Raw genomic sequence first — 69,851 nt, forward strand, 5'->3', positions numbered from 1 at the left:
GAAGATACATCAAAATGAATGTTCTGGAAGGTTAAAATGAAAGGTTTTGACAATAATAAAGGTTTATAAGAGTTATGATGAACTTACAAATGGGTTTATAAGAAATGACGAAATGAGGCCAACAATGGTGAGAAGATGGTAGGAGAAGATGAAGATGTTGGATTTCAACCCTCAAGACTTGAATCTATAGTTGCCAAGCTCTTAGCTGCTATTGAAGAAATTGATTTGTGAAATAAATATGGATGGCCAAAAGTGATTTGGGATGGGACGACTTGGTGTTTCTAGAACGTAATTTTAGAGAGAGAGAGAGAGAAATGGAGTCCCTCCGTAATATAACTCTATATTAAGTAGGAACCTTTTGATTGGTTGGGAAAAATGGTCAATCACTACTCAACCCAAGGTTATAATCACATACAAAACTCGGGATTTTACATATTTTTATATTTAAAATATGCAGGTGTTACATGTTAGCTCCTGTGCTATCCATCCACTTTAGTCATCTCGTCTTTATTCGTTGGTTCATGTCATCCTCGACCTCGTTGTTGTTTAACTCATGAAACCTATATACTTGAGACTATCTTTTTAGGGCATTATTTGCCCTTCAGTGCCGACTACCACCCCTTCTTCGTTACACTCTCCACCAAATTACACCACATTCGTTCGGTCTTAGAACGACTAATGTGTAAGCCTTGTGACTCCAAAGCAAACCTGCACTGTTCCATCCTCTTAGCCACTCCACTCTGGACTCCGCTTCGAGCAAAGTGTCATTTGCACATAACATACACCATAAAACACTCCTCTATATCATACATGAAAGCTAATATAGAATCAAAGCAAATAGAAAAGGGTTTAGTATCGATATTTGGTGTACAAAAATGTTCCATCTCACTCACTGGTTAACCCCACTTTCTTTAGACACACCCAAATCACGTTCGTGGAAACATTATCATATGCTTCTCTCTAGAAAAATCAACACTGGATGAGCCACAACACCTCAAACCTTTACAAAATTGCAAAACACTCCCTCTTAATTGCAACGACAGGTTGGATAACTTCCACAAAGCTTAAAAAATTCTGTCAAACGCTCCTATTTTTGAAAAAGAACTTGACGATAAAATCCTACAATAACAATACAAAAATAAGCAAGATAATTTACATGACAACCTTGTATAAAAAATATTTTAACTTTGAGTCATCGATCAAACTCACATCTATATGATGTTTACTACGGTTCAATAAGAGTTTGGCTCATCACTTACGCCACATCAACGTATTATAACCGTGTTTCTATTCAAATCATGCAAACACAATTTTTTGATGTTGTCCTTATGAGATATTCTTTTGTGACCATTACATTCGGTGTAATGTATACAGTGGCCATCTCAATATATGTGTGGATCACGTGTCACTCATTAGAAGCATCTAAGTTATTGGAATTCTAACATGCTACGGTACACAAATATTGGCGAAATCAATTTTCTTATTGAGATTCTATATAATTCGATTAAAACATGTCATATGATATATTTGACCCATTTTTTAAGGGTTATTCACATGTAATTAAAAATCGAGCTTATTATATGATATCTTACCATCCCCTCTTCAAGGATTCATCACATGGTATTACAATCATTTTTCTCATGTATCATTTGTATCCAAACCTATGATAAATTACAAGGTAAAATATATCTAATATTTATTAAATGCTTTTTCTTGTCACTAATAAATAAAAGTCAAAAAACCCAATTAAAACCATAACAATTTAATTTAAAAAAATGAATAATAATCATCATAAAAACAAACTTAAACCCTACTTTACATAAATCGTAATATTTATATACAAAGAAATCATCGATCTTATACAATCAAGCTTAATCATTTTTTGTTTAAAAAGCTTGATTTTTTTAACAATAGTTTCGAAAAAAAGGGAATTGCCGACCATCTTTATTATCTAAACAACCTTCAAGATGGCCTCTTTAATGACCACTCAATCAAAGTCCTCCTTTAAAACAAAAAATAAATATCTCGTATCTTAAATAGCTATTTCAACATCATTCTAATTATCCCTGTGCTTTTTCTAAAAGAAACCCATTTGCACCGCTTTTAACACATAAACAATTACCAAACATACAGGTGCATATCTAAAAACATAAAAAAGAACATGGGGTATATATAATTAAGCGAGAATATAATATAATGAAATTAAACGAGTCAATATAAAACAAAACGGTGGTTTTAGTCATATATATATATATATATAGAGAGAGAGAGAGAGAATTATCTTGTACTTATTTCTTATGCTCTTAAGCACGACCATATATAATATAGAAATCACACTTGAAAAAGATGGTGTATAAAATAAGACGGTTGATTTTATCATAAAATATACGCAAACTTATCATCTAACGATTGTTTTGATAAATGAGGAAAGTTAAAAAGATTTTCTTGACTAGTGGGATGAGGATCACATCGGAGCGTTATCCAAGTTCAACTGCCGTTGTGAATGGTGATATCACTTTACACTTGGACGGTGACGAGATTGACGGTGATGGGTTTAAACCGTTATATAGTGTATCCTTTTCCGTTAATGGCGCACGTTAGACCGAAACAAAAACATATGCCCAAAACACACCTCAAACAATTTTATTTGTTTTGTAGTAATTCGAAAGCTTCTTCTCAGTATTGATGGCTGAGTGAAGCCAACGACATCTCCGTCTTATATGCCAAAAAGATTTCACAAATTCTGAATATTTTTATATATTTTTGTTAAAATTACATGTGTTTGCTTCTCTTGTCAACAATTAATTGACTTGTCGGAGCTGCAAATCTGAGAACTCCCGATTTTCAAGCTCCGATTCAGTTGCTATTTCGGCTAATTCAATGGATTATGAGCATTGTTTGTGTTCATAGCAAGTGATCTAGCTGCTCCTTTCACGGAATCTTGTAGATCTGAACCCTTCATGTCCGTCGGTGCCGCTGATGTCTCAACTCATAAAGTCGCTTGCTCTTTCTAACTACACTGGTGCGATTTTATTTCTTGAAATTCTTTTAATTTCTTGTTAATTCCTTCTGTTTTCTAATTCACTTGCGCTTTTTTAGAGATTAGGTTTTTATCTGTAATGTGCAATCCTCACTTGATGTTCTATCGGTTTAGTTGTTATTTCTTAATTTTCCAGTTGATTAAGTTAGGGTATTGGTCTCCAACTGTTCTTAGTTTCAACACTTGAACTTCGTGGTTTAAAACCCTATACCTGGTTGACTGGTTCTTGGTCTACATGGAGGTGAGATGAAATCTTATTGAATGAAATGTGACTGCCGTTTAATGGAAATCAAGTTTTCTAAGCATGTAATCTGCATCTTATGATATAAAGTGTGCTCAATCTCATTGTTATTGATCATTTCACTCATGGAGGTTTGATTCTGTTTCCTTATTCATAATTTCAGGATCAGTAAATAACATCCATTGGTCTTTGCTGAAACATTTGCTTATTCTATGCATTATCATATGCGCAACTGATGCTGATTTCACTGATAATCAAATTGAGGAACAAATTTTATCTCCACCTACTGCACCATTTGCTTCACTTGAAATTCCTGATCTACCCTTGCCAGTTCGCCTTCCATTGTTCCAGAAACAACATAGGAGACGCCTTTCACCCCTTGCTGCACCGAAACTTGTGCTAGCACCAGCTCAACCACCTGACTATGGACCATTGATAACTTCTACCCACCCTCCTTCAAGCTCACATTTGTCAAGACCTTCAATGCGGAAGAGTGAAACTGTGCCTCCTGCTACTGGGCTCACGCCTCCACGGTTAGCAGATATTGCTCCTAGTCAATCTGGTGCCGGAACATTGCCTACTGGTTTAGCCCAGCCACCGTTGTCTCCTCACGCCTCCAGTAAGGCTTTTATTTATTTGTTTATGCTTTCGAAAAGAATCAATACATATACTGTTCTTTGGCACTGCGAAAGCATAGGGGAAAATTCCATGTTTTCATTTTCTTTTAATAAGTTTCTGGTGTATATGTTTGTGTGATATGTTTCTTCTGCTAACATTTGTTTCTGCTTATCTTTGGCAGATTGTTGTGGACCTGAAACAGTTCTGAAACGAGACAGTGAGGGCTGCCACTGTGTTTACCCAATAAAGCTTGACATTCTCCTTTTGAACGTCTCCTCTAACCCAAACTGGAATCTATTCCTACAACAGTTTGCCACTCAACTTGGTCTGAGGGTTGCTCAGATTGAGCTAATCAACTTTTATTTGCTCAGTTTATCTAGGCTTAACATTTCAATGGACATAACTCCACATACAGGAGTCAGTTTTCCTTCCAGGGAAGCATCTAGAATAAACTCTTCACTTTCTACGCACAAGGTTCGTCTAGACCCCAGGCTCGTGGGTGGCTATGAGCTTCTCAACTTAACCTGGTTCAAGCCTGTTGCTCCAGCTCATGGTAATTTTTCGTTTCACTACTTTGAACATGAAGTGTTTTTTTGTACTTGTGCATGTTTAAATTGGCATGAACTTCTATTTCGTTGTGCACTTGTTTGTGTGGGTGCTTGGTTGGTTTTCCATTAATTATCCTGTAGGGATAAAGCTAGCTGTCTGGATTAATCTGTCTGTATATATTGGAAGATATTTTGTTTGGGAGGTTTTTTTTCATCGATGGAAGGAGCGTTTTTTTAATGGAGGGGAAGGTTCGGAGAAAAACTTGTCTTTCTGCATAAAGCTCCCCTAAAAGCTTATCGAATAAGCCACTTTGTATATCATTAAGCCACTACTAAACAGTCTTGTATGGCTGACCGAGTAAGCTGTGAGTCCCATTAAGCTAATTAAGTTGCTAACAAACAACCCTTGGTCTAGTTTCAAAATAATCTGCATGCTTGGCACAATGATATCTTGTTAGGAAATCATAAAGAATCAATGAGAGGTGGAGGTGTAACTTGTAAGTAACAAACTAGATCTTGTGGGATCATATTGAATATTTGACTTCTCTTATTAAGTTTTGATTTTTGGAATAAATCTTTGTGGGAGGTTTACATCTGATGTAGAAATAAGGTCTAAAGGTCTTGATACCTTCCTTTTTCCTCTACAATGCTACTATAAAGCTATTGGCATGTTTTTTTCTTCTGTTTTTCCCTCATAATTTTGCATTTTAAAACTCTCATGGTTACAATATATGTGCAGCACCTCGAATTGCTACATCACCCACCAAAGCACCTCCTTCCACGTCTTCATCTCCAACATCAGTGAATACATCTGGTCGTGGAAAACACCTCAGCTTGATTCTTGTTGTCGGCATTGGTGTTGGTATCCTTTCTGTCGCTGTAATTTGCGTGCTTATAATTTGTTCATGTGCTTCTCGCCGCCATAAGCCAGAAGCATCACCAAAAGAAACTGGTATGAGTTTATGCTAATTACGTATCTCATCTTCATTGTACTAATCTCTCATCTCTACTTGTATTTTCTTTTGAAACGGAAAACCAACTGACACACCCATGAGCTGAATGGGTTATATATTTGGCTTCTTTAAAGCCGTCCATGTTTTTGTTTTTTCAGTTTCTTACCCACTTTACCTTCTCATCTTCTTGCAAACAGCTAAGCCAAGGACTGTGGAAGCTCTTCCATCTGGAGGATCATTTCCGCATCCTACTAGTACGCGATTTCTTGCATATGAAGAACTAAAAGAAGCAACAAATAACTTTCAACATTCTAGTATACTTGGTGAGGGTGGGTTTGGAAGAGTTTTCAAAGGTGTCTTACACGATGGTACAGAAGTGGCAATAAAGAGGCTTTCTAGTGGAGGCCAACAAGGTGATAAGGAATTTTTGGTAGAAGTTGAGATGCTTAGTAGGTTGCATCATCGTAACCTTGTGAAACTTGTTGGTTACTATAGCAACCGTGACAATTCAGAAAACCTCCTTTGTTACGAACTTGTTCCAAATGGAAGTTTAGAGGCTTGGCTCCATGGTAAGTCATTCTTATTTCTTAACTACACACATCATTTTATAATAAAATCTTGAACCGCAGCTGGGATCCGGGCATCATTCAAAAACTTGACAGTAAAATTTCTCCCCCATAATACTTTGTGTTAATGGGTAGTCTTGTCTTTTTACAGGCCCACTAGGGGTTAACTGTCCTTTGGATTGGGATACCAGAATGAAGATAGCCCTTGATGCTGCAAGAGGACTGGCATATCTTCATGAGGATTCACAGCCTTGCGTGATTCACAGAGATTTTAAGGCCTCTAATATCTTACTCGAGAACAACTTCAATGCTAAAGTTGCAGACTTTGGTCTAGCTAAACAGGCCCCAGAAGGCAGAGCAACTTATTTGTCGACTCGTGTTATGGGTACATTTGGGTTAGTACCTTCATTTACTTCTTTTCAGAACTAAACCAATTACGTAGCACTAAGATGATATGACACTTTTTGGTTATATAATAAAGTAATAACCTTTTAACATGTAATTTGTTCACAAACTCGTCTACAGATATGTGGCTCCTGAATATGCCATGACTGGGCATCTGTTGGTGAAGAGTGATGTCTACAGCTATGGGGTGGTCCTGCTTGAATTATTGACTGGAAGGAAGCCTGTCGATATGAGCCAACCATCAGGACAGGAGAACCTTGTGTCTTGGGTGAGTCATATATCATCTTACGGGTTGTTTGGTTGGTTTCTATTAGGTCCTATATGGATAAAGCTGTGTGTGTGGATTAATTTGTTTTATAGATTAGAAAGGTTTTTGTTTTGGAGGGTTTTTTCATAGATAAAATAAGCGTGTTTTCTTTAATTGCGAGGGACAAGATTGAAAAAAACTTGCTTTATGTATAAAGCCCTCCCTAGAAGCTTACTGGATAAGCCACTTTCTATATCATGAATAAACTGTGAGTCCCCTTAAGCTCATTAAGCTGCTAACTGAAATACAAATGTTGGTTAAACAGGCAAGGCCAATCCTAAGAGATAAGGACCGTTTGGAAGAACTTGCGGATCCAAAGCTTGGGGGGAAATACCCGATTGAAGATTTGGCACGAGTTTGTACAATTGCAGCAGCTTGTGTATCACCTGAAGCAAGTCAACGGCCAACGATGGGGGAAGTTGTACAGTCGTTGAAAATGGTGCAGCGTGTAACAGAGTATCAAGACTCGACAGCAACAGCAGCAGCAGCTACAAATGCCCGACCCAGCCAGAAGCAATCATCGACCACTTTTGAATCAGATGGGACATCTTCTATTTTCTCATCGGGTCCTTATTCTGGTCTAAGTGCCTTTGATCATGATAATATATCGCGTACAGCTCTGTTTTCAGAAGATCTTCATGAAGGAAGATGATTGCTTGCCTACTTTCTTCTTCATCTTTTCCTGAAAAGATTTTTGCAACTGGAAATTGGTCAATTTGCAGCCAGCTTGAGGCAGTGGCAAATGGTGAAGCTTTTACGGGCTTCCTGGCGAAAGATGAAGCCTCCAGATCTGTTACAGAAAAACAGAAAAGAAGAAAGCGTCCGCGAGTTTTAGTATTCTCCGAAAGCATTGTACAGTAGCTACTATTGTTTAAGGCGTTTCCTCGTTCCAAGAATTATTTTTCTCCTTTCTGTATTTTTAACAATCATATCAATTGTCAATGATCATGAAAAAAAACCAAAATCTTATTTCTTTTCAGTTCTACCTGACATATATGTTATTAAGAATACAGCGTTTTAACCACAAGGGTGGTGCCTGATTGGTTTGAGCTTGGCTCCAAAGGTCAAAAATACCAGGTTCAAATCTAAGGAGAAATAAAAATACTCTTGTGGCACGGAGGTTCAAATGCGGTGACTCCGGACTATCTGCGAAGCAGGTGGTTGCCCTAGGATTAATCGACTCGCATAGCGGGTTGGATATTCAGGTTAATAAAAAAAAAATATATACAGCTGTTATTTAACTAATTGAAAACTGTAACGGGAATCGGAAGTTAGGACAGTCTGCTGACATTTTCATGGAATTCCATTTTATAATAAAAGAGAAATTACATTTAACAGGTCACCTGATGTTGCTGTGGTGTAGTGGTTATCACGTCAGTCTTACACACTGAAGGTCTCCAGTTCGATCCTGGGCAGCAACAAATTAAACCTTTTTTCATGTGCAAAGAAAATAGGAATATTTTTTATATTATTACTTAAACCAAACCATTTAAATTCGAATATATTAAAAACTAAGAAGTAAAACACTAAAATTGTAATAAAAATGATATATCATGTTACAAAAACCGAGCATTAGACGATAACATGCTATAGGCCTAACAATGATATGACATTTATGAACCACGACCATCGTTGCCCGATGAGCCTTTTAGAACACGGAATCCATGGCTTGCATGAACGATGAATCCATTCCCCTCCTTTCTATAGGTTTTCCATGGCAAATTGAGGCCAAGGGAATCAAGAATCGTAGCCTCTATTTTACTTTCTGTCATCGTCCCTTTGGATCAACAATCTGCGAGAAGATGCCATTAGCATCGTCCTCATCCTCGACGTCGAGATTTAGAGTGTTGAGATGCATCGCGATCATATCATTCCGATCAATCGGCACTTCCCCCATCCCACCTCCCAATGACTCCAATTTCGTATGATTTCTGGTTCCCTCTTCCCCATTCGCTCCCATCCGAAGCACATATTCCAAAGTCCACAATATATCCCCCATTGATGGTCGGTCCAACCCGTGGTCCGACAAACACCGTAACGCACAATCCGTAAACTTCTTCATCTCCTCGGGTGTAATCTGCCCTTTTAAATGCGGATCCACCATCTCCTCCAATGTCCCCTTCCTCCCACATTGCAATGCGTAATCCGCTAAACTCACTTGTTCCTTCGGAAGATTCGGATTCAAAGCAGGCCGAGCACACAACACCTCAAACAGTACAACCCCAAATGAATAAACATCCGACTTCTCCGTCAACTGTTGCCGCCGGAAATATTCCGGATCCAGATACCCAAAACTACCCTTCACCACGGTGCTGACATGGTTTTGGTTCATGTTTGGACCCGTTTTAGATAGCCCGAAATCAGAAACCTTAGCGACCCAATTATCGTCGCAAAGAATGTTGGTGGTCTTAACGTCTCGATGGATGATCGTGTATTTCGCTCCGGTGTGAAGGTAGTGAAGTCCTTTCGAAGCTCCGATCAAGATATCTAATCTTTGCCTCCATGAAAGTGTAATCTTGTTCCCTTTATAAAGATGTTCACGAAGTGTTCCTTTTCCCATATAATCATAAACCAACACCATTTCATTACCTTCTTCGCAGAACCCGATGAGCGATACCAAATGCCGATGTCTCAACTTCGATAACATCTCGATCTCCGTCACGAACTCGTTAACTCCTTGCTCGGAAGACGGGTTCGATCTCTTGATTGCTACCTTTGTATTACCATCGACCACGCCTTTATAGACCTTCCCAAAACCTCCAACTCCGATCACGTTAGACTCGTCGAAGCTATTCGTCGCATTTTTTATCTCCAACAACGAGAAATACCGGCAATTGCAGACGGCATCCGATGACAGATTACTACCACCATGACTCCTCCCGGATATCGTTGATTTGCTGGTGGAAGAAGCACCGTAGACCGGTAACCAACTAGTTGCACCGGAGTCGGGTCCTGGGACTCTTCTTCTTTTACGAATCATGAACAGAACCAACGCTGCAACCCCGATCGTGGCGGCTCCACCGACCGCACCACCAACGACGGCATTCGTGATCGAACTGTTATCGGGAGCCCGATTAGCAATCAACTGTTTCTGCATCAATTTCGACGGGACCGGATTCAGTCCGGCGAGGTTCGATTGCGAATCACTGAGCTTAAAAATCTCTAATCCATTAAGAAGGACATCATAGAATTCAGGCTTCAAATCAATATTGGTATGCAGAGTCACCCACAATTCTTCATCTCCAGGTTTGTCGCCTGAAAAAACCGCATAATCTTTTCTCGTCGGTATCCCTTTGCCGCCGGTCCAAGCAATCACGTCGGCGGTGGCGAATGCGGTTTGATTGTTCAACATGATCTCAAACACCCTCTGGTTAGCTTTCTCAAGTTGACATTCACAAAAATGAAACCTCACAAGATAAGTGAAATTAGCATCAACCTGAAAAACCCACGTCACGTTGCTTTGCTTATTGACATTAGGATCGGGTCCTTGAGTTCTCGCCGTCCGGTAAACGTCCGCCGGAGCTGTGGCCTCCGGCAAATCATTATACTCAATTGTAACATTTCCGATGTGGGTGATCGTACCGGCACCAAACATATAAGGTGTATCATCGTACCAACTTCTCATCAACCCACCGGAATCATTCGTCGGAGGAATAAACTGCCCACCGACATTCAGTCTGAACATATTCTGCATGTTTGATGATACCCCATCGATGGTTCCGGCGTCCTCCGCCACCCCAACCAACGCCGCTTGATCATCGAACAATTCCGGTTCCGTTATCAACTCAATTCCATTAACGAACGCAAACGATTTACCAGCCGGCTTGAAGGTAAGGGTGATGGAATCGGAATCAAAAGCCGCCAGCGAGTATTCTTTGATGAGATAGGCTTGTGAAAGAGCTTCAGCGGTTATGAAAGCACTAAAGTTGTTCAATAGCGTGATGGCACCTGTAGATACGACGGAATACGAATCCGAGACGTTGTAATCTGGGTAATTTGATGGGTAGAAATGGAGTCGAATGATATAGCGGCTGGTGGAGTTGACGTCAAATTTATAAGAGGTTTCGCCGTTAAAGATTCTGGCGGTCATGTACGGTACATCGGAAGTTAGCGACGGTTCGTGGGTTAGGGCGGTTGAGGAAACGGATTTATGGGCGGCGACAAGGTATTTGTTATCTGATTCCCATCTTCGATCATCAGCATCGTTGGCGGCGTCTTTTGACCCGCAGTTTAAAGCTAATGGAGGTGGGACGGCGGAGGACGGCGGAAGGAAGGCGAGGAAATCGGAAAGAAGATATAGATGAATAATCCGGCAAATGAAACTAGATTTCATGATAAAGAAACCAAGAAAAGATTTTTAAATCAATGGAAGATGTTTGATTAGCAAAAAGAACCGTATCTTGTCGGCCATGGATGCCAAATCTTTGTGTTTTGGTTGTTAGGATCAGAGAATGAATTAGAGTGAAAATCGCACCCATTGCTAATCATTTATTTATTTATTAATTCTTTTATTTTATTTTATTATTGAATAAAAGTATGAATATATAAACCAAGAAAATAGATAAATTATTAAAAGTCAAACCAAAATCCAATATTGCTTTCTCCTAAATTGTAACTTAAATGTATAACCATAGTGTTAGCTACAACGGATAAAATTATGTCTTTTTTAATCCATTTAACAGATAAAATTATGTCTTTTTTATCCATTTAATTGGTGTTAACAACACCAGATAAATGGATAAAAAAATAAAATAAAAAAAGACAATAATTAAAAATGTATGATTTACATGAAAATAAGGATTTTGAGGAGTAATGGAGGGAGCTGAATAGCAGCACTTTTTGAGTCAGCTGATTGTGTGGGTGGATATTCCAATGTAAGACTATTGCAGCTCAACTCTTACTCTTTCTCTTTCTCTTTCTCTTTCTCTTTTTATCCACAATCCCTCAAACCCTACTCACCTCCTTCCTTATCTTGGTGATGGCCTCTTCCACACCACCACCAACCTTAACCACCTCCAAACCATATCAGAACCACCATATCCAAGGTATCCAGAACCACCACCGTCGAACCCACAATGGTCATAATCCCCACCACCCATCTCCCAAGGTCTCTCTTCATCCTCCCACACCAAGAAACCCCACCGCAAACAAACCCCCAGTTCCCACCACCGCCGCACCCGCTGCCTCCTCATCTCTCCACCATCGGAACCCTAATTTCGCCCCTCTTTCCGCCTCAAAGTCAGAACTTGCTGCCGATTTCTCGGGTCGGAGGTCAACCCGGTTTGTTTCCAAGATGCATTTTGGCCGTCCGAAAGCCGCTGCCTCCAGTAGGCATTCGGTTTTAGCCGAAGATGCTCTCCACCAACTTATCCGATGTAGCGGCGATGATCGATTGGTTGACAGTGTTTTACTCGGTTTTCAACCCAAGCTATGTGGGTCTGATGATTACAACTTCTTGTTCAGAGAATTGGGCAATAGAAATGAATGGTCGATGGCGATCCAATGCTTTGAATTCGCAGTTAGTCGCGAAAGAAGACGAACAGAACAAGGTAAATTAGCTAGTTCTGTGATTAGTGTTCTTGGTAGATTAGGGAAAGTCGATTTAGCCAAGAAAGTTTTCGAAACAGCTGTTACTGATGGCTATGGAAACACAGTTTATGCTTATTCTGCTTTAATTAGTGCTTATGCCAAGAGTGGATTATCTGATGATGCCTCTAGAGTCTTTGAGACCATGAAACTTTCTGGGTTGAAGCCAAATCTTGTTACTTATAATGCATTAATTGATGCTTGTGGTAAAGGGGGTGCTGATTTCAAAAGGGCTTCTGAAATTTTCGATGATATGTTGAGCAACGGCTTTCAACCCGATCGAATTACTTACAATTCGCTTCTTGCCGTTTGTAGTGGTGGGGGTTTATGGGAGACTGCGATGAATTTGTTTAATGAGATGAGTTATAGAGGGATTGATCCAGATATATATACTTATAATACGCTTTTGGATGTTGCTTCTAGTGGTGGACATATGGATTCTGCTTTTCAAATAATGGCAGAAATGCCAACGAAGAACATAATGCCTAATGAGGTGACTTATAGTACCGTGATTCGCGGGTGTGCAAGATCCGGGAGGTTGGATCAGGCGTTAAGTTTAGTCAGCGAGATGAAATATGCTGGCATTCGTCTTGATAGGGTGTCGTATAACAATCTGCTTGCTATTTATGCTAGTTTAGGTAGATTTGAGGAGGCTCTAAATGTGGTCAAGGAGATGGAAAGTACTGGCTTTAGAAAAGATGTTGTCACTTATAATGCACTTCTTGATGGGTTCGGGAAGCAAGGGAGATACGATAAGGTTAAAGAGTTGTTCAAAAGGATGAAAACGGAGAAGGTTCCCGCTAATCTATTAACTTACTCGACACTAATTAGTGTTTATCTGAAAGGTGGTTTGTATCAAGAAGCTACCGAGATGTACAAGGAATTTAAGCACGAAGGTTTGAAGGCGGACGTTGTTTTCTATAGTGAAATTATTGATTCCTTGTGTAAAAAGGGGTTTGTGGAATCTTCTGCTTTATTACTTGATGAGATGACTAAAAAAGGGATTCAACCAAATGTTGTCACCTACAATTCCATCATTAATGCTTTTGGTCAGTCGACAGATACGGGATTTTCGATTGAAAATGAACAAGAGATCAAGTGTTTACCTTCCATGATTCCCGAAGGAGATGCTGACAAGAAGCTTGATAACAGAGATGAAGATAGGATCATCAAGGTTTTCGAGCAGTTAGCTGCTGGAAAGTTGAGTGTTGTAGAAAAGGCGAGTAAGGGTAGAAAGGAGATTATCTGCGTGTTGGGAGTTTTCCGCAAGATGCATGAGCTGGAAATTAAACCAAACGTGGTGACGTTTTCGGCTATTCTGAACGCTTGCAGGTTTGCACTTACCCATGTAATTCAGTAATGCACTCACTAATAATATGCCTACAAGAAAAAGGAACATGATTTTTTTCGTTATTTCCAAAGAAAAATCATAAACTGATTACAATATGTTTCAATGGAACGTTGAGAGTCCCATGTCAAGTGCAAAAACTAACATAAAAGTTGAAGTATGTACACGTAGAGGCAGGTTCAAATAAGAACCGTAAATGTTCATGCTTTATTCATTGATAAATGTCTTAATAGATATCCATGATGAAAATTATTCTAATAAAATACATATTCATGATGAATGATATGATATTCATGATTATTTAGGGTTATTCATGATGAATAATACATGAAATAGTTGGTTCTCAAGTTCTAAAAATATTTGTGGTTCTCATTTGAACTTTCCAGGGTAGATGCATGTATGCATACATGTACACACACATGGATGTATATATATGTGTGTACATACATACAAATCCCCTTTTGGAAGCTTGGTTATTGGTTTAGACTAATTTGGGCTTAGACATCAATGAAGATGAGAAACAAAATATCAGGAACTAGTTATGATTATGTTACTGTTGGAATATAATATTTCTGGTGATGTGTAAAACCGTTAAAAGTCAGTTGAATTGGGTATATGTTTGCAGCCGTTGCAGTTCGTTTGAAGAAGCTTCTTTGCTGTTGGAAGAACTACGTTTATTCGACAATCAAGTCTACGGAGTGGCACATGGCCTTCTGATGGGCTATCGAGAAAATGTATGGGTCCATGCTCTCACCCTTTTCGATGAAGTCAAACGGATGGACTCTTCAACTGCATCCGCCTTCTATAACGCTTTGACCGACATGCTGTGGCATTTTGGACAGGTAACAATGATATTAGAGCACATTTTAGACGCAAAAAATGCACATTTTCATAAAACCATTAACCACCAAAATAGAAGTTTGCAAATTTCACCTGTTAAGTATACACAATTTCAGAAACGAGGAGCCCAGTTGGTCGTTCTTGAAGGGAAACGCAGACAAGTATGGGAGAACACATGGTCTGATTCTTGTTTAGATTTACATCTGATGTCTTCTGGTGCGGCCCGAGCCATGGTTCATGCCTGGTTGCTAAATATATGTTCAATTGTTTATGAAGGTCACGAGTTGCCAAGTTTATTGAGGTGTGTTTAGGGTTTACATCATCTTGAATATTTCCGATATCTTCAAGATTTTGACACATTTCCATTGTTGATTCAGTATTTTAACAGGATGGGGTAAACACAGCAAAGTAGTCGGTGATTGTGCGCTTAAGAGAGCCATCGAAGCGCTTCTCAGCGGCATGGGATCGCCATTTAGGGTTGCGACATCAAACATCGGTCGGTTCATATCACCTGGTCATATGGTGGCTGCTTGGATGAGAGAATCAACCAGCATCCCAAATTTGCTCATTCTACAAGATGATAGAGTTTACCCTGAAACCCCAAGGTTGAATCATCATCTGCAACCAGTTTCTTTGTAGTTTTTGTTTGTATTTCTGGCCCTTTTCACCTTTCAGATGGTAGTTTTGTTTGTGTTAGATAGGAAAGTGGAATGGGACAGTTGAAAGTTGGTAAAATCAACCAACCTTTTATCCATGTAAATTTAACTTAAAACAGTAAATATGCTTTGATTGTCAGTGACCCATCTTCTAGAAATGCATTTTTGTTTTATTCAGTGTTGTTCCGGTCTGATACCATGTCGGACCAGATCAAACATGGGACGACAGATTTTTGTACGTGACAACTTTGTGGCTAAGGGGATGTTTACCTAAATGCTTTTTTCACTATCAGTTATTACTTACCTTATTGGGTAAGATTTTAGTTCATCAAAATGACATGGTATATAACAATTTACGTAGTAAATGCTAACAAGGTAAGAGTTGTCATCTTTATTTATCGAGAGTAAGACTCTCGGTTTTTACCGTTGAAGATTTTTGGTCATTTACATGTTAATCTATTGAGGTAAATGATCTGGTAAGGCAACATTAATCACAACAAAACTAGCGAATTAGGTATTATTTGCAGCCAACGTCTCCATCTTCTTGGCCAAAAACCTTCATAACTCCTAATTAATTTCTGTTATATATCGTAATTAATTAAATCCATTTTGGAATATGTAAAGTATATGTAGCAAGTGTTTAAACACAAGGCATGTCTATTTCCACTTTGTTATAACATAAAATCATAGACTTGGGATCATGTAAGACAAACTTGTTTTCCTGAGACACACTTTTTACACTTGAAACTTCACAGGTAAACACTGTACCTTCACAGTGTTTTTGCTATGTAAGTTTGCATTTTTTTACCTTTACAATATTTTGTTGTGAAATTTTAAGTGTAAAAATTGCGTTTCACGTGTCTCACGAAAACAGTCTTATCTCACGAAAACCCAACCCTAAAATGATAATATATATATATATATATATGTATATATTATATGTATATTACAGATTCTGTTCTTAAAACATTATCTATTACAAAAACAAAAAGAAAGTTGTCGTTTGCATTTTGTATTGGTCCCATGACTAAAATGCCGTCCAACTTGTCTGTGCCCAATTATTTGTTTTTGCCATTTCTCTCGTTTCTAACAATTTTATTGAATATATTCCTCTTATTCATGCTAAAACATCAACAGTTTACTACAAATTTCATTCCAGAAATCTTGTGCTACATATCGAAAGGCAACCGTAAATCAAATCGAAAGGCAAACGTGGTAACATATGAGGTTCGGATGCCTATATGTTTATCGTGGACTTGATGCAAAACCAATTACACACCCTGGGTCTAGAAACTCAATCCGTCGCTGATCTGTGAGGGATCATCGAGGGAGTCAGTTTATGGACAATCCTTTGCTTATTTTTTGGCCATTTTTTTAATTAATAAGTACAAGTTTAATTAATAATTACAATTTTAATTACTTATTAATTTTTAATTATTGATTATTAAAAATTTTCAATTATTTATTATTTATTAAAATATTACAAAAATTAATTAATAAAACCGAATAAAGCCCATTTGGCCCAATAAAACCGAATAAAGTCATTAAAGTCCATTAAACCGAATAAAGTCCAATAAAACTAAATAAAGCTCATTAAGACCCGATAAAGTCAATAAAGTCCGGTAAGTGAATTAAAGCCTAATAAAATGGGATAAGATCTAATAAAACCGAATAAAGCCCATTAGGCCCAATAAAACTTAATAAAATCCAATAAAATGGATTAAGACCCAATAAACAAAGGGAAAAAAAACAAATGAACCAAAACTGTAATTTACTATTAACAAATAATAATTAGAATACATTTAAAGTTACTAATTAAAAAATGAAGCTTGAAAGCTCATTTTCATAAGAAAAAAAACAAGGAATACATGGCAACCAAAGGGGGCTTGGCCAATGGCCATACCCCATCTGATAACGTTTTGCACATTCTATTTGGTAAAATTAATTTAATATAAATTAGTATTTTCCAATTAATTAATAATATTCTGGTTCATATATATATATATATATATATATATATATATATATATATATATATATATATAACAAGTAGATGGAAACGAATGAACCCATCCTCCATAACCCATACCATACCCTACGACTGGCCCTATAAGCTTAACCCATCTTCCCCGATATTGTCTCTTTCACTCTCAACCTACAAACAACTCCTCAACCTCACATCTAAACCACCGATTAACATATTTTCGTAAGTACACAATGTTCATTGTCTGTTAATATAAAAAAAATGGAATAACCAAGCGAACTTTTGTGAAGATATGTGAAAATTGCTCAAATATTAATAAACATAATCACATTGTTCATAAGTGAACTCATATCCATACATGGATGAAATGCTCATGTGGTACTAATTGAACCCAAACGCCATTAGGATATATATATTTTTGGGAAAGGTGAGTAATTAACAACTAATTAACATGCATGTTTAAATATTATTTAATAAATTCTTATCAATTAATAAATAAGGTTTAGGATCAATTAGTATCTATCAAGTTTAACATAATGATTATGTTTAATTAACATTCAATGGTCACAATTTAAGGTGTATATATATATATATATGTTGGGGTCCCATGGTACACAGAAATCACTTTGACAGCTCAAGCCTACATGCACCCATGTTCGATCTTGCAGGGAACGCCATGTATATGTTGTTTGCTTCATTCATCATATATGATCCAATGGAACGTACCATTGAGTACGATTCAAGCAACTTAATTAATCATTATTGCTTGCTTAGTAATCAACACTGATCTAATCCATGATGCATCATATACATGTTAATTTGGTGGTTTTCAAATGATAATGAATGACCTACAATACATACATATATGTGGTCCGGTTTAAAGGGAAACCATAAGAAATAAAAAATTGAGGAATATCTCGGTAACTATTCATTTGGACGGTATGTACATGTGTCTACAAGTAATTTGTAAGCAATTTGTCCCGTATGCACAAGTGCATACACATGCATAGAAACCAAGAAACAATTTCAATTACTTTTATGCATATGTACATATATCACAGATGAATGACTACCAGTGTGTTTCTTAATATTTTCATTTTTTTTGGAGGTTTTCCCTTAATCTCCCCCCCTCTCTCTCTCTCTCTCTCTCTCTCTCTATATATATATATATATATACAGGACCGGTCCTAAGATTTTTGATGCCCCGTGCGAAAGTAATAAAAAATGCCCCTAAACCTATTTTTTAAACAATGAAACATGCGATTTTTTAAAGAGTTTAAAACCTATTCAAGCTAAGTATATCATCCCCATGTTGATTTTTATTGATTATTTAAAAAAAATACAATGGAGTGACATAAAAACCAAAACCCCGAATACGTAATATAAAAAGATAAAAGGATAAATCTTAGATTAAGGTCGTGCTTCCTTCTTTTTCAGTTTTCCTTTTTCTAAATTGAAATTAGCAAAATAGAAATTTTATTTCAATATATGGGACTTAAAAGACAAAGAAAACTATAATTAGTTTTTACATAAAATAGTAAATTACATCCAAATTACTATCGTAGTAAGCAAAGAGTAAAACTCAAAAGTTACAGGTTTAAAGACTAAAGACTAAGGGTCTATATGTTAGCAACTTAATAAGTTTAATGGAACTAACAACTATTTCGTTCAACTATGCATGATTGTTTTGTAGTGGTTTAATGATATAGAAAGTGACTTATCCAGTAAGCTTCTAGGGGGTGTTTACATAAAAAGCTACGTTTTTTTTCCAAACATTTTCCTTCCAACTAAAAAAATGCTCCTTACATCTGCAAAAACTCTCTCAAACAAAACTTTTCTAAATTATACAGACAGATTAATTCATCTAAACAACTTTATTCATACACACAACTTTATACAAACAAAAACTTTTCCAACTTTTTCCAACAATGTGCATTCAGTATTCATGACTAAGGCCTTCGACCTATTTTTATAGTTAAAACTCAGTTGTCCAATTCTCAAATTATTAAACCCAAAACTAGTAATAAATGACAACTCGATGCCCCTTTTGGCTTTGATGCCCTGTGCGGCCGCACGGGCTGCATGTGGCCAGGGCCGGCCCTGTATATATATATATATATATATATATATATATATATATATATATATATATATATATGGAGGTTAAAACGAAAACATAACCATTTTAGGAGGACACGAAAACACCTAAACATGCAACCATCACATACTATAATATTGTACATAGGGATGAAATAATGTGTTGGCAACTTGGCCTACAACTAGGTTGTGGCTAAGGTCACCTGTGTCGATCATGTATGCATCACCAGTTAGTTATCAACTATGATGGTTGTTTATTTAAGTGTTCTCACATTCTCGTAAAATAGTATCATTCTTATTTGAGCACTTTATATATATATATATATATATATATATATATATATATCACACAACAATAATATTACTTCAAAAATTATAAGTTCAGATCTCTCTCTCTCTCTCTGTATATATATATATATATATATATATATATATAAATATATATTATATGTGAGAAACTTAATTATCAAGGAACAAGAAGGATAGGTAAAATTAATATTAGCATATGACTAAATTTGGACCATTTAACTTGATATTTCCACATTGACTAGACACGAACTTATTTTTATGTTAAAACCTCCATTCGATTCTCATATACTCTTTTAAAGAGTAATCTAATCGGTTTTTACGTGATCCATAGATCTATATAGCGGTTCAACTCAACATATATATATATATATATATATATATATATATATATATATGCATGCCTAATTAATATTTGATGTAAAGACAGATGCATGCATGATGAGTAGTGTGTATATAGCATGCATGCATGATGTTTGGAAGTAGTGTATAACATGCATGCATGTCACTTATATCGCAATCGTGGTGGCATGCTATTAACCATTTTTCTTCCGAGACATATACTGAACATGTTAGAACATTCAACCTAGACACTATTCATCATGACATACAGTGTATACGTATATATACATATATGTATATATTATATTCATGTTTGGGAACATGGAGCTAACCACCGTGTTGCATATGCTGAATTGAGCTGTATTTGGCTAGCTAGGCATATGAATATATATACATATATATATATATATATATCCATTTTCAGATTATATATATGTGCAATGAATTTGGAGAAGAATAATCCAGGGTGTTCTGAAAACACAAGTTTCTTTTTTGCCTGCTTTCTTTAATTAATAAAAATAAAAAAGAATCATTTCGGTCCATGTGCATTATTCTCCACTCCAGAACATGCTTCCCAAAACAACCCTAAATCATCCACAAATTTTTATATACTTTGTGGCTTATTTTATAACTATAATTATAAACTTAACAACCACCGGTTTTAAGATTTTTTTTTTTTTGTCTAAAAAAGACTAATCTTAATGAAAACTAAACCCTAGCTTAATATAGATGAATATGATGGCATTTCTTTCCAATTCTTTTTCTCATAATGAAACGTTATCCGAAAAAAGAATTCAAATATTATGATTAAACTCAAATTTCGTAACACGTATAAATAGTTATAATTATGATTAATTAATTTTATTATTGTAATTGAAAACTGATTTTTGAATCTCAGCAATAATTGTGGGAAAAGGTTCCAATATAGTGTTATATATAAAAAGAGAAAACGTTAAAAAATTCCCAACCTTAGGTCTATACGGGTACACGTATCACTTGAGCATTCTTAATATAACATTATCCGCAAAATGCTTAGTTTACCCACCTTACAAAACACATATAAAATGGCACCACTGTATTCAATCCGTTCATAATTGAGTTGATTATTTGGTGAAATAAAGAAAAAGAAAAGCAAAGCTCAGAATTCTATCCAGTTTCTACAGAAACCAAACTGTTTGAAGGCCAAGTTTCTTGAAAGGAATCATGGGTGATCAAGATCTCTCACAAACACTTGGTGATTTATTAGAGATCAAAGGCAAATACATGAACAGTTCATCAAGAAATCTTTTATGGAAGAAAGTGATGGAAGCTCAAGCCAAGAGATCAACATGGTTAGGGAGTTTGAACCAGAAGTTGATCACTAACATTCAAGCCATCAAAGCATCTGGAGGAGGAAGAGGCCAACAGCATCATTCAAACTTAGCCATAATGAAAACCAGAAGAAATCCCACCAGAAATAATGCTCTAAAGATGATAAAGAGGAGAAGACTGCGAAGGGTCGGTCAAGAAGGTTCTAGAAGGGCTACCACGATGGCGATCGAGAGGAAGGTTAGAACCCTAAAGAAACTGATCCCAAAAGGGGAGTCTACAATAGGTCTGGATGGGCTGTTTAGAGAGACAGCTGAATACATATCGAATTTACAAATGAGAGTAAGAATCATGCAGGCTGTGGTAGATGCATTGTCCAATTCTGAATGAGACCGATCATATCGATTGCTCATTCCATTGATTTATGAGATTATAATAAACATGATATATGATCATTATATGATTTTCTATGGTTAATTAATTACAGATTCATACTGGTTTAGTTTCATGTTAAATTAGTGGTTTTTATCTTCTGTTATTCTTTCCTCTTTTCTTTGGGAGGTTGCGACTTGTGATAGAGAGATAGTCAAAGTCAAGTTCATACGAGAATAATAACCGAATAAGAGAAAAAGTAAAACGGTCAAATTACATGTGATTTTACACTAAAATCACATGTGATTCACACGATTTTTGCGGTGACTCACCCCCTTGCTTAGATTGTTAGTATAAAATCACATTTAATCATGGACAAACCCGGATTTTTTTTCTTCAAACGATGACATTGTTTGACTATAAGAAACAAATATCGAGATATTTTTTGCAACATCATAATTAGTGTGTCGGTTAGTTCATTACTTTTCATATCTAAGGTCTTGTGTTCAAGTGTTTTATTGCAAGTTTTTTTCAAATTCGTAATAAATTTGAAGTTAAAAGCTAAAACTAAGAAAATGACACCAACGAAATTCAAACTTGGGTTTAGGGTGGAAGAAAAGTTTTGCAACCAACTCTACCAAGGAAAACTTGTGTCCTTATTGTAGTTTAAAAATATATACTATACGGTGGCATACAACAAATCGATACAGTTGCACCTTTCATGAAACTAAATTTCGTTTACTTTTCGATAGAGGAATAATACGGTGCCACGTGCCACCGGTGGCACCGGTGGGTTCGTTTATGCATGTGATTTTGTACGTGATTTGACTGTTTTCGTGTTATCTTATTTGGTTACTTTTTTCATTTGAACCCCCCCTCTCTCTCTCTCTCTCTCTATATATATATATATATATATGTGTGTGTGTGTACAAACATGGAACTCCATTTTGATTATTTTCCAAAAGAAGAGAATGAAAATTCCAGCATATATGAAGAAAAATGTTGCAAATCTAAGTGACATGAGACTTCAAAACGTTAATGGACAAGGTTACTAACCTTCCTTCGGTAAGCGGTCACTCGAAGTTTGTGCTCAAAACTTTGTGGGTAAGTTAAGACATCATTGACGGATTACCAAATGTCTCTTTCAACGATGAATCACCAAGAACCTTTATGGAACCAAAGAATATCGGACAACCATTTCAATGATGGATTACTGAATGCCACATTCAGTGTGGGATTTCGGAAGGCCACATTCATCAAAATATCACCGACTAATCATGGAAAAAAATCGTAGTAAAAGAATTGAAAAACAAGATATAATATAATACACAAACGATCCTTCACTAATCATCGGGGGATCACCATAGTGGTTTCAAAATTTGTCTTTAATTATTTTACTTAAATTTTAAGCTGTTGGTAATCTTTTGGTAAAATTATCGACGTAGACTTGATACTTCTTACTTTATATAATGTGATGCAGAAATGAGGATGCATAGATGGAGTTGTCTGCGGACCAACTTTCATGTTTGTAAGGATTCCAAACGACGTCTATCGGTCGACACTTTGCATCCATCACAGTTCGGGTTAGAGAGGGATCAGAAAATTACGGTGGGTTGGCCACGTTTGCGGGAGATGGGGGATGTCTCTGGTGAGGAGGGTAGAAAATGTAGCGGTCAAGGGAGTAAGGATGAGTGGTAAGCCGAGTATATGACATCTGATAAGAGTTCTTGAAGACACACAATCATGTTGGTAAACTAGGGGCGTAGTCGGTTTAGGCCCCTAGACGGGAGGAAGGGAGCTAGTAAGGTAGATGATAGGTACAGGGTTAGATTTTTGGTCGCTTACCTCTAACTAGCATTTAATTATGCAACATCGTCTTTATTATTTTCAAGTTTTTTTTTTCTAGTGTCGTTTATGCTTTTTTTATATCTCCCATCACTACGCACAAATCAGTTAATTTTCACAGAAACATCTGCTCAACTCTTCTAAGTGGATTCAAATTTCCATACGTCCCAACCTCTACAAACCCTGCCTTTTGATAAGATTCACCCTTTACTGTCATCTACTTAAAAACTTTAGGGATTTAACTTGAGTTATTTAAATCACAAGGACTATTTCTGTAGTAAAGTCATAGTTAAAGGGTGTGATGTGCTCGTCTTATATTCACGGAAGTTGCAGAGCCGCATAGGGCTTTTTCCAGGACAAAAAATGAAAATTAAATAAGAGTAAATTACGATTTTCGTTTTTTTTTTTATAATTTTGATTTTCGTTTTTATAGTTTTAGAAAATTGTGATTTTTATTTTTATAGTTTACAATTTATTATTATTTTCGTTCTTAAACTAATTTTTATTTTTTAAGTAAAAATGACCAAAACAACAAAGAATTATAAGTCAAAAGGATAGAAATAACAATAAATTACAAATCATAGTAATAAAAACAACAATTTCTAAATCATAAGTAGGGGTGTTTGCGGTCCGGTTTGGACGGTTTAACTCTCCCAAACCACAAACCAAACAACAACAACGATTTAAGAAATTTCCAAAACGAGTGATTTGACAACAAGTAACCAAACTGTTCAAATAAGACCAGAAAAAGACGATCTGGTCTAACGATTTTGACGGTTTAGGCCTCTTATGGGCGTTAAATTTAAAAAACATATAAATTCTATCAATATAACGTTATTAAAAAGTTGGCTACCAAATTATAAACGATACGTCTATCTTTGTAACTAAAAAAATATACGTGTAAGTTGAAAAAAGTTTAAAAAAAACCCACTAATAATATTTGGAATTTTAGACAAACATTGGGCAAGTCAAATAAAGATTCAAAAATTTTGGATTTGATTTTTAACAAAGTACAGAATTTTACCAATTTCGATGACATGGTCAATTGAGAAATAAAAACTAAAAACAATATGTCTTGGACCAACCTTGTTTTAATTGTGACATAAAGTTGAGTTTATAACATAAATCTAAATATAATTAATATATGAATTTTTGGTAGTCGGTTCGGTCCAAACCGTTCCAAAAAATGTTCAAACCATAGACCTGACCGAACTGAAGGCTTGGTTATTTTTCAAGCCGGACTGAATCTCTAAAGCTCAAACCACAAAAAACGGTCTGGTTTGCTAGTACGACAGATTTTATGAACACCCCTAATCATAAGGACAAAAATAACAATTTTAACAAACCACAGGGACTAAAAACGTAATTTACTCATCAAATAAACATCCAGTTTGCAGTGACAGCGAGCCCTAAATGCTTCTCCTGCCTCTGCTCTCCGTTGCTGTCCCCGGTGAGTGATCCTCCTAGTAACATCACCGGAATTATCGTTTCTTTTTATTTATAGATGGATATTACTACTCTGTATTCCATCTCATCTTATGTTGATTTATGCTTACAGATTTGGATATTCTAGGGATCTTATGTGCGCGAATCTGTTTTCTTCGTTTAAACCTAAACTCTCGTAATTCGTATATACTTTGAATGCTTGCTATTGTATATTTGTATGTGAAACTGAATTATGGCTCATGAAACTTTGGCGATGATAGTCATTAAGGCTAAATTTCTTCACTCATAATATCACAATGACTGGGATGATAACATTATAGCATTGTTTTTCTAGACCTTTTGTTTTGTATACTAGTTTTCTCCAAAAAAATGCATATGGATTTTTGGTCCATATCACAAATGGATACCTAACATTTGTTCGTTCTATATTGTTGTAACTATGATTTGCTTAGCTTTAAATTTTACAAGAATCTTCAACAGTTTTTTGAATTGAAACGTCAACTGTTTGGTGTCAAATGTAAAAAAGCGTATCACTTTTTTGGATTGGAGGGAGTGTGGAGTTAGCATATGACATTACTGGTGTCTATGTTAGTTTTTTAATGGCATGTTGCTAACTGATGGTTAAAATGATTTTTTTTTTCTGGGGATCAATATTGTTAAGTTTGAACATTGTTCATCATTATCCTTTGGCAGTTCTTTTCACTGTCTTGAGCAACAATGTTGCTGTATGAGAAAACAAAAGAAAATAATGGGTTAGGATGATAGGTCTGCGCATGTCTAGAATCAACTTCTTTTCTTGCAAGTGCTCCACTTGTCAGTCAGGCTTTTGCTTAATTCATATGATCTCTTGATGCAAGTTGTTATACTGATCGTTGTTAAAGAAATATGGATCATTCAGATTTCAGACAATCTATCATCTGAGTTGGAATTATCAGTAGGTTGTTCATTGTTGTGTGTTCTTCAACTATGTGTCAATATATATTCTGTGGCCCCTGTCTGTAGATTAGGGGTAGCTGACTAGTTAGTTGTAAATGTTTTGCTTCAGTCAAACTTTGTCCATTCCCAAAAGATATTGCTTTATTAATTTAAATTAACTTATTTGCAAGTATCTTTGTAACAATTTTGCACATGATGATATACAAGTTAACAAACTGATATTTTATCCAGTCGTAAAGAATTTTGGGCAAATTTAGGAATATCAAAATTTATCTCAATAATCGAATTTGAAATAACTTATCTGTAAGGTAGGCAGCATTTGTTAGGTGAAGGGTGATTTTATGATATTGCAAGCAATGCATTATGTATTGTTGCACGTCGTTCATCTTTAGCATTGCGCTTGGATTGAAGTATAATTTAATTTCTAGCACTCTAGCTTATCAGTATATCACATGCCACAATCCCTTTACCCTTGTAATATCATTTGGTTTCCATTAATCTTTTTAATTTGGTTTTCTATTCTTTCTTTGTGATGATGATTACTTATTATGTATCAATGGCATGCTTCCAGATCAGGGATTATATATTGTTTAACAACCATAAGAATGGCTAATAGAGCAGATTCAGACATTGATGATGATTTTAGCGAACTCTACAAGGAATACACTGGTCCCCCAAGATCTACTACCACTGGTGTGCCTGAAACCGCAAAAACAAGCAAAAGGTCCCATGCTGGTTCAGATGAAGAAGAGGAACCCCTAGATCCTAATGCCGTCCCCACTGACTTTACTAGTCGTGAAGCTAAGGTTTGGGAGGCAAAATCTAAAGCTACTGAAAGGAACTGGAAGAAAAGAAAGGAAGAAGAAATGGTTTGTAAAATATGTGGAGAATCCAGTCACTTTACCCAGGTATTTAATGCCATTATCTTAAATAGGTTTCAGTTTGTCTGATCGGTTGCTGAAAGTTGTTGTCACATACATAAGGCAGGGCCTGGCTTGAGTTGTTACTGGCATTGCACTTTCTCTAAATGTGTGGGCCTTCCATTTCAGTTATAACAAAAAGTTCAGGAAGAGGGAGACATCCAAGCATAAGTATCAAGAAACCATTTCTTGAAACTTATGGGATATAAGCGTCCATATAGGGTAATAAATCTTGAAGTACTTCCACCTCTATGGTAATAGTAAGTCATCAGATGTGTCTGGTCCACTTCTTTCATATTCACATTTACAATTTAAGGGTGGCAGAACACTATGACATTGGCTATGCTTTTGTGAGATAGCATTGCTAAACAATTCCAATGATGCATCTCATGTATTGCTTTCACATACAGTTATGATGATCTTGCAATGCTAGAAGGCTGTTAGGAAATACCATTGGTAGCACAATTATTATTAAATGTGTCATCAATAACTTCTTAATGCTTGAAGAGTGTTATTCTGTGATATTCTTTTTCAAAATAACATTTGGTTCTAGTTATTTCAAATTTTCTTTTGTGTGCTTTTGGGTTCTAAAAAACTAATTTACATGAGAATTCATTTTTGGTGTTCAATGTACCATTTGGTTATCATAGGGTTGTCCGTCTACTCTTGGGGCTAGTCGGAAGTCTCAAGAATTATTTGAAAGGGTTCCTGCAAGAGATCCTCAAGTAAAAGCACTTTTCAGTGACAGGGTTATTAGGAACATTGAGAAGGATGTTGGGTGCAAAATTAGAATGGAGGAGAAATTTATAATTGTTAGTGGCAAGGACGGACAGATATTGTCCAAGGGTGTGGATGCTGTTCACAGAATTAAGAATGAGGGTGACAAAAAAGGTGAATCCATTTCCAATGCCAATGCGGACAAGTCCAGTTTACCAAAAGGGAGAAGTCCTGTTGCCTCCAGAATGGGACGCTCTGATTCTCAGAAGTCCATCCCTAGTCCAAGAAATCCTTCACGCTATAACCAGAGGTCTGGCAGACAAGACAAGATCACTGAAGAGCATGTGCGTGAGGAATTTCAGAAGTACCCAAAGGGATCCCCACAAGGTAGGAATAACATAGGGTTAGATGTGCCGCCTGTGTATAGATGCAAAATCATGCTTTTAGCTTATGCATACTCCCTTTTGATCCTTCTGTAGTTCTTAGTTCTTCATTAGTGAAAATTCTATTTATGGCCTCAAATTACATAATAACTTTGCTTCTTGCTTGTTCTTTTATTTGCAGTCAGAGGTAAGTTCATATGTTCAAGAATTATGTGTTGGATTCTGAAGTAAATTTCTGGGTGGGTCTGAATTGAACCCGATTGTCTTCATGAAAGCATATCCTAGACTCCTTTGCTACCGATGGGTTCTCTATGAGAGTTTAAGTTAGTCTGTGTAGTTAACGATGTGTTCGTTGTCTGGCATCTTGAATCAAAGTGTTTAATACGCTCTTCATTTGATGAAGCTTATGGGAATGATGGAGGCCGGAGCAGATCAACACATTCGAAATCTCCTGCTCGCCCACCATACACTGGTGGTTCATGTAGCTTAAATGATAATCACAGCCAGAATAGGGCTGTGCACCGAAATGAAAGACGCGATGCAGACAAACGTGGACCTGATTTGCAGTCTACCCATAAGGGAGGCTATTCTACCTTCTCTCAGACTTTGGAGGAACTAGAGCTGGAGTATAAGAGCGATGCAATGGATATTGCAAAAATTCGAGATAAGGAAGAAGATGAAGAAAATTACAGGCATCGTGAGGTATGCCATTCTCGTAGATTCTCATTTTTTGTACTTGATGTGTTTTTGTTTATTCCTGCTATTTATTGGACTACAAACATTCGAATGATCCTTCAAAACTAAATCTCGTATTCCCCTTGCCTTTTAAGGTATTACACTTTCTCCCTCTCCTGTACATTCTTCGAAAGGGGAAAATGGGTGATAACTTTTTCCCTGTGTGTAACAGGCTGTTAAGGAAATTAGGGAAAGTTACACGAAGAGGTTGGCTATGTTGCGCGAAATGCATGCAAAGCAGTGGGAAGAGTTTCTTCAACTCGACGTCCAAAGAAGGCGGCAACAAGCCTGTCAGCAAATGCCTACTTCAGAGTTTGTTGGTTATAAGCATAATAACAATTATTATGAGTATGGTAATACTTCCGGAAATCCGTATACTAACAATATGCCAATGGAGTCAAGAGTAAGGTATCCAGAACTTGACAACTATTCTTCTTTGAGGTCCAACAACAGTTATGACGAGTTTCAACGCCAAAGGCACGAGGATTATGGGGAGACATATAATCGATATTAGATCATATATATTAGGAAATCTGGTGAGTCGTCTTACTCTTTGATCATAGCTAGCATGTGTAAATATTACTTCATTTGTATCTCTTGGTCGAACAAGCATTTATTCATGTACCATGGTGCATGGTATATGTTTCACCAATTATGGGTCCTTGAGCGATTCAGAACTTAGAAAAAAAAATCATCTTTCAGTGGCTTAGTTAAATTTTGACTTGCAAATTTTCAGGGGCCATTGCAGGTTGGGATTGGGAAGGCAGAGTCTAGGTAAGTATCACAATCTAGCTTTTCTTTGGTTATTTATGAACTTGTTGCTACTTTTTTTTTTCTGTTCTCCTTGTTTTAGGACGTGATTGTTGTTGAAATCGATGGAACATGACTTTGTTTTGCCTTTAGATTTTAGATTTGGAGTTAAATCTTCCAATTTGGTGAATATTAATTTGATGCTTCTTGATAGTATCTTTAAGGTACTAAAATACTAATGTTGGTTATTGGGCATAAATTTGATTTGCAAAGAAGCATCTTAGTGGCCGTTTATCAAATGCTTATCGAAAAGAGTTGTCATCGTTACTTATCTTGTTTGGTAACATTCTTGGTCATCAAAATGGATTGTTTGTAAGTGCTAACTAGGTAAGGGGCTGGTTGGTTGGTTTTTATTTAAGTCCTACATGAATAAAGTTGTTTGTATAGGTTGGGAAGGTTTAATCATAGATAGGAGTGTGCTTTTTAATTGGGAGGGACAGGTTTTGAAAAAACTTGGTTTTCTACATAAAGCTCTCTCTAGAAGCTTACTGGATAATCCACTTTATATAGATTTAAACCACTATCAAATAGTCATATATTGTTGACCGAATAAGTTCTTAGTCCCATTAAGTTCATTAAAGGGGTGTTTGGAATTTGCTTATTTGAAACAATTATTGTTTTTCTATAAAAGTACTTATCAACTTATTATAAATCAGAAGGGTTTAACTTTTTCAAAAACTCCTTATTATCGGTTTGGTACCGGTGTAAGTTGTTTATCCAAACACTCAAAAGTGCTTATTACCGGTGCCACACCGGAATAAATCAATAAGTTGTTTTTATAAGCAATCCCAAACACCCCCCAAGTTGCTAACAAAAAGGTGCAAGAGTCTTCTCCCTCACCGGGTAAGAACCTCGTTTGTTACTGGTAAGCATTTGGTAAACGCTCCTTAACCCTCCCATGTGAAGACCAAACTGCTGTCGGTGCGAAAAATGTTATGTCCTACCAATCACGTAAGGATGCATAATTGTTTTATTTAGTTGGTATTTTTATTTTGTCTTTGTTGAAGTGTATTCACGTAATTGGTGGAGACTGGAGAGGGAGTGTTTGATATTTTAATGATTTTTGCTTTTGGATTGAAAAGAATGGTTGTGGTATGGTAATGGTTTGAAAAGTATTTATCTAGTTTGATTACTAGTGTTGGTTTAAGGGGTTATTTAGAAGTTGTTGAATGGTTTGGTGTAGAATGATTAAGAGACTTTTATGATATAGTGTAAAATAAAATATAATTATTTGGTAATTGTTTACAATGAAATCAGGGCGCTTAATGGTTAAGGGAAATTCATGATACAAAATCATTCAAAGGGTTTTAAAACCATTAAGAGGCAAATTTTTTTTTTGCCAAACAAGATTTACTTCTTAATGATTCAAATGTTGCCTCTTAATGAAACTATTAAGAGGTAAACAAACAACCCCTAAATTCAAAGGGTTAAAATGGAAGGCATCAAGAAAGTAAGGTGGCATTTTGGTTAGATTAAATCCAAAGTAATTGGAATGATCAAATTCTATTTGTTCAAATTTCATGTGTTTAGTTCATTCTACGAGTTTTAGTGTCTAATTTCAATTCCATATGTGATATAAATTTAGATTCCTTGGGTTTTCGTAAGTAACTCAAACCCCATTTCATTTAATCTTTAAAAAAAGATTATTATGCTTTTATATTTACTCTAATCTATTTCATTTTATCACGATCATCATCTGCCATTGCCATCACCATCACCGCTACCATGTCACCACCTGATTAAATTTAGTGAACCAAAGAAACATATTTTATTTAAATTATAGTCAACTAAACGCTTGCATTTTCATATTAAAAAGTCAATTAGATATAATTATAAAAAAGTAAAATGAAAGCATTGATTTGTTCAGAAAGAAGGGGGAAGAAGCAGCACAGAAAGAACATGGACGTCGGCAATTAGAAGGAGAAGTAGAACGAGTAAATAAAAGAAAAGACGGTTGGAACTTGGAACCACACATTGGGAAATTACATCGGGAATCACAAAGTTTCCGTTTCTGTAACACGTTGGAACTTGGAACCACACGTTGGCAATTCAAATATGTTGATTTCCAAATACCGTTGGAAATCTGCAATCATGGCTTAGCTCTCTAATTTAATGATTGAACTCTAACGACCCCTATTCATCTTTGTTTTCCTAGTCGTGAATTTTTATAAACGAGTGTAGTTAATCTTCCTCTTTCTTGTTATTCGTTTCTTCCTTTCTTGTTCGACGAGATTTGAACGACCCGACCCTGTTAAAAATACATAACATGACATATAAGATCAATTGAAAAGGAGTTTGAACTCTTCTCAACCATTTAGATTGATACGTTTAGGTATATAGTTCAAGTTTGAGTTTGAAGATTTCTCTTTAATTAGGTCTTCATAAACGAGTTGTTCGCAATAAATATTTGAAGGCTTCTGAATCATGTGGTTCATACCTTACTACGTACCTTAATCTTGCAGAAACAAGTGGATGACAACATTAATTATGAAAGAAAATTCAAACTTAATATCTATTACATTCTTATGTTTGAGTAAACTTGGGAGCATAGATGGCAAAAATGAAACCGCTTTTCCACGTATAACACGATACTTGTATCTGGTTTGATCGGGAATAGGGACTAGGACGGCTATACGGGGAATCCTCAATTTGAAACTGGAACCCTCATCCTAGAATCCGATATATATAGGGTTTAAACGAAAACACCTTTGTTTTACGAAATTGTGAAAACACTCTTTTACTATAGTCAACCACATGTGATACGGAGGTGTCATATGTTGTCGGTAATCCGCCCACACACCACCAGGTCTACACACGTGTATTTCCACATGTGATGAAGGTATTTTACATTTTTCATAAAATGAAAGTGTTTTTGTTTGAACCTCCGACTATATATAATAAAAATTAATGGTTTTAACTTTTAAGTATTAAACATTTTATCAACTAATATATTTATGGAAAAAAAAAAGATAATAATATTTGATCTACAAGGGAGAGGGATGCAATCATATTCCCCACATCGGTTGGGATGAGAACAAAAATTGTCTTATACATGACTAGATACCTCCTCTATCAGATATGTTTTAAAAACGTAAGTACATGCATGGACAAAACAAACAATCACTACAAAACAAATGATTTTTACCCATAACAATGACCTGGGGAAATTTCCGTCGGTGATTACTGATGGATTTTTCAGAAAATACCAATGGTTCGGCATAATCCCATGTTTTTTGAGACAATACCAATGGATCACTCAGAGAACCTTTGGGTAATATGTCATTGATTTGAACTACCCATCAATTTCTGTGACGGTTTTGTGAAGAAACATGCTTTTAGCGACAAATTTCTCAGAGAAAAATCCATAGGTAAAAGTTTTTCATTTAGCAGTGAATATCTTGTACGGTTAGTCTGAGATGTTACACCCAAAGTGGATATGGGCAGTGATGGGGATCAAGGACGGGGATGAGGATCCCCGACGCTGTTGCCGTCAATCTCTACTTGGGAGAGGGTTGCTTGACACATATCTTTTTGTTTTTAAAAAATAGTTTCACACTTACGAGAAATATATGTTGAAATTAAAAGGTTCAAGGGATGATAATAGAAATATTGATGTATAGTGGTTTTATGGTGATGATTTTAGTGAATATCATGTCATTTTATGCAGTTAGATAATGATCGAGTTTGTAGTTAAGCGATAATATTGGTTCAAATATGCAAAATGCACACATATATAAGTTTCCTAGAATAAGGGGTCACCATATGACGAAGGTTGAAGGAGGCCCCTGCAGGGGTCCTAGGGGCAGCTTCCTTGACAGTGCTCACATAACCTAAACGATATGCATTAAATGTTATTCAAAAGCAATTTTCAAAAAGCCACACTTTTTTGAAAATGCTACGTTTAAGTTTAGTTCAGAAAGTCATATGCAATCTGAAATTTCTAAGTCTTCACATTTCAGAAGGCTTCGTTCATTTTATAACCGCCCAATTATTGTTAATTTAATTCTAGTAAGTCGACCTTTTAGATGAGCATTCATTTTTGGCCTTAATATAGAGGACCTTACCACCTTTTTGTGTTTATAAGCTTTTGATTTACGTCAAAATCGAGTTTATGAATTAAGATCATCTACGACTTATGTGTAAAAATTACACGTGATTATCTGCGACTTATATCGCGGGCCAAGTCATCCGTACACCCATGCATTAACAGGATTTCGATGCAAAATCACATGTGATTCAACTGTTGTTATGTTTTGTTATTTTAATGTTCTTTTTATCTGATCTTCCCTTTTAAGGAAACATTGATAAGTAACTGAAAAGCGTAACCACTATTAATGTTATGTTGGTCCAATTAATAACGTCTAAATTAATCATTTTATTAATTTGAAACTCATTTTAATTAATTTCCATACGATAAAACGTATATTTCTCTTGCAAGTTATTGCTATGAAAAGTCAAACGCGCCAATTTCAATCATTTAAATGAATTAATTACTACTTTACTTTTTCAAAAATATTCCATAATCATTAAATGACATCACCAAAACACGGTGGTACATCGCGACGTCGTTTTCTTAGTTGCTACTTTCTTATCAAGGCAGACAGACCTATGCAACGGTATACCTTGTCCTATGCTACTGCTTCATTAAAAACGTGTCTTAATACTCAATTTTTTCTGAACATTATTTGCTTTACAATGTGTTTGCTTGCTTCATATGTATATGGTTTACAATGTGAAACTTTTTATGTGTGACTTTTTTGTTTCACAAACAAGTTAAAACGATTCACATTGTGAAACAAACACATTATGAAATAAATATATGTTAATCGATATTCTAAATTGTAGCCGTAGATGAAAAAGATCATATGATATATCACATAATTCAATCGATATCATCGTATAATTACTTGGTGTACATCTGAATTTCAATCGATACCATTGTATAATTACTAAGTTATAATAAATTCAAAACAAATAAAAACGGCGCCTAAAAGTAGGGTCGTGGGAGGAAGATTTATCCAAAAAAAATAAAAGGACCCTTCAGTTAATCTATACTATATTATAAAGCATTTGACAAAAACTCTTAAAAACTATTTTTTATGCATGAAATACTGTATATTGATGCATATTACTTAAAATTCAAGATTACAAGTAAATTATGCACAAGTACAACTTATTAAAGCTTCATATTTGAATTCGTGTAACTAACTGCAGATAAATATAATCAAATAGAGGATAAACATCTCATTTTAAAATGTAATAAATTTAAAATATAATTAGGATAACTATCAAATTTTAACAAAATAATTAATTATTATCATTATAAGAAAATTATATTATTAAACCAAAGATAAATTATTTCATTATTGAACCTAAATTAAATTACAATAAAAAATTTGAATTAAAAATTACACAAAAAATGAGGATTTTAAATAGTTAATTTGATGCTAATATCGAGATATTTTTGTCAAAATTTTATGATATCTTCAAATTTATATTTTATTAAAAAATAAAAACATTATCGCTTTTTCAAAATCACATAAGACCATATTATAACATCGACTGAAATAAAGAATAAAATGAAATATTAAAATCAATATGTATTTCGCTACATTGCGCTAGTATCCTTCTAATATATTAAAATATATCTGACATCCTGTACGCAAAGTCAAGATTTTGTTGTGATGACATAGGGTCTGAAAGGCAAGTGCATCCTCGATGTAAGGTTCATATAGGTAAAGAAGTAAAGGTCTTATAAGTCACTACCATATAGATGGTTCTTATAAGAAAAAGTGTAACACTTACAAGTCATCAAACATGATTTGAGTTCTTGTATAATAACATTGATTCTTACCTCGATTTTTTTATTAATTTATATATATATATATATGTAACAATTTACCCTGTAAGAGCTGATCACGGTAAGAGTCATTGCCCTCACTTGCCGGGTAAAACTCTCGGTCCTTGCCTAGCTTTTACCGGGTAAGATTCTTGGTTCTTGTCATATTCATCCGGTAAGGTAATGTAACTTGGTAAACGCTTACCCAAGTAAGCATTTGGTAAACGGCCCCTAAGTGTTTTTTCTTAGGGTGATGATGAAGAAGATCTGAAAAGGTTACATATATAATTAAGAGAGAAAATTGGCGATTAAGTTAGACCTGACCTGGTCCATATATTTAATTTTCTTGTTGCCAAATACTAATTCTAGATGTCAACCATTGCATTCCAGTTTCCAGCTCATGCTCTTATATTTATGAGGGAGAGTGTCAAATTCGTTAAATATGGGAGATGCAAGCCCTTTTTATCAACTCCACCACCATAAATATACCTCCATTTTCCTCCATAGCCTCCATCACAAATATGGTTTTCAAGGCTTTACCTTACAGTACTCTCAAGCTTGTTCTCTTCATCTCTCGTCTTCTTCTCAGACTCCATAAAAACCATACGAAAGCTCTCAAGAGAACCCTTAGCAACACCCATGCATCTCATTTCAAACCACAAACTCCATTTTCACTCGCTGATCAATCCGATCTTTCACAAAAGACGTTGATCTTCGATGTCGAAGGAACCCTCTTGAGATCTTCGTCTGTGTTTCCGTATTTTATGTTGGTTGCGTTCGAAGCCGGGAGCCTAATTAGGGCTTTTGTGCTCTTCACTCTATACCCACTTCTTTGTTTGGTTAGTGACGAGTTGTCTCTCAAGATTATGGTCATGGTTTGCTTTTTTGGCATAAAGAAAGATAGCTTTCGAGTTGGAAGCTCCGTTTTGCCGAAGTTTTTCTTGGAAGATGTTGGGTTGGAGGGTTTCAATGTGTTGAGAAGAGGAGGAAAGAAAGTTGGTGTTAGCAAGTTGCCACAAGTCATGGTTGAAGGTTTCTTGAAAGATTATTTGGAGATTGATTTTGTTTTTGGAAGAGATCTCATTGTTTATGGTGGGTATTTTGTGGGTCTCATGAAACAAAACAAAAACCACATTAAACATCGTTTAAATGATGTATTAGATGAAGAAGAACCCAAGGTTTGCTTCTCGAACAGGTCCATTAAGCACGATTGGATCTCCTGTAGCAAGGTGATTACTTATAAACACCCTTGATAACCTCATCTGGACATATATGATATGCATATGTATATATATATATATATATATATATATTGGAAGTTGAATGATTTGTTTATGTTTTCACAGGAAGTTTATTTAACTAGCGATGGAGAAAAGATGGCATATCAAGCTCTCCCAAGAGGAAGATATCCAAAACCTCTAATCTTTCATGATGGAAGATTAGCCTTTAGACCCGAGCCACTAAGTATGCTAGTCATGTTCATGTGGTTCCCATTCGCGATGGTTCTAACCATTTTCCGAGCCATCATTGCAATCTTCTTACCCTATGGTGCATTGACCCCGATCCTATCCTTCACCGGTATGCAACTCAGGCTCTCCAACAATAACTCGACTAAAAACTCCATTAATGATCATAAACAACACAAGGGCCTTCTGTATGTATGTAACCATCGAACATTACTCGATCCATTATACCTCTCTTTTGGCCTCAAGAAACCCTTTGCTGCAGTCACATACAGTCTGAGCCGAATGTCCGAAATCATATCACCAATTAGAACCGTTAGATTGACAAGAGATAGAGAGCAGGATGCTAAAACGATGGATAAGATGTTAAAGCAAGGAGACCTGGTCGTCTGTCCAGAAGGTACAACTTGTAGGGAGCCATATCTGTTGAGATTCAGCCCTTTATTTGCAGAGCTGAGTGATCGTATCGTTCCAGTGGCTTTGGATACTCACGTTAGCATGTTTTATGGGACAACAGCCGGTGGATTGAAATGCTTAGATCCGTTTTTGTTTATGATGAATCCAAACCCAGTTTATAGAGTTCGATTTCTGGAGATGGTGAGTGGTGTTTCATCATCAACATCATATGGTGATGGGAAGTCTGCAAGTTTCGATGTTGCAAATTATGTGCAAAACGAGATTGGGAAGACAGTGGAGTTTGAATGCACGAGCTTAACGAGAAAAGATAAGTATCTGGTGTTGGCCGGAAACGAAGGGATTGTGAATTCTGCATGTAACAAAAGATGATCGGCCGGTGATGAAAGATTGATGGAATATATATATATATATATATATATATATGTATATGTAGTGTACACCATGCACCAATTAATTTGTATTGGTTGTTCTTTAAAAGCGCTAGTTGTATATATATGTTTATATGCTCGTTAATATTTTTTTTTATTTGGATTTTTTACAGGATTGATAATAAAAATCGAAACATATTGTTTTTTATTGGATGGTGAATTAATACATGTTAATTAATGTATTTTTAATATTTAAATTTATTACAAATTAAATTCTGTTAAAAAGACAATTTTATAGCCAATCAAATCTATTTTTATAACAAAATTAAAAAAATATAATTAATAAATATTGTTTAAATCCTATACCTACATTACAATCACAAGCTTATTACAAATGAATTTATTCGATTATCAAGTCTACTAAGGGCATGGATATTATTATTTAGGATATTTTAAATTTTGTATATCGAGTATATCAATGCTGAAGATTTGTTGTTTGATATCCAGCTTGCTTCCTTCGCTTGGTTGTCTCGCAGAACTAAAGGCATTGCTGGCCGGTGGGCTCTGTGATGTAGTAACATGTCTATTGTTTTTCTGTTAGTCGGGTATGCTTGATATATTTATGTGTCGACTCGTGTTATATATATGTATACATGATGTGTATATATGTGTGTTAGTTGCTAACAACGATTTGATCTACATATGTATATACGATGTGTATATATATATGTGTGTGTGTGTGTCGCCCCGTGTTATATACATATGTATACACGATGTGTAGATATGTGTGTTAATTGCTAACAACGATTGGATCTATATGTATATATTGTTGAAGATACATGTATTATATGATGTATAAATGTTGTATATATGTTTATATGTATGTGTATATGTGAATGTATAAATAATATATGTGTGTTATTTGAGCTTTAATGGGTTATATTGAGCTTTAATGAGTCTTAGTGAACTATAATAGATCTATTAGGCTTTATTCCCTTCTATTGGGTTTTATTCGATTTTATTGGCTTTAAAGGGTTCATTGGTTTTTATTCGGTTTTAATGAGTTATATTTGACTTTAAAGGATTTCATTGGGTTTTATTCGGTTTTATTGAGTTTTAATCCATTTTATTGAGTTTTATTTGGTTTTATTGAGCTTTAATCCATTTTATTGAGCTTTATTCGGTTTTATTGGACCATAATGGGATTTGTTCGATTTAATTGGACCTTAATCCATTTTATTGTGTTTTATTCAGTTTTATTGGGTCTTAGTGGACTTTATTCAGTTTTATTGGGCCTTGATGGCTTTATGAGATTTTATTGGGCCTTAATAGGTTTTATTGAGTTTTAATGGGTTATATTGACTTTATTCGACTTTATTGAGTCTTAAATAGTTTTATTAGGTTTTTTTTTTCAATTTTATTGGTCATTAATCAATTTTATTGGGTCTTAATGAGTTTTATTTGGTTTTATTGAACTTTATCCATTTTATTGAGCTTTAATGGATTTATTGAGCTTTATTTGATTTTATTGGGCCTTAATGGGCTTTATTTGACTTTATTTAGCTTTAATTCGTTTAATCAGTTTTATTAGGCATTGATCCATTTTATTGGGCTTTATTCGGTTTTATCAGGTCTTAATCCAATTTTATTGAGTTTTATTCGGTTTTATTGGGCCTTAATGAGTTTTATTCTGTTTTAATGGACCTTCTTCAATATTTTTGGGTTTTAGTGGGTTATATTGGGTTTTATTCGGTTTTATCGGATCTTATCTATTTTATTGGGCTTTATTCGTTTTTATAGAACTTTAGTCCATTTTATTGGTTTTATAAGGCATTAATCAATTTTATTGAGTTTTAATTAAGTTTTATTGGATCTTAATGGACTTTATTGGTCTTTATTTGGTTTAATTGAACCTTAATTTGAGACTTAATGGACTGAGTTATAATGGATTATATTGGGTTTTAATTATTTTTTATTTTATTAATTATCAATTAATTTTTATACTATATTATTAAATAATTAATAATTAATAATTAACTTTTTAAGTTAGTGATAAGCATGTGAAAAGGATTTTGATTCGTAGACTTTAAATATTAATTACGACCCAAAGGATGATAAGTCAAACCCGACCAAGCAAGTCAAAATAAATGCATCGAAAAACTTTCCATGCCTCGAATTATATTTTATTTATAAAAAAAAAGTGAATTAAACATTTGGTATATACTTTAAAATCACCTATTTATATCGATGGTCCATACAACATGATTGGAACAAGTTTCGACAAATTACACGACGCGTGTTTGTTCGTTTGGGTCAATGCGTGGTTCCGACAATTTTTTGGCACGGTAACGTCTTTTTTCAAGATCTTTATGGTGGAAAACATCTCATTTGTATTGTAGATGGACTATGAAAATTTTCATGACAATTTGGCACGGTCGGTTCGAACGAGAAAAAACCCAACGGTACCCCTTTGGTATAGGACGAAAATAAGTGTTAACGTTTAAACGTGCATAACTTTTGCTACAAGACTTCGTTTTAGACTCATGATCTGTCAAATCAAAGCTTGTAACAAGGAGCAGGAATGAGTAGGAAGTTTTGTGGTAATGCACCATGATTTGAGTGGGTTTCAATGAACTGAACGATGCATTCGTTCAGTTTAGCCAATGTTTGGCTCCGTCAATTTCCGACACGAAAACAGTCCTTTTCCAGTTCTTTTTGGAGAAAAACTTCTAATTAACATTGAATATGAACCATGGAAATTCTCATGTCAATTTGGTACAGTTGGCCCGAATGAGAAAAAGCCAAGGGTATACCGTTGGTTTATCAGCCAAAAACGGGTGTTGCGTTTAAACGTGCATAACTTTTGCTACATGACTCCGTTTTAGGCTCATGACCAGTCAAATGGAAGCTTGAAATGAGGAGCACACTGTTGCAGGAAGTTTTGTGGTTATACAACATGATTTATGTGAATTTCGATGAACTGCTGGATGCGCGTTCGTTCGATTTGGCCAATGCATGGCTCCGACAATTTCCGACGAGAACGGTTTTTTTTCAAGTTCTTTTTTATGGAGAACTCCTCACTGAAAATTGAAGATGAACCATGAAAATTTTCATGGCAATCCGGCACGGTCGGTCCCGAGGAGAAAATCCAAGTCTATACCCTTTGTCTATCGGCAAAAAATAAGTGTCGCTCTTAAACGTGTATAACTTTTACTGTAAGACTTTATTTTAGGCCCATGACCAGTCAAATTGAAGTTTGGAACTAAAATATGCCATGGGTAGGAATATTTGCGGTAATACATCATGATTTGGGTGGATTTCAACGAACTGCACAATGCTCATTTGTTCAATTTAGCCAACGCATGGCTTCGTCAATTTTCGACATAGGTGTGTTTTTTTTTTTCAAAAAAAAATCGGTGAAAAACTTCTCATTAACAATGTAGATGGCCTATGGAAATTTTTTAGACAATATATCATGGTTGGTCCGGATTATAAAAATCCAAGGCGTATCCTTGGTGTATCGGTTAAAAATCGGTGTCGCGTTTAAACGTACATAACTTTTACAGCAGTACTTTGTTTCATGACCAGTCAAATCGAATCTTGAAACGAGGAGCACTCCATGGGTAGGAATTTTTATGGTAATACAACACCATTTAAGTGGTTTCTATGGATTGTATGAAGCGCGTTCATTCGATTTGGCCAAGGCGTGACTCCGGTAATTTCCAACACAAGAATGGTTTTTTCAAGTTTTTTATGAAGAAAAACTTCTCAATAACATTGTAGATGGCCTACAAAAATTTTCATGGAAATCCGGCATGGTCGGTTCGAACGAGAAAAACCTAAGGGTATAGCATTGGTGTATTAGCCAAAAATGGGTGTCACGTTTAAACATGCATAGTTTTTGTTACGAGACTCCGTTTTACGCTCATGACTAGTCAAATTGATGTTTGGAACGAGGATCACACCATGGATAGGAATTTTTGTGGTAATACAACTTGATTTGAGTCAGTTTCGACGAATTTCACGACTAGTGTTCATTCGATTTGGACAGTGTGTGGCTTCGACAATTTCTTGCACGAGAACGATTTTTTTCAAGTTTTTTCTAGTATAAAACTTCTCGTTAACATTTCATATGGTCCAAGGTAATTTTCATAGCAGTTCAACATGGTCGGTCCATAAGAGAAAAACTCAAGGGTATACCCTTGGCATATATGTCAAAAATAGGTGATGTGCTTATCGAAGCTCGGAACGCGAAACACACTATGGATAAGAAGTTTATGTTAATACAACATGATTTGACTAGGTTTTGACGAACTGCACGACCCACGTTTGTTTGATTTGGAGCACGCGTGGCAAATTCGTACCAAATTAAACCAGACAATATGTGTATCAGTCATACCAATTAAATCGGTACCAATTATAATTGGTTGGCAATATTGTACCAAGTGTCTGGACTTAGTTGGTACATGGTTTTTAACGTGGTGTACCATGGTAGTATCGTCGTACCGACTTATTTAATAATTTAATTAATCAATAATTTTCTTATTTTGGGTTTTAAAAATTGAAATAAAAAGTTTTCAATTTTTTTATTATTCACCTTTATTGTCTAAACCACGTGATCTAAATTCTAACATTAAACTCCTTACTTGATCTATCATTCTCCAATCTTCCTCATCGACACTAAATACAATTGGTTGGTGCATGGTATAGGGTCTCGCATACTAATTATAATTGGTTGGTACACGGTATTGGCAGAAAAATAGGTACCGTACCAAGTCCACACTTATTTTGGAGCGAAAGTTGCTAATATTTTGGTGCTACAGAAACAGTCGCAACATGGGACAATTGTCAATAACGTGGACTTCATAATCTTTTTGAAAAGTATTGATTCATTGGTGAATTGCATTTATATCAGTTGAATAATGGAGCATCTTCAGGAAAATAACAATAATGAATAAGCATCATTTTATTTAAGAAATCTTTATAACATATCAGGTCAACCGTACCAGATATTGTCCGCTTTATCCACACACATGGACTCACGACTTAAAACGCATTATAAAGTAACTTGGAATAAAATGTGACTTTTTGAAAATCATGATGGAATGGCTAGAAGGATAGGTCAATTGGATTCTTCAATTCGGGTGGAGAATAATCAAATCTAAGATTTGATTTCACATTTTATTTAAGCCATAGATTCTATGGTGACCGAGATCCGAACGCTTGAACTTGCTAGGCTCCGAATGTTGATCTATATTATATCCGATTAATGTTGCTTTTATCCGATATAAGTATTACAAGGCAAACGATAAAAATTTATTTTGGAGTGTTGAATCGGATACTGGTTGCATTATTTGCAAATCCGATGATTGAGACCAATATTGAGAGAATGATGTCTGTTGGTTATCATTTTATAGAGTATTTTGTCATATTAATAGAGGTCAACGTCTATATATATTCTATTTGAATGTTTATCAATTGGTTATAAGTTAGTTTTATAAAATTCAAACACATTAATAAGTTGCATTGACATATAATAATAAGTTGTAAATGCTGTATAATATAGTAAAAATGTTGTATAAATTTGATTCGTTAATATGAAAAAAAGTAATAGTATTAATTTCCAAAAAAAACTTTTAATATTTTATAAAAAATTAAATATTTTATATGCATTATTGATTGCTAAACTTATATATATATATATATATATATATATATATATATGGGAAAAGTACAATAAAAACCAATGAACTTTCTTGTTTGGAATGATTAAGTCCTTGAACTTTTTTTTGGAACAAATAAGTCCTTGAACTTTCCAAAACATGTTAAATAAGTCCTTGGACAATTTTTTAGCACAAAAAAATCCTTGGACATTCCAAAATATATTAAATAAGTCCTTAAACATTCCAAAAAATGTTAAATAAGTCCTTGGACTATTTTTGAAACAAATAAGTCCTTGAACAATCCAAAACATGTTAAATAACTTCTTGAACTTTTATAAAACATGTTGGATACATTCTAATGACTTGTACAACTAGTTAAAATGGTAATTATTTTTTTGTAAATGTAAGTACTTTTTTGTTATATTTGTTTAATTTTATAGATCTAAATACTTTTTGGTTCAAAAAATATTTAGGGGCTTAATCGTTCAAAATATGAATGTTCATTGGGTTTTTTCCGGATTTTTTTCACTATTTTACCACTTTATTTTTTTCAAAAAGTTATTTAACATGTTTTGGATTGTTCAAGGACTTATTTGTTCCAAAAATTGTCCAAGGACTTATTTAACATTTTTTGAAATGTTCAAGGACTTATTTGTTCCAAAAATTGTTCAATGACTTATTTAACATATTTTGGAATGTTCAAGGACTTATTTAACATATTTTGGAATGTTCAAGGACTTATTTAACATGTTTTGGAAAGTTCAAGGACTTAATCATTCCAAACAAGAAAGTTCATTGGTTTTTATTATTTATATTTATTATTAATTATATTATATGAAAATAAAATTATGGAAAATGATAATGTTTTCTGAAATTATACTGTATATATTGTAATTGATTAATTAATAAATATTAAATATTAAATAAATAGTAGAATAGTATTATATATAATATATGGAGTGGGTATTTTGTGGTTAAATGGAGCATTTATTATACGGTCCCCGCGCGCATTTGTCCTCCTCTTCGGCCACGTTCCATTTTCTTTATTTCCCTTTAATTAATTAATATTGTCGCACAATCTTTAATTTCCGTATTGTAGCCACAAATATTATACACAGACACGTATATACATATATACATACATACATATATATATGTATTTATATACAACACACACACACACACACATATATATATATATATATATAGACACATATATAGGGGCTTCTTCATTTGTATTCAATTATGAAAAAGGTTATGAATTTGACATTTGTTTCACTTACTAACATTAACGAGTCAAGTGAATCACAATTACAGATTTTGAACATGTGTTCGTAACTTTATTTATGAAAGGTTGTTTACTTTTTGCACTTCGGCTCACTTTTTTCAATTAAGTGAATCACAATTATGAAAGATTGTTCATTTTTTGCACTTGGGTTCACTTAGGAACAACTGTCACATTTGTTCACATGTGGCACTATGTTCACTTGTATTTACATTTTGCACTCGTTCATTTGTTTTCTCTTATTCACTTGTGTACAGAACTAATAAATCAATTGCATGTTTCGTCGTATATGGAAGAAAAGATTGGGTGCATGTTCATCTCGATTTAGGGAACTATTTACACCGCCTATATATGAATTTTGTGCATATGTTGAATTATTTGCTAATTGTTATGCATGAACTTCTAGGCCATGTTCACAGATAAACTTATAAGTTGTATATGTACTTTTGAGCTATGTTCACATATAAACTTCTAAGCTGTGTATGAACTAATAAGACATGTTCACAGATGAACAAACCACACTGGTCAAACTACCAATATAATTGTCGACATTAGATCCATGTTCACAGATAAATTTATGGATGTAATGCCACTTAGCATGCATAACCATTATCACTTAGGTTTTATTTCATATTATAGATACCGTAGCATAATAACATAAATATATCCCTTCATTATTCAAAACCAATATCATCCATAATTAATCTGTTTAAAAACTGAGATATGATTATGTAACCGAATCATACTTATTTGTTAATAACTAGAAGGGTACTCGCGCAATGCAGCGAAATACATCTCGATTTTAATGTTCTATTTTGTTATTTGTCTTTGTCAATATTATAACACGATTTTATGTGTTTTTAAGAAAACAATAATGATTTTATTTTTAAATAAAATATAAATTTGAAGATATCATAAAATTTTGAAAAAAAAATATATATCAATATTAATATCAAATCAACTATTTAAAACTTCTCATTTTTTATGTAATTTCTTTAATTTATTTTTTAATTATAATTTAATTTAAGTTTAATAATGAAATAATTTATTTTTGGATTAATAATATAACATTTTATAAAGATAATAATTAAGTATTATGTTAAAACTCAATAATTATTCTAATTATATTTTAGATTTTTTATATTTAAAATAAAATGTTTATCCTCTATTTGATTATGTTTATCTATAGTTAGTTACATGAATTCAAATATGAAGCTTTAATAAGTTGTAATTACGCACAATCTACTTGTAATCTTGAGTTGTAAGTAACATGCATTAATAAACAATATTTTATGCATAAAAAATGGTTTTTAAGAGTTTTGTCAAATGCTTTATAATATAGTATAGATACGAGATCGGATCTCCTACTCGTCACAAATCAGTTAAGCCTCCATTGATTCTGTCTTTTTTATAACGACGTTACACATACACATACACATACACATACACATACACATACACATACACACACACACACACATACATACATACATACATACATACACACACACACATACATACATACATACATATAATATAGTGTATATAAATGGTGGAATCTTATCCCGATTTCATGGAGTCATAACTGCATGCCCGCCCTTGATTCAATCAATATCCGCGGGATATGCAAAATGCAGAAATACCACACACCTTATTATTGCTTTGCCACATCAAATATATAATTCCTTCCACCTGCAACAACATTTATTATTTTTGATCCTCCCTATCATATATTATATACATAAAATACTTTTACAGGATTTTCTAATTAATATTTCATATCTTTTTTTAATTATTATTTTGTATTTAATTGCGACTCCCTAACCAATACATAGGTGTGTCATTTTCGTAGATCAAAATAATACGTTATACGTGCCCACATGCACGTTATACAAATTCAATTGATGTATTACAGTAAACTAAACCAAACTGTTTGACTTGTGCAATATACAACTGGGTTGCAGGTTGTTCATTTCTTGCATAATCCCATTTCCAAGCATAAAGATGTGGCCTCAAATACTCTTCTTATCATCTACATCACCAATGTAGTTGTGCGTTGTCTTATCTGAATTTATGTTCATGCACCAGTAGTGATATTTGAAGTCCATCTACTAAGATTTGATCGTTGTTCTTTGCTTCATTAGTTGAACAAATAATGAAGTTCCATTTATCTGTAAATGTCCTCATAAAATATGCGACGACCTTGGCATCATCCGTGATCTCTCCGTAGTTTGTTGTATCATCTAAAACAGTCTTCGATCTAACAAATTAATCAATGATCGACTCTCACTATGACAAAGTAGGTTTTATAGGATGCCTAAAATGTTTAAGCACCCGAATGAAATATAGGACTTTAAGTTTATAAGACCAAATAAAAAGACATTATATCTAAAAGTGTTATAATAAGTTCATAGAACGTTTTTTTGGCATTTTAATAAGTGTAATATGACTCTTTTAACATATCTATAATATAGTATTAGTTAATTTATACGACACTATTTGAAGAAAATGTCATATAAACATAATTGTCCTGTAAAAGAATGGGTTTATGGGACACATCTTGACAGTAATAAAATAGCTAATACGATATTTCACTTTAGAAGTGTTCTAAGAATACTTGTTAAAACGGCTAAAAGTATTCTATAAACCTATTGTAACACTTTTAGATAAGACGTCTTATTGTTTGATCATATAAACTTAAATCATATAAATTATGTTATTTGGACATTTAAACATTTTAAGCGTCCGTAAACCTATTTTTTGTTGTAATATCTCTCGTGTTCATCAACAAAACCTCAGAGGATCTTCCAAAGCCTATTGATTTGTGTTTTATACACCAGCGCATTGGCTCGATATCTCACCTTCATAGAACCTACACCTGATTCGACATTTCCTTCTTAGAAATCGTCTTCATAATTGACTTGTTAATGGTCGAGAACAGATAGCTTTTTTCCTTCGTTGAGGTTTTTTCTTGGGTTATTGTGAGGTTCTCTCATTATGTTAGAACTTGGTCTCCACTATGTTCTATTACTCATTCGACCGCAATAAGTTTTCCGTAAAGGAGACTCTAGTGATTGTGATCTCCATCGAACATGGGAACGTGAGGTGTGCTAAGCTACTCCCTTCTACAGTTATCTTGTGTAGTTTTTTGGATTTAGAAAGCGTGCAGTATACTATAAGACTTTTATATTGTTTTCACTCGAACACACCACCATCCATTACTCTCAAACTGAAGTCAAGTCCCTCTTAGCAACCGAGTTCTGATACCAAATGTGAATTGTATTTAGTGAACTAAATAAACTAGACTCAGGGGTTGTTTGTTTACCTCTTAATAGTTCCATTAAGAGACAGTCTCTGAATCGTTAAGAGGTGAATCTTGTTTGGCAAAAAAAAATCTGCCTCTTAATGTTTTTGTATCATGCGCCTCCCTTAACCATTAAGCGTCCTAATTTCATTGTAAACAATTACGAAACAATTATATTTCATTTTGTCTTATATCATGAGAATCTCTTAATCATCCTGACCATTTAATTATTCTGCATCAAACCATTCAGCAACCCTTAAAGAAGAATAATGTTATGTATATTTATGCCTACAAGAAGAAACTTTCTTCGGGAAAGAATGGAATTTGAAGGTGTGGGGATTCGGAATTTTGTTTTAAAAACATAAATTTCTACGTTTCAGTTGTTTTGGAGAGATGTGAGAGTCGTTGTCGAGGATGTGTTGTTAAGCTGTAATTTGGTGGGGTGGATGCGTCGTCTGTGATTGTTTTTACACAGATGTGTTGTTAATCTATAATATGATATTATATTATATTGAACATCATATGTTTTTATAAAGTTAAAAGAATCTAAAGTTATACACAATAAAGATTTGGTAACAGTGAGTTTTTAGCTAGTATTTAACACATAAGTTTTGTTAAACAATATTTCAGTCAATATGGACAGAAGGATATAACGGTCATTTTTATCCGGTCAATGCTTATCATAATCAGACCTCTTACTCCAATCAACACTTGTTCACAAATTTTGGTAAACAACCCTTTAGTTTCAAATTTCAATTGTGCATCATCGTTTTCATTTGGCATTCATCGCTAGGCATCAGAAGTGACCACTCTTCGTGGGAACATTTTAGTTGAACAATTTGCATCAGGTGCGTTATGGTAGCAATGCCAGTGGCTAATGTTTACCTGCTTTTTTGGGTTCACTTTCGAATTTTAATCGGTCCTTGGATGGATCGTTAACCCGTTCTTAACTAAAAATGGGCTCGAGCCAAGTTTAAACAACAAAAACGGGCCTTGATAAGCTTTGTCCAAACTGATTTATGATCCAAAATGTGTAATCGAACCAATGACTTGGGTCGGGCTTGTAACCTACCCTTTTTAACCGATTTCAAATCTCGGACCATTGTGCATATCTAATCGAAACCTGGGCTTTGACCCATTTGTAGTGTATATAGGTAGCCCATGCCTCCATGAAATGTTTTTGGGCTATGATGACATATAATATAACCTCAATTTTTGGGTTTTGACAAAATTATTATGGTGATTTGTAGGGTGTGAATATGGTTTGATATCATGATTTTTGTCTTACACGGTGTATCAATTAATTATAATTAGTAAATATAATTTTATATCATGTATCAATTAATTATATTTGGTACCAACTTAAATGAGACCAACTTTTCTCAATTGGTACATGTTGGTATGATCTTGTACCAACATTTCAAAAGTTGGAGTTAGAATTTATGTTTTACATGATTTACCTTTCAGTTCTTTCTATTACATTTTTCCACGGGTCCTCAACCCCAATCAAAACCGTTACCCTAGCAAAAAAAATCTATTGAAATCAATCAAAAAAGTTATTCGAAATCAACAAAAACATTAAAAAATCTCTCGAAATCAATCAAAAAATTTTAAAAATCTCTCGAAACGTTGTAATTAGGTTAAAAATACATCGAACGATTTTACGGGCTTTTAGTCTACCTTGAAGGTGACCCACCGAATAAAAAATCTGGATCCGTTACTGATTTCGTTGATACAAGAATTTATTTTGTTTTAGTATAAATTTTCAAACAATTATTAAAAATATATTTTATAAACGTATGAAAATCGTATTTGAGCAAGTTACGGTGAAACATTTATATATATAAAGTTGAAGCGAACGTCTATCGTCCCTCTTTCCCCTTGGAACTCATATTAGGGTTTCTGACTTTCTTATCAGAGACTCTCTAGGGGAATTGCTGCAAACCCCCAAAGATTTGGGATTTCTTCCATAACTACGACCACAGTAATTAGATGGGTACAGAAAGGAAACGGAAGGTCAGTTTGTTCGATGTCGTCGATGAAGCCACAGCTACGGCGAAGGTTAACAAAGCTAACGGCGGAGGTGCCGTTCATGGTATCAACACCACCACCACCGGTGGTATGCCTCTGGTAAACAGGTGGAATGGACGCCCTTACTCTCAGCGTTATTACGATATCTTGGAGAAGAGGAAGACCTTACCAGTTTGGCATCAGAAAGAAGAGTTTTTGAAAGCACTCAAGGACAATCAAACCCTTATTTTAGTCGGTGAAACTGGTAGTGGTAAAACCACACAGGTTAGTCCTTCCATTATGTTAACTAACACTTCTCTTTTGCTATTTTTTCATATCGCCATTGCTATCGATTCTAAGTCTATTTCTAGTTTCATTCATGTTCCTTTTTCTATGTCAAGATCTGCCTTTTATGTATCGGTTTTTATTGGGAAATTAGCCATGTCTTCATTGTTTTAGTTTTCTGATTCTCTGGATTACGTCTGTTAGTACATTGATGGTGCAGAGTATCTGTTCGTTAAAAGTATTCTGTTTGGTGAAAATTTTGTTGTGGAGCTTTTAATTTGAATTGTTAAATTCTGACCAACAGATTCCTCAATTTGTCTTGGAAGCTGTTGACGTAGAGAGTGCAGATAGACGCAAGAAATTCATGGTTGGTTGCACCCAACCTCGTAGGGTGGCTGCAATGTCTGTTTCTCGTCGAGTTGCAGAGGAGATGGATGTAACAATTGGTGAGGAAGTTGGTTACAGCATTCGTTTTGAAGACTGCAGCAGTGCCAGAACTGTATTGAAGTAAGGGGCTGTTTGGTTGATTTTTCATGAAGTCCTTTATGAATAAGTTGTCTGTTTAGATTAATAGATTGGGACACTTTTTTGTTTGGGAGAGTTTTTTCATAGATGGAAGAAGCATGTTTTTGGATTGGGAGATGGTTTGGAAAAAACTTGGCTTTCTGCATAAAGCTCCCCCTCTTAGAAGCTTATTGAATAAGCCACTTTCTATATCATTAAGCCACTATCAAAAAGTCATGTATCACTGACCGAATAAGCTGCGAGTCCTATTAAGCTTGCTAACAAACAGGGCCTAAGCTTTAGTAGGATTCCCGTAAATGAATTGCTTTCACATCTCTTAATCTGATTATTCGACTGACATCTGTTCGTTGGCTTTGTAGATACTTGACAGATGGTATGCTATTGAGAGAAGCCATGACAGATCCACTTTTGGAGAGGTATAAAGTGATAATTCTTGACGAAGCACATGAAAGAACGTTGGCTACTGATGTTTTGTTTGGGCTTCTAAAGGAAGTGCTGAAAAATAGACCCGATCTTAAGCTAGTTGTAATGAGTGCTACTCTTGAAGCTGAAAAGTTTCAGGGTTATTTCTTTGGTGCACCTTTAATGAAAGTTCCGGGAAGACTTCATCCTGTCGAAATTTTCTATACCCAAGAACCCGAAAGGGACTACCTTGAAGCAGCAATCCGAACAGTTGTACAGATACATATGTGTGAACCTCCTGGTGATATACTCGTTTTCCTTACTGGTGAAGAGGAAATAGAAGATGCATGCCGCAAGATAACAAAAGAAGTCGCAAATATGGGAGACCAGGTGGGGCCTGTGAAAGTTGTTCCTTTGTATTCAACACTGCCTCCGGCTATGCAGCAGAAGATATTTGAACCTGCTCCATCTCCGACAACAGAGGGCGGTCCTGCTGGTCGGAAGATTGTCATTTCAACCAACATTGCTGAAACTTCTTTAACCATAGATGGGATAGTTTATGTCATAGACCCTGGTTTTGCAAAGCAGAAAGTCTATAATCCACGTGTGCGTGTCGAGTCTTTGTTGGTTTCTCCAATATCAAAGGCAAGTGCTCACCAGAGATCAGGTCGTGCTGGAAGAACACAACCAGGTAAATGTTTCAGACTGTACACAGAGAGAAGTTTCAACAACGATCTTCAACCGCAGACCTACCCAGAGATTCTTAGATCCAACCTTGCAAATACTGTTCTCACTTTGAAGAAACTTGGTATAGATGATCTGGTTCATTTTGATTTTATGGACCCTCCTGCTCCGGAGACTTTGATGCGCGCACTAGAGGTTTTAAATTACTTGGGAGCATTAGATGATGAAGGGAATTTGACAAAATTGGGTGAAATTATGAGCGAATTTCCCCTAGATCCTCAGATGGGGAAGATGCTTGTAGTGAGTTCTGAATTCAACTGTTCTAACGAAATTCTTTCCATCTCAGCTATGCTATCAGGTACATACTACATTCTTATCATCTTTTTTCTTGCATAGTATTAGTATATCTTAAATTGGAAATAGAAACGATAGGGTTGCAATATGCTTGATGCATATTGGCATCTTGGTTAATATTTCATCATGCATTTGCATAGACCATAATCTCTGCAGATGCATGAAAATTGCCACTTTACTCTTGGGGGTAGAAGTGAGGTCTGCCTACATCTTACCCTCCTTAGACTCCACCTCAGGTGGTAACATTTTTTACCTTTTCCAGACCCCGCCATATACTGGGTTATTTTGGTATAATCTCTGGAGATGGGGATATGCTTTTTCTGAGATGCATGTACATGGCGGCATGCTTGTGGTTAGATGTGTCTTAGGTTGTCATCAGCAACTGTCTTGTCTCGGTTCCATGCCCCCGGTTGGCATGCACCATAGAATTTCTAAGGAAGTGCTGATGCAAATAGTTGCAATTTCTCAGTATTCTTCATGAAGCAAATGGTGTGATCTCGCCTCTATGAATCTGCTGACCAACCGTGGGCCTCCTCTGTGATAACCCAATTTTTTCTTTAGTACCCAATTGCTTTGTCCGGCCTAGAGAAGCTCAGAAGGCTGCAGACGAAGCAAAAGCTCGATTTGGACACATTGATGGGGATCATCTTACGCTGTTGAATGTGTATCACGCTTACAAGCAAAATAGTAAGTTCTTTACCTTGTCATAAAGCTACTAAAGATTTTAGGATGCAAATTGATCTTAATATTTATCTGTGTTTGCTTTCAGACGAGGATCAATCATGGTGTTACGAGAACTTTGTAAATCATAGAGCACTTAAGTCTGCAGATAACGTGAGGCAACAGCTAGCTCGTATAATGGCCAGGTTCAACCTCAAGTTATGCAGCACAGATTTTAACAGCCGCGACTACTACATCAACATCAGAAAAGCTATGTTAGCAGGGTACTTCATGCAGGTTGCCCATTTGGAGCGCACTGGACATTATTTGACCGTGAAAGATAATCAAGTTTGTTGCTTCTTTCTTTACTCGTTTCAACATTTATTATTTAACATGGAGAATTAAATTATATTGGCTTTGCTGTCCAAAAAAAATTATATTGGCTTTGACGTACTATTGATCCATACTCTGTTTTCCATTTGCAGGTTGTCCATTTGCACCCATCAAATTGTTTGGACCACAAGCCAGAATGGGTTATTTACAATGAATATGTCCTAACAAGCAGAAATTTCATACGCACTGTTACAGATGTTCGTGGTGAATGGTTAGTCATCTTCACTAATAAGATTTCATTTTTATCTACCTCTGCATTATTCTCATGGTTGTTGTATCCCTCCATTCTCATATATATATATATATATATATATATAGGGTTGGGTTCACGTGAGACCAGCCTGTTTTCGTGAGACCCGTGAGACCACATTTTTACGCGTAACCTTCACAGCAAAAACACTGTGAAGGTTTAAAAAAGTCGAACCTTCACAGCAAAAACACTGTGAAGGTTTTAAAAAGTCACCTTCACAGCATTTTGCTGTGAAGTTTCAAGTGTAAAATCTTGGTCTCACGGGTCTCACGAAAACAGGCTGGTCTCACATGATCCCAAGTCTATATATATATATATACACACACACACACATGGAGTGTGTGCTGTGGCTATGGGTTGCTATAAACTTTGGAAAATTACAGTTTACTACCCTTTAAAGATTGTCAGACGAAACTGCTTTACTCAAGAGGCCTCTGTGACCAAAACTTACAAATCATTTCATTTGCAACCCATGTTCCATGTATATCTGTCGTCTGGATAAGCCCTAAGGAGTGTGCCTTACTCAAGAGGCACAAATAATTTCTACAATAAACAATGGACAAAGGAGGAAAACCCCAGATATTCCATTATTTTTCTTTTTAATTATTCTACTTGTTTTCATTTCCATCTGCTATTTCTGTTTCATTGTTTTTCTTTCTTTTGTGATGGTTTCTTTCAGCAAGTCTGCTGTTACCTATTATTTTTTTGCCTAATGCTTTTGAAACCCCCTAACTCTACTGTAGCATGGGAAGAGAACCTTCTGTCAAAAAGCTGAACATGTCAAAAGGTTTTGATTGCAAGATGTGTTCTTGTTGAAATGTTTATGTTTAGATCAGTTCATATTGAGGTCTGAGGTTGTGATGTTTCCTTCTGCTTTTTATCAATGATTTTGAAGTTACGAATAGATGAACTTATAAATCCTAATACGTGAAATAGCTCAACAATTGCTGAATACTCATAATTAAAAGATAAGTTTGTTGGATGGTTGATAGCCAATTTGGTTGGATAACGAGGATTGTGGGTTCTCTATATACTGGTAGTTATTAACTTATTATGGGAAATCACATTTAAACAAAGAATCAACGAAAGCAAGATTCATGTATTTCTTTCTCAACTTCTGGAAAAAGCAAGCCTAGTGATAAAGAGTCATAGATTATTTTAGATTTGAGGTTCAAGATGGTATGGTCCATCTTTAACACCAATTCCATTCTATCAAAGTCCTGAGTTTTTCTGTTCTGTTTACCTTCAGGATTGTCGATATTGCTCCACATTACTATGATCTTGAAAACTTCCCCCAATGTGAAGCAAAACGTGTTCTGGAGAAGCTGTACAAGAAACGGGAAAAGGACAAGGAGGAGAGCAGAAACCGAAGATAGAACCCTCACTCACTCGGGTTTCCATTTTCACATATCACTTCTACTTGAGATTTGAGAGCATCAATCAAAACTATGAAATACCAAATTCAGCAATGGGGGATGTGGACAGCAACGGCTTGTATCTCCAAGGTTATTGAGGGTTGCGCAATACTACTTATCATCATGTATCTTAGTTTAGCAACAGTTGTTGGTTCAGTATGAATGAATTGAATAATCTTTGAAAAACCAGTTCCATGTTTTGTCTGTTTGGGTTTCTAACATTTGCAAAAGAGAGTTGCCAGTATCATGCTTCCTTTCTTTTTCTAATATATGAAAAACAAAACAAGATCACCATTATTTTTCTTAATACTTGTATCCTAATTCCTAACATATGGTTGGAGTGGATTTTTCTGTTGCAATTGTATTTGTTTCTTGTGGATTGGTTGTAAAATGGCGCAGCTTGTGCCCATGTCCTGTCCTTCAGTTTTCATTATCTAATTGCATAAAGACAGTGTGGCTAAAGTGGGGAGCTGCCATGGGTTGCTGTGCCTCAAGTCATGCTGTATGGGGCTGAGGGACTTTTTGATTAGTTTTTTTCATTAAGTCCTGTATGAATAAAGTTGTCTGAGTTGTGTGGTTGGTTTTTCATTAAGTTGTGATTGTGGATTATGTCTGTATATTGGGAATGCCTTTATTTGGTAGGGTTTTTTCCATAGATGGAAGGAGCACGTTCTTTAATTGGGAAAAATGGTTTTGGAAAAACTTGGTCTTTTACATAAAGCCCCCCTAGAAGCTTACGAGTAAGTTGTGAGCCCCATTAACTTCATTAAGTTGTTAACAAACAAACAAACACCCGAGTGTTGGAGAGAAGTTGTAAGTTGCATAGGAGACCAATCGTGGTGAGGAAAGTAGAAAGTGTTTTAGTCGAGGCCAGAGCAAGGACGTGGGATGGGTAATTGAGGTTGGACATGACAATATTAGATATTTTCGAGGACATGATCTTTGATAGGAGTTTGTAGAGAACATAGTAGATTTAAGATAGAGATCTGTAGTGAGTGTGGATACAAGTCACGCGAGGATAGGGTGGGGGTGGGGTCTACGGAAGTTAGGGTTTTCAGAGCATCTCTAACACATATGTTATATTTTCTCTCTTATTCTAAATTTGGAGATTTCTCAATTCTCTTATATTTCTCTCTTTCGGCGGAATATATTGCTTAGATACTTCATTCTGAATCACACTTATAAAATCATTTACTTCAATAAATAAGTGAAACTACATATTTTTTATTTGAATTCAAACAAATGAAACGAAGGTACGAAGGATAGCATCATGGCACACCAACTTAAAACACACAACCACAGCTGCAATCACAATAAATATATCTCAGCTTTTGTTCGCAGTCAAGTTCTTGTAAAGAATGTCGATCCCCGCCTGCATTATATCATCATACACAATCAAAAACACCGAAAACCATCAACAAATGTGCTTAAAAAAGTTGGATTACCTTGTAACGCTTCATCAGTTTATCTCTTCGTTTCTTCAGAGTTGCAGTCAGCAAATCTTTTTCATCTTCAAATGTCCGAGGCTCCACGATTATGGCCTTTATATGTTCAAAACCTCGTAGCTACATGAACCCAGAGCAGTATGCGTATTAGATGATATCATTGATAAACAAACTCGTAAAGATCTTCATACAGATGTATACATACGATACCTTGTTTCTCTCTGCAGTAGATTTAAGCTCGGAAATGATATACTCGCGTAGTTGTGTAAGATTACATAACTCAGCATAAGAAACTTTATTCCCATTTTGATGTGCCCATCTTTCTGCATGCTCTTTGTTTGGTACAACGACTGCAACCAACGCTGATTTGAAGCTATCCCCGTAAACCCAAATCTATTGACATAATTATGAGTTTTAGTCTGGGGGCAGGTTCCCTTAGGAACCTAAAACTGATTAGGAACCTGCGAACCGTCCACAGCACAACACGTGTTATTCATCATGAATGTTGTAACATATTCATCATGAATGTGTGACTCATGATGAATAACACTTCCATATTCATTATGAATATGTTACGACATTCATGATGAATAACACGTGGCATATTATAATGAATAAACACTTCCATATTCATTATGAATGTGTTATTCAAGATGAATATACATCCTGAAGAGGGACACGTGCGCTGTGGGAATTTCCCGAGTTCCTAATCAATTTTGGGTTTCTAAAGGAACTTCCTTCTTTAATTAGTCTGAAAAGAACAATAGGACCGAACTTATAAAAGTCCTAGTGAACGCGAAGATGAATGAATAAATGTACATCTTCAACAATCGGAGTGATGCCGTAAACTTTCTCCAGGTATTCAAGTGCAACATATTCCCCTTGAGATAGTTTTATCAGATGTTTCTTTCTATCAATAATTATCAACACCCCATTTGGTTGCATCTCCCCTATGTCACCTGATGATGCACATAGATCAAGTTATTCGCAGAATTATGTATAGTATTCACATATGAATAAGGGTATTAACCTGTATGAAACCACCCATCTTTCATAACCTCATTGGTCAGCTCTGGATTCTTGTGGTAACCAGCAAAAGAAGTTCTCCCCTTGACGCATATTTCACCACGAGGAGGATCCGCCAATGGATCATAACCCATTTCCGGAACCTCCTCTAGACGTAACTCTGTGTACACGAATGCTGAACCAACGGTTCCAAGCATGCACATTTCATCTGGATATCCTAAAGTGGCTAAACCACAGGTCTCAGTCATCCCTGTAACAATTAAGCCAACTTAGAAAGCCAAAGGGTCTATGTACAACCAATTATTTGTGTTTGTTTTCTTGTATATTTACCATATCCTTGCAACACAAAAGCACAAGATGTAACCCTCAAGAACTCTTCAACCTCACTGCTTAATGGAGCTCCTCCAGATACTATGAGACGAATTCGACCACCCAGCCTGTTCTTAACCTAAGATTCAACAAAAGATTTGGTAAAAACTCGATGATAGAATACACTTTGGTGTGCATAAACGCAAAGAATCTGATGGCAGGACCAACCTTCCTGAAAGCAAGCATATCTGCAACCGGTGATGCATATTTCTGCTTGTAACCTGCTTTCATCCATTTAAGTTTGCTGCATATTGATTTTAAAACTCATATTATTTCCTTCATACGGAAAATAAAAAGAGCATAGCAAGAGAAGCGGTCGAGTACTAGTTGTATAGAATGTTGAATATTTTCCTCCTCCTTGGATTAACTTCTTCTAGTCCTTTAAGCACGCCTGAAAGACGAAATATAGAAACGAAATGGGATACAATACAATTGCATAATGATTGCCATACAGGCTGAAAGTATGTTGTTTGGTTGGTTTTCCATTAAGTCCTGTATGGATAAAGTTGTCTACGTATTCTAATTTGTCTGTATAGATTGCAAGATTTTTGTTTTGGAGGAGTTTTTTTCAGTGATGGAAGAAACGTGTTTTTTAATCTGGAGGGACAGGTTTGAGAAAAACTTGATTTTCTGCATAAAGCTCCCCCCTAGAAGCTTACTGAATAAGCCACTTTCTATATCATTAAGTCACAACCAAACAGTCATTATAGCCGACCGAATAAGCTGTAAGTCCCATTAAGCCTATTAAGCTGCTAATAAACAGGCCCATCTTATGATACCTTCGTGAATTCTTTCCAAAACTCTAGGTACTCCAGCCAAAAATGTCGGCTTCAGCTCCATCATATCATCTCTCAGTGCGTTGATGTCCTTCAAATAGTTATGATCAATTAGATTGAGGGTAAAGTGGGAAGGCATCGAAAGCAACCACAAACACCTTGTTATAACCAAAAAGAGATCGAGTTCACGATTTTTACCCCATGAAAGAAGCCAACAGAAGCACCTTTACGGAAAAAGTACTCTTCAATCATGCGGTCAAGGATGTGAGCAAGAGGCAGGAAAGATATATAAACATCATCGACTGTCATCTATCTTGGTTCCATATTCCAAGCACAAAAATATGACCATAAACAGGTAAAAGATCAAGATACTGATAAAGAAAGCAAAAGCAGAATGATAAGAACACAATCTTCAGGTGGGTATGTGATCAAGATTCTTGACATTTTTGTTCTTCACTTTTTAGTGCTCAAGAACAAGTTTGATACTTTTTTTACATTTAGTAGGTGATAATACCTTGTCTTCGAATTGGTCCATGAAAAGATCGACCCCTCTTATGTTTGTTGTAGCGTTTTGATGAGTCAATATAACGCCTTTTGGATCTCCACTGGTGCCGCTAGTGTACATAATCGTACATATATCAGTTGGTTTAGGTGTTTGCAGCTCTGATGGATGTTCACTCCCCTAGTTGACAATATAACAACATGAAAACAGCTTAGAAAACAGCAAAATGGAATTTATGCCGACTAAATCCAAACGAAAAACTAACCATTTGAACGAACTCGCTCCATGAATACGATTTTATACCCATGGAATCTGCTTTATCCTTTTCCTCATCCTTCATTGAACTGAAGCAAACAATGACTGAAATCACAGAGGAAATCAAGAAAAGAAGGTTAGTTCACTCGTATTTCGGCTGTTGCAACTATTTAAAAATGATCCTCACGCTTTAACCGTTGAGTATGTGTACATTCCGGATTCAATAACTGCAAAATTAAAGCACTGTTACAAATGGATAAACAGAAGGCTTGAAACTTTTATGGTCGAATATACCAATTTTGCTACAAAGTCTGGTAAAGTTTAGGTCCTCACTTCTTTAACTTTTTTATCTTGCACAAAAACAATATCAACTTCAGCATGGTCCAATATAAAGTTGACTGCTCCTGATCCTGCTCAGATAAAAGCTTCAAAAGCCATTAACATTCTGATTGAAAATAAGAAGATTTGGACCCAAAAAAACAGAAGAAAATGGTTTACCAAGGGTATCATAGAGAGGTACAGAAATGTAACTCTGAGCATTGCAAGCCTAATTAAACGTAAACGGTTTACTCAGAATTCGATCATTATGGAACAAATTAACCAACAAAAAGTTCAGAAATCATTACACCAGTAGAGCCAAAAAAACTAACCTCCATTGCCACAATCCATTGGGGGCAATTTGATCCATAGATTCCCACTTTACAGCCCTATTATCATACATAAATCGAAAAGTATTCATCGGAAAAAGAAAGCAAAAACTCCCAAAAGTTAAAAGTTAAAACCAAGAAAGTTATTTCAACCATATAACGATCCTTACAGATCCAATTCCAGAAGCTCTTACAGCTGAAGCAACATGCAAAACTTCTTCATATACAGCCTTGTAAGTTCTCCATATGTATGGCCCCCACTGAAAAGTTAAACCACAAATATGGGGCAAGTTTATAGGGTGGCAGCTTCCATTTTCCAGTTCATATTAGTACATAAGCTACCAAAAAACACATACTTTGCCATCCACAATCTCACGCCATCCTAGCATCCTGTTATCAGGATATTTTTCAACAGAATTCCTGCAGAATGAGCAAGAAATCTTTACCTTTTACATTTTCTATAAAGAAATCAACAACAATATTCAAGAAATATGAAATACCTAAAGACATCCCAAGTGGTTTTCAAGTCAGAATCGAGAGAAGGAAACCCATCTTTTGCTAAAAGATTACGGTAAATTGGACCAACAGATGGATCACCATCAACCCCTTTTCTTCCATCTTCCACCTTCACTGCAAACTGTTTATCCATTTTCGACTTCTGTGCAGTTCTTTAAACCCCCTATGAACAGTTTAGTAACATACCCCCTTTTAGATTCCTACTAATTTCGATCAAAAGAAAGAAAAAAGGACGAATCCCCCATAATCCAAATAAAGCAGACCACAAGCCAACCAATACTGAAAGTCTGAAACGATGGTGAACCAAGATTCTGCTGATTGTTCAAGAAATCTTGAGCATTCCATTAGTGGATACAAAGATACCTTTTTCGTAAAGATTGGAAATTTAGAACGGGGTTGGCGATTATTTTATGTATTGTTTTGTGGGATGGGGAGAAAGAACACAGTAGATTCGAAAAAGGTAAGGAAACATAAAAAGATTCAAAAAGGAAGGTTGTTTCAAGACTCCTTTCTACAAATTATTCAAAGACAGCTTTCTGCAGAAAAGAAACTACAAGATATATGTGTAAATACATCACTGACATATAAACCCATAACAGTGCATGCACATACGTGTATTTTCAAGAATAAAACACGTTTAAATGTTGCTGTAGATGCCAAAAAAACGAAGAAAGAAGATGAGAAACTCACCAGAAGAAGTTCAAGATTCAAGAAAGATGGTTGTGATGGTCAATTTGAGGGTAGAAACTATCAAAGAAACCAATACAACTTTTCAAAAGCTTGCAGTTGAATATAAAAGTTTGCAGCAATAAGTAGGGGCCAATGAATGGAACTGCTAGTGGCTTCTTCAAACTGTGGGATTTACAACCAAATAATGCTTTACGTATTTGCCTTCCTTTGACCGGCGTTACTATATGTTCTTTATTTTGGAGGAAATCTTCAATTTAAAGAAAGAAAAGGTACTTGGAGGTTTAAAATTTATGGTTCAAGAAAATTAAAGCATTTGCACAAGATTTGGAACCTACTTTGTTGGTCCAAATTTCTGCCAAGAAACCGCAAGTTAAAATAAAAAGGAGGAAACAAGATGATGGTGGACGATCGAGTAGTCGTTGTATGATGATAATAGGAAAAGTGTTAGGTGTATTTCTTAAATGGGCATTAATGGATGTTGGTATTATAGGATTGTACTCCAACCTAAATTGAGTTTAAGTTTACTTGTTTGGGTTGGTGGAAAAGCATTTCACAGTTATAACCTTGTATTATTTGTGGAATTATTGGAAACTTAAATCAATATATTTGATAAAAAAAATATCTGCCATTCAAATGGGGTTTGATGGATTCCAAACATTGAAAAATTGTACATATAATAAATTATGGGTGTTGTAAAGAAATCTTGGTACCACTCTTGTCAACTCACCATCACCCATGTGTGACTTTCAAGAAGAAGTATAATCCATCATTTATTTGTAAACGGATCTTGATAACCTACTGACGTTGTTAATTTGAGGGATTAGTTTGGTATTCGAAACATAAAAAATAGACGTGTGACGTATTTTATAGAACAAAATCAAAAGATATTTGTAGAAAAAAAAAATCAGAATTCAAAAAAGAGTTTGAATAATACGACCTTTTTATAATATTTTCATTGCAAGCTAAAAAATCAAATTACAACTCCTTTTCAAAGGGATCTCTCAAAATTCATTGGTTTGTTATGCACGTTGTTGTTGAAAAGAGAAAAATAACTCACTTTAAGCAACTATATATATTATTCTCGTTTCCAAAAACCATGATCGTGGTTTGATGGAAACCCTGTTTACTATTTTACTTATTCAGTTTTTGATAAAAATTTATATTTTTCGACCAACTAGCAATGAAACGGAGAATTGACTCCGAACTAACAAAAGCTTTACTTTTTTTAATATGATTTCCCAAAGCTAAGAAATAATGCATGACATAATATTTTGTATGTCACCGTCCAAGTTTGGTACCTTCAAGAATTTCACTGATTTTGATACTGCTATCGTTTCTGCTATATATAAATAAATATATATATATATAGGAGTGATCAAAACCGCCCTCATTTGAGTAAACCGTACAAACCACCTTCATCTGTCGATTTCATTGTTTAATCTTATGAAATTTTTTCATGAAATTGTTTAATCTTGTGAAATTGTTTCATATAATACTTTTTTTGATGAAGTTGTTTCATATATGGTTGTGAAATTGTTTCATATAATACTTAATGAAACTGTTTCATGTATTTCTCTAACATTAATGAAACTGTTTCATGTATTTCTCTAAAATTAAAATTATGAAGATGATAATATCTATGATTAACACCCTCCACAATAAAAATGATTAATCAACCTCTCATAATTACAAAAAAATGAACAAAATGAAAAATTATGATTGGTTGAATGCGGTTTGCACGGTTTGTACAAATTGAGTGGTTTGCATTTGATCGCTCCCCTATATATATATATATATATATATTCATGGAAACGGAAAAACATCCAACATTTTCAAATAAATGTACTCGACTGAACACGTCAACAACATTTCAAAAAGATCCAACATTTTTTAATCTGACTTCACACATTTCAACCTGACAACAGAAACATGTGAGCTGTGTTAAGTTGCATGTGACTTGTTAGCCATTTTGATTTATTTTTCACAAAAGGATTTATATGAAGAGAATTTGAACCTTTAACTGCAAATTGTGTTTGTAAAAGAAGGGGAGACATTAAAGGGGTGGAAGCAATAAATGGGTTGGTAGTTGTAGTTGTAGTTGATTTTGGTTATCATTTTGCAACAGGAGCTCAGCTCATGACTCATGAGAGATGGCAACCAAGACACATGGTGTTAAATGCCATATTTATAATGCACTGCTCATTATCAACCCCCACATTATCATTTGATTAAATGCCTACAATTCTGCTTCACCTTTTTGTCTCCAAATTCAGTTAATTGAGATATTTATAAAAATATGTGAACTTTCGTAACAAAACACTGTGAAGGTACAAAAATAACACTAAGCTTTCACAACGAAAAAGATTTGTTTTTGTACCTTAACGATGTTGTTGTTGTGAAGGTTCAGTGTGGTTTTGTGTCTTAACAGCTAATCTCATGGGTCGAATGAAAACAGGTTGGTCTCACGAGAACCCAACCCTAGAGTAATGGATCAATTTATGCCAGAGGGAGGGGATCTTGTCTAGACAGATTTCTGTATTTCGTTTTAAACAATATAATAGCGTATACATTTGTCTGTGTTGGTTTTACTGTTTATCGTCTTTAATGCATGTTTGCATACAGTCTTTTGCTACCAACTATTTCCTCTATCTCACGGGTCCAACAAAAACAGGTTAGTCTCTCAGAGTTTTTTTTTCAAACTTTTGTTTCTCCCATGACAGTCTACCACTTTTTGCAAGCCAATGATATTCACGGAAGCAACCTCTTTAATTATTAGCGTAAAGAAAACCTAGGTGTCTGCAACAGGTTAGGAACGCCTCGACTAATCCTATGAGACCTTAAAAAAATAGTCAGAAAAATCCCAATAACCTTGGAAAGACTCGAACTGATGGGCCTTAAAAAACAGTCAAAGGAAAATCCCAGAATAATTCCATGAGACCTCAGAAACGGTCTATGGAGAAGTCGCAACTCGCAAAGACCCAAACATCGAAAAAATGTTGGTTGGTGACACATGGTGTGGTGGGCAATTTAGTGAAAGACCAATCACTCTGCCTTTACGTTTTTTGTTAAATCAACGTGCGGAGAGCATAAACATAACAAAAACATGCCAATTCCACACCATACACACACTCTTTTAGATTTTACGACATTGCCCTCTGACCCCGCCCGATGATCCGTCAACACGACCACCACAGGGGGCACAGCCTCCTTGACCCTGACCATACGACGACCCTCAATGATCCCGGGTTCAAGTTAACTTATACAAACATCTCTTCACACCTTCCAACTTGTATTATAGTTTAACCGAAACCCGTTCAGTCTGATGTAAATCTCAATTGCGATGACACCAAAATCACCAACAAAACGTTTGGTTTTAGCTCCAATTTTGAAGCCTGCAATTAAGTCTAGATTATGTATGTACCATAACCAACAAAGAAAAAAGCGTCACACGCTAGAAAACTCCAATGTCCTACTGATACTCGTCTACCGCTACCATATTCAACAAAACAAAACACCAAATATGTCTTAAACCCGGTTGCAGTCGATCATGGAGGACACAAGGATGCAGCAGCTAAGCCATCGAATTTGTATCTGATTTCATTCAGACCCTCTTTGATGCCATCAATTTCCACTTCCAAACCACCTTGTTCTGAACCCATCTTCTCCTTCTTCGCCAAAATCTGTGAACGTCTTTCCAGCAGCTCCCTGATCTTCTTATCCAGCAGCTCAATCTCTTCGTCATCTCTCCCTCCTTCAACGTTTACTCGCTCTATTTTATCTCCAACTTCTTTCCATCGTGCTTCAAGCTCCTCCTGCTTATCTTTAATCAAAAGTAATCCGGTTAAACGATCTCTTATCAGCTTCACATCAAATCCATGGATTTCTAGTTCCACAAGCACTTCCAAACACTCTTCGATCGTGTTTCTTGGACAGTCGAACCGCAACTGGGATGTGTTCTCCACCACTTTCGAAAAGTTCACCATTTGGCTGATAGCTTGTCCTTCACGAGCACTCTCCTTCAGACTGTTCAACAGACGGAAATGTGGATTTTGCGGAATCATCCGGAACACTTCCATTGATTCTAATGTCTCCCAAAGCGGACTGCTTTTCACAAACGACAAGTTTCCACCATCATCTGCCACCATCTCGCCATTCGCCACAGCCGGACAGATTTCAAGATTTTCTAACTGTTTCTTACTTGCATCAGACGATTGCTCTACTTTTCTCTGTTGGGCAGCAACTGAAAACAAAGAGCAATCGATTTTAACCATCATTACAAAGTTGAAGACCGACTGTATTTAGTTTCACAAGCTTGGGGATGTTTGGTTGGTTTTCCATCAAGTCCTGTATGGATAAAGTTATCTGTGTGGTTTAATCTATCTATATAAATTGGGAATGTATTTTCATAGATGGAAGGAGCGTGTCTTTAATTGGAAAGGGCAGGTATGGAAAAAACTTGGCTTTCTGCATAAAGCTCCCCCTAGAAGCTTACTGAACAAGTCACGTTCTATATCACTAAGCCACTACAAAACAGTTATGTATAGCTGACCGAATAAGCTGCAAGTCTTATTAAGCTCATTAAGCTGCTAACAAACAGTTAATTACCTGTGCTGTCAACAGTTGTTGCAGAGTGCATTCCTTCAAACCACCTCGAGAGAGGTTGATCATCCGACATTGTGTCGAAATATTTCTCGACAGAAGGTTCGGAATTTCCTGCCGTACCATCTGTCTCCAACCCTCCATTTGCTTTTTGTTTCGATGAATCTTGACAATCTACAAAAAACAAAGATCATCATCACTTATCGTTGAAAACAATCAACAAAATAACAAAACAACACTAGGAAATATTATGAACGATAAATAAATCACTGTTGCACCTTGTGGTGAAGCCTCGATGTTTATGCTACTTATTGTGCGTCGCTTTCCTCGTCTTCCTTTTACTATTTTCGGCTTCTCATGTTGCACGGTTAACGCTTTCCCGGAACTTCTATTTAGTGGCTTGTCTACATTGACTTCCGGGTTCTCCTTGCCTGATTCAACCTTGATACTTGCATTCATTTTGCTACCTTCTACGAAACCTAAACCTTGAAGGGCATCTCCATTCTGATGATTCACTACAATCACAAATGACGTTTTTTATAGTCAAGACGTACGTCAAGATAGATGTTTTGTAGATCAAAGGCAACAACCCTGTTAAAAGTATACCAGCCAATGAAGTCTCGGGGATTTTGAGTGGTAATTTGCGCGGCCTTCCCCTTTTCCTTTTGGTAATCGAGTTAGTATCCACTTCCGTCACCTCCTACATAAAAACGGGTTTTTTGTGAAATAATGTCATACAAGCTACCATCATGATTTCTATACAGAACTGGTTTATAGCTTTAGGTGCTGTTTGGTTGATTTTTTATCAAGTCATGTATGAAAAAAGCTGCTTGTGTGAATTAATCTGTCTGTATCGATTAAGAAAATTTTGTTTGGGAGGTTTTTTCATAGATGGAAGAAGCGTATTTTTTAATTGGGAGGGGCAAGTCTGGGAAAAACTTAGCTTTCTGCAAAAAGCTCCCCCAAGAAGCTTACTTGAATAAGCCACTTTCTATATTATTAAGCCACTACCAAACAGTCATCTATAGCTGACCAAATAAGTTGTGAGTCCCCTTAAGCTCATTAAGCTGCTAACAAACAGGGCCTCTTAGTATGATTATGCCCCACCCACCCGCCACCCAGTTTATAAAAATTAAAAACTAATTAAACTTGAGCAAAAACAATTTATCGAATGAAGGACAAACTCTAGATTCCGCACCACATTGCCTGTCGTTTCGGGTGCCAATGGTGGACCTAGCTGCTTCTTTGTTCTTGAGTATGTCAAAGCCTTGCACTGCAAACCAATGACAACAGGAATAGACAAGTCTTTGATGTCATTCTGTTTTTCAACAGATTCCGGGGTCGGTTCTTTGGTTAAATCACCTGTACCTCCTGTCCAATGTGTAACCTTAAGAACTTACTATTTGTGTGAAGAAGATAAACCGTAAGGGTGCCTTTGACATCCAAACAGGCAGGCCAGAACAGCTGTTCAGCGTTTGGCAAGACGGAACTGGACAGGACAAAACAGATAAAATTACCATTTTACCCCTGATGAGTTGTTTATATATTTTGATTAATTTATGTAAATTATTAAATTATAATAAAATAAATATTTTTATAATAAAATATCACATTAGAAAGTTTTCGTCAAGGCAATTAAAATGACATCAAAACAAAAAGTTCATGTAGTTTCCAAGTTTCTATATTATTTTATTATTAATAATATTTAATAAATTACATAAATTAACAAAAATATATAAACTGTATAATAATAATATTTTGAGGACAATAAAGTGAAAGTTTAAAAAGCATAAAATACAATAAATAAAATTTAAAGAATGAATAAAGGTAAAGAAGGAGGCAAATTTGATGTTTTAGAAGAGAAATAGGTTTTCTTTTGAAGTTATATTGGTAAAATATAGGTTTGTTCGACTTTGTTCCCGTCTGTTCCACATAAAAGTCCTGCCAAACATTGAACAGTGATTCATGTTCTGTCCTGTCCAATGTATCAAACTCACAATATACAAATTCCAAAAAAAAATATATATGAAAAAACTACACACCTTGAGTTAAGGCTTCCACGTCTCCAACACCAACTGTTAATTTTGAGTTTTTTCTAGCAGAATTCATTAGTGGACGATTCAATTCGACACCTTTTCTTGATTTATCAAGCTGCACAAGTAGAAAAGGCAGTTTCTGTGATAATCAGCAGAATAAGAAATTAACATTTAATACGGTATACTTGGTGAGATAAACAATCCTCAATCATTTGTATATGTTTGTGGTTGATTAGATACAACCTTTATTCATATATATATGAAAATTTCAACCCACCATTTTATTCCCATGAGGAAGATTCTCAATATTATCAAAGGTTTGGTCACTGGTATTAGCTTCTTGAGAGTTGCAGCCCCAAGATTGACCGGCAGGTGGGTTGCTTACTTCTTTACTTTTCCCCACACTTGATACACTTGGATCATCAGAAGAAATTCCCGACTTTGATTTCTTGGAAGGCTTTAGATGCTTATCATTGCTACCAATACTAGTCAGCTTTGCTCTCTTCATTGATGTTACAATAGAAGTTTGTTCATCAATGCCAGAAGTTGTGTGACTTGTGTCCTCAACCGAATCCTTAAAGTTTAACGAAACAGTTGCAATCCCTTCAGTGATGCACTTCAAAGAGCTCGATTCACCGCGTTCGACAGCATTCTCAACACTATGGCCATCATTACAAACGGGTTCCTATAAGAAAACTAAAACTTGAGACATCATGTTCAAAGCATGAAATTGTCACTTCCCCAGTTCCCCTTAAAATAAAGACTACAATAAAACTACAAGTATCTTATGCAAAGTATTCACTGTTACTTGGTGCAGTTTATAGAGACCATCACAACTGGGAAGCTCGTAAAAATTCAAAAAAACGTCAGAACCAAGTCATGTAGATAAGTGTTGCAGGCGAAGAATAGAGTGAGAATGGAGCAATGAATAACACATGGCCAGGTTCACCAAGAAAATGATGTTGGATTCCTGATAAGGGGTGAACCATTGTAGCCTTTCCAGTCCACATTTTAGGGTCTGTTGTTAACAGCTTAATGAGCCTCTCAACTTATTCAGTCAGCTATACATCACTGCTTGGTAGTGGCTTAATGATATAGAAAGGGACTTATTAGTAAGCTTCTAGCGGCGGGCTTCATGCATAAAGCCAACTAAACCTGCCCCTCCCAATTAAAAAGCACGCTCCTACCATCTATGAAATAAAAACCTCCAAACAAAAACCTTCCCAATCTATACAAATAGATTGATTCATTTACAAACTTAATGGAAAACCAACCAAACAGCCCCAAGTTCTCTCTCCTTATTTGTGTCTTCATTATACACAACATACTTACATTATCAGTAGGTTTTTTGGTAATTATTCCACTCCACCAGGCCAAAATCATAAAAAGCATCCATCTTTTCTAACAAATGAATGTGTATCCCTAAATCATATAAAGCATCCATCTTTTCCAACAAACGAATGTGTATCCCTAAAGGGCGAATGCAACGATGATTTATGGTAACTCTACGAAGCTCTGCATCATCATCATCAATCCCTAAGCATTCGTAACCTTCTTTTTCATAAAGACACTTCCACCTTTGTCCTTACCCCTGAAGATCAACCTTCTTGTTCTCTTCCATTTTATTTAACCCAATAAAGAAACAAAATCAAAACCATGAATGAACAATCCATCTAACCAAACTATTAACCATCTAATAAAAAGACACTTGCAAGTTTCAAGATTCTAATACGGATATCACATTCAAATCATACACAAAAAGGAAAACGAACATAGAAAATATAAAATCAGGGGAAGTTAAGAGCATAGCAAGATTTTTCAATCGGGTCAATGAAGAAGCATAATTTCTGAAAATAACCCAATTAGGGTAATCACTCACCCATGGTTTGAAGGCTGAGACAAGCCGATTAGAAGACAACATAATTTCGAAACAGCTGACCAGAGTTTTTTATAACAAATTCAGCACAGATATGCCCCTTCGTTCATCGTATGCATGTAATTACTGGCTAAATTAGAAAACAAAACGTCCACAAAACCCCCAAATTGCAACTATGAAATTAAAAGGAAAGGAAATTTAAAACCCTAGAATTGATAGAGACAAGCGAGAAGGTGTATAATAGTAGTAGAATAAAAAAGGGGGATAAAAGTCAAGTAGCGATGAAGATTTTAATAAGTAAAGTGAAACCTGTTCTTCGGGTCGGACCCATTTGCCATCAACCCATGATTCGAAAATACGGAATTGTGGGAATCTGTAGAAGGTGACGACGGAATTGGAAGGTTCTACGCCTCCCGTGGTAACGCCGGTGCACCACTCGCTATCTATAAAAAGCGCCGATGAAGTCGTTCAGCTCGAAATCCAAAAGC

The 69,851-nt window shown here is 35.4% G+C and overlaps 9 protein-coding genes and 1 non-coding gene across 16 annotated transcripts in view; 7 read left to right on the forward strand and 3 right to left on the reverse strand.

Annotated features, from left to right (window-relative positions):
• The first annotated feature begins 2,628 nt into the window (after positions 1-2,628).
• On the forward strand, positions 2,629-7,657 carry LOC112518677 (receptor-like serine/threonine-protein kinase ALE2). The gene is made up of 8 exons (XM_025126456.1): positions 2,629-3,022; positions 3,445-3,900; positions 4,081-4,452; positions 5,187-5,399; positions 5,598-5,969; positions 6,118-6,361; positions 6,492-6,639; positions 6,944-7,657. Exons 1-8 carry the CDS (start codon positions 2,980-2,982, stop codon positions 7,328-7,330), a joined length of 2,235 nt encoding a protein of 744 aa, XP_024982224.1. The 5' UTR covers positions 2,629-2,979; the 3' UTR covers positions 7,331-7,657.
• A 369-nt stretch (positions 7,658-8,026) lies between these two features.
• TRNAV-UAC lies at positions 8,027-8,099 on the forward strand. The gene has a single exon. It is a non-coding gene; the product is annotated as a tRNA-Val (tRNA).
• Positions 8,100-8,357: 258 nt separating this feature from the next.
• On the reverse strand, positions 8,358-10,783 carry LOC112518092 (receptor-like protein kinase ANXUR2). The gene has a single exon (XM_025125659.1). It carries the CDS (start codon positions 10,766-10,768, stop codon positions 8,447-8,449), a length of 2,322 nt encoding a protein of 773 aa, XP_024981427.1. The 5' UTR covers positions 10,769-10,783; the 3' UTR covers positions 8,358-8,446.
• An 836-nt stretch (positions 10,784-11,619) lies between these two features.
• LOC112518091 (pentatricopeptide repeat-containing protein At2g31400, chloroplastic) lies at positions 11,620-15,247 on the forward strand. Its single transcript, XM_025125658.1, has 4 exons — positions 11,620-13,596; positions 14,238-14,454; positions 14,569-14,753; positions 14,830-15,247. Exons 1-4 carry the CDS (start codon positions 11,657-11,659, stop codon positions 15,089-15,091), a joined length of 2,604 nt encoding a protein of 867 aa, XP_024981426.1. The 5' UTR covers positions 11,620-11,656; the 3' UTR covers positions 15,092-15,247.
• A 5,662-nt stretch (positions 15,248-20,909) lies between these two features.
• LOC112518467 (transcription factor UPBEAT1) lies at positions 20,910-21,650 on the forward strand. Its single transcript, XM_025126169.1, has one exon. The coding sequence runs from the start codon at positions 21,041-21,043 to the stop codon at positions 21,533-21,535; it is 495 nt and encodes a 164-aa protein (XP_024981937.1). The 5' UTR covers positions 20,910-21,040; the 3' UTR covers positions 21,536-21,650.
• Positions 21,651-26,181: 4,531 nt separating this feature from the next.
• On the forward strand, positions 26,182-29,460 carry LOC112518403. Of its 4 annotated transcripts, none has more exons than XM_025126083.1 (7): positions 26,182-26,652; positions 27,315-27,768; positions 27,946-27,951; positions 28,168-28,466; positions 28,672-28,852; positions 28,941-29,035; positions 29,236-29,460. In XM_025126083.1, exons 1-7 carry the CDS (start codon positions 26,293-26,295, stop codon positions 29,275-29,277), a joined length of 1,437 nt encoding a protein of 478 aa, XP_024981851.1. In that variant the 5' UTR covers positions 26,182-26,292; the 3' UTR covers positions 29,278-29,460. The 4 variants fall into 4 exon arrangements, with proteins under 4 accessions (XP_024981851.1, XP_024981852.1, XP_024981849.1 ...); XM_025126084.1 differs by having other exon boundaries at positions 28,953-29,035; XM_025126081.1 differs by having other exon boundaries at positions 28,672-29,035.
• A 6,206-nt stretch (positions 29,461-35,666) lies between these two features.
• Positions 35,667-37,397, forward strand: LOC112518548 (probable glycerol-3-phosphate acyltransferase 3). Its single transcript, XM_025126281.1, has 2 exons — positions 35,667-36,377; positions 36,495-37,397. Exons 1-2 carry the CDS (start codon positions 35,670-35,672, stop codon positions 37,395-37,397), a joined length of 1,611 nt encoding a protein of 536 aa, XP_024982049.1. The 5' UTR covers positions 35,667-35,669.
• A 12,112-nt stretch (positions 37,398-49,509) lies between these two features.
• LOC112518008 (probable pre-mRNA-splicing factor ATP-dependent RNA helicase DEAH2) lies at positions 49,510-54,930 on the forward strand. 2 transcript variants are annotated; one of them, XM_025125510.1, is made up of 7 exons: positions 49,510-49,943; positions 50,248-50,450; positions 50,828-51,912; positions 52,470-52,595; positions 52,678-52,916; positions 53,054-53,172; positions 54,461-54,930. In XM_025125510.1, the coding sequence occupies exons 1-7, from the start codon at positions 49,641-49,643 to the stop codon at positions 54,585-54,587; spliced, it is 2,202 nt and encodes a 733-aa protein (XP_024981278.1). In that variant the 5' UTR covers positions 49,510-49,640; the 3' UTR covers positions 54,588-54,930. The 2 variants fall into 2 exon arrangements, with proteins under 2 accessions (XP_024981278.1, XP_024981279.1); XM_025125511.1 differs by lacking the exons at positions 52,678-52,916; positions 53,054-53,172; positions 54,461-54,930 and having other exon boundaries at positions 52,378-52,563.
• Positions 54,931-55,796: 866 nt separating this feature from the next.
• Positions 55,797-61,285, reverse strand: LOC112518618 (long chain acyl-CoA synthetase 1-like). Of its 2 annotated transcripts, none has more exons than XM_025126382.1 (20): positions 60,853-61,285; positions 60,147-60,325; positions 60,003-60,066; positions 59,817-59,906; positions 59,650-59,706; positions 59,498-59,546; positions 59,333-59,409; positions 59,187-59,226; positions 59,010-59,104; positions 58,757-58,924; positions 58,441-58,551; positions 58,246-58,333; positions 57,791-57,857; positions 57,635-57,710; positions 57,428-57,545; positions 57,102-57,347; positions 56,891-57,030; positions 56,282-56,464; positions 56,072-56,191; positions 55,797-55,998 (listed from the first exon to the last, which is right to left on the reverse strand). In XM_025126382.1, exons 2-20 carry the CDS (start codon positions 60,293-60,295, stop codon positions 55,951-55,953), a joined length of 1,986 nt encoding a protein of 661 aa, XP_024982150.1. In that variant the 5' UTR covers positions 60,296-60,325; positions 60,853-61,285; the 3' UTR covers positions 55,797-55,950. The 2 variants fall into 2 exon arrangements, with proteins under 2 accessions (XP_024982150.1, XP_024982151.1); XM_025126383.1 differs by lacking the exon at positions 60,853-61,285 and adding an exon at positions 60,437-60,740.
• A 2,881-nt stretch (positions 61,286-64,166) lies between these two features.
• The window catches only part of LOC112518687 (DUF724 domain-containing protein 7-like), a 5,878-nt gene continuing 193 nt past the window's right edge, over positions 64,167-69,851 (reverse strand). The window contains exons 1-8 of one of the 2 annotated variants that reach the window (XM_025126468.1): positions 69,673-69,851; positions 67,765-68,172; positions 67,494-67,602; positions 66,650-66,822; positions 66,058-66,151; positions 65,730-65,966; positions 65,458-65,625; positions 64,167-65,092 (exon numbers count right to left, since the gene is read on the reverse strand). The exon at positions 69,673-69,851 is cut by the window's right edge and continues 193 nt beyond it. In XM_025126468.1, coding sequence (XP_024982236.1) covers positions 64,398-65,092; positions 65,458-65,625; positions 65,730-65,966; positions 66,058-66,151; positions 66,650-66,822; positions 67,494-67,602; positions 67,765-67,995 — 1,707 coding nt within the window. In that variant the 5' untranslated portion in view covers positions 67,996-68,172; positions 69,673-69,851 and the 3' untranslated portion in view covers positions 64,167-64,397. The other variant, XM_025126467.1, reaches the window with a different exon arrangement.

The sequence above is a fragment of the Cynara cardunculus genome, assembly GCF_001531365.2.
Source record: "Cynara cardunculus var. scolymus isolate 2C chromosome LG 9, CcrdV1, whole genome shotgun sequence".
In the NCBI taxonomy this organism is placed as follows: domain Eukaryota; kingdom Viridiplantae; phylum Streptophyta; class Magnoliopsida; order Asterales; family Asteraceae; genus Cynara; species Cynara cardunculus.

Coding starts and splice junctions, on each gene's coding strand:
- LOC112518618 (XM_025126382.1), bottom strand. CDS start 60,295: ATGGATAAACAGTTTGCAGTGAAGGTGGAAGATGGAAGAAAAGGGGTT. Junction 59,227..59,332: donor AAGATAAAAAAGTTAAAGAA/GTGAGGACCTAA, acceptor TTAATTTTGCAG/TTATTGAATCCGGAATGTAC. Junction 57,546..57,634: donor ATATGCTTGCTTTCAGGAAG/GTTGGTCCTGCC, acceptor GTTGAATCTTAG/GTTAAGAACAGGCTGGGTGG.
- LOC112518403 (XM_025126081.1), top strand. CDS start 26,293: ATGTATCAATGGCATGCTTCCAGATCAGGGATTATATATTGTTTAACA. Junction 26,653..27,314: donor AATCCAGTCACTTTACCCAG/GTATTTAATGCC, acceptor TGGTTATCATAG/GGTTGTCCGTCTACTCTTGG. Junction 28,467..28,671: donor AAAATTACAGGCATCGTGAG/GTATGCCATTCT, acceptor TGTGTGTAACAG/GCTGTTAAGGAAATTAGGGA.
- LOC112518548 (XM_025126281.1), top strand. CDS start 35,670: ATGGTTTTCAAGGCTTTACCTTACAGTACTCTCAAGCTTGTTCTCTTC. Junction 36,378..36,494: donor ATTGGATCTCCTGTAGCAAG/GTGATTACTTAT, acceptor ATGTTTTCACAG/GAAGTTTATTTAACTAGCGA.
- LOC112518092 (XM_025125659.1), bottom strand. CDS start 10,768: ATGACCGCCAGAATCTTTAACGGCGAAACCTCTTATAAATTTGACGTC.
- LOC112518467 (XM_025126169.1), top strand. CDS start 21,041: ATGGGTGATCAAGATCTCTCACAAACACTTGGTGATTTATTAGAGATC.
- LOC112518008 (XM_025125510.1), top strand. CDS start 49,641: ATGGGTACAGAAAGGAAACGGAAGGTCAGTTTGTTCGATGTCGTCGAT. Junction 49,944..50,247: donor GTAGTGGTAAAACCACACAG/GTTAGTCCTTCC, acceptor TCTGACCAACAG/ATTCCTCAATTTGTCTTGGA. Junction 50,451..50,827: donor AGTGCCAGAACTGTATTGAA/GTAAGGGGCTGT, acceptor TTGGCTTTGTAG/ATACTTGACAGATGGTATGC.
- LOC112518091 (XM_025125658.1), top strand. CDS start 11,657: ATGGCCTCTTCCACACCACCACCAACCTTAACCACCTCCAAACCATAT. Junction 14,455..14,568: donor TGCTGTGGCATTTTGGACAG/GTAACAATGATA, acceptor ACACAATTTCAG/AAACGAGGAGCCCAGTTGGT. Junction 14,754..14,829: donor GAGTTGCCAAGTTTATTGAG/GTGTGTTTAGGG, acceptor TTGTTGATTCAG/TATTTTAACAGGATGGGGTA.
- LOC112518677 (XM_025126456.1), top strand. CDS start 2,980: ATGTCTCAACTCATAAAGTCGCTTGCTCTTTCTAACTACACTG. Junction 5,970..6,117: donor TTTAGAGGCTTGGCTCCATG/GTAAGTCATTCT, acceptor GTCTTTTTACAG/GCCCACTAGGGGTTAACTGT. Junction 6,640..6,943: donor AGGAGAACCTTGTGTCTTGG/GTGAGTCATATA, acceptor TTGGTTAAACAG/GCAAGGCCAATCCTAAGAGA.